This window comes from Ictidomys tridecemlineatus, chromosome 4, assembly GCF_052094955.1.
Source record: "Ictidomys tridecemlineatus isolate mIctTri1 chromosome 4, mIctTri1.hap1, whole genome shotgun sequence".
Classification (NCBI taxonomy): Eukaryota; Metazoa; Chordata; class Mammalia; order Rodentia; family Sciuridae; genus Ictidomys; species Ictidomys tridecemlineatus.
Genome location: NC_135480.1, coordinates 55,629,461 through 55,701,549, shown reverse-complemented (window position 1 = coordinate 55,701,549; position 72,089 = coordinate 55,629,461). Strand labels below are relative to the sequence as shown.

At 36.2% G+C, this 72,089-nt stretch overlaps 3 protein-coding genes and 2 pseudogenes across 3 annotated transcripts; all 5 read right to left on the bottom strand.

Moving 5' to 3' along the window:
• Positions 1-15,251: 15,251 nt before the first annotated feature.
• Positions 15,252-16,178, bottom strand: LOC101976435 (olfactory receptor 6B9-like). Its single transcript, XM_013366307.3, has one exon. The coding sequence runs from the start codon at positions 16,176-16,178 to the stop codon at positions 15,252-15,254; it is 927 nt and encodes a 308-aa protein (XP_013221761.2).
• Positions 16,179-31,465: 15,287 nt separating this feature from the next.
• Positions 31,466-32,405, bottom strand: LOC144376659 (olfactory receptor 6B9-like; annotated as a pseudogene).
• Positions 32,406-40,627: 8,222 nt separating this feature from the next.
• On the bottom strand, positions 40,628-41,572 carry LOC144376658 (olfactory receptor 6B9-like). Its single transcript, XM_078044915.1, has one exon. It carries the CDS (start codon positions 41,570-41,572, stop codon positions 40,628-40,630), a length of 945 nt encoding a protein of 314 aa, XP_077901041.1.
• Positions 41,573-46,525: 4,953 nt separating this feature from the next.
• Positions 46,526-48,831, bottom strand: LOC144377109 (inhibitor of nuclear factor kappa-B kinase subunit alpha-like; annotated as a pseudogene).
• A 5,971-nt stretch (positions 48,832-54,802) lies between these two features.
• LOC101975950 (olfactory receptor 226) lies at positions 54,803-55,801 on the bottom strand. The gene has a single exon (XM_005341067.4). It carries the CDS (start codon positions 55,799-55,801, stop codon positions 54,803-54,805), a length of 999 nt encoding a protein of 332 aa, XP_005341124.1.
• Positions 55,802-72,089: the final 16,288 nt, after the last annotated feature.

Genomic DNA, 72,089 nt, shown 5'->3' with positions numbered 1-72,089 from the left:
GGTGTGTCTTAGATTGAATCATGGGAATGAGAAAAATGAGCCTTTCACTTCAAACAGGTGATGCCATCACTCCCTTGAAAAGAAAATGTACCTGACTCATTCACACTCTTTATCTTGCCTCCTCAGTGATAAGTCTTTTTTGTTGATAAGGATGTTGCCCTACAAATGTTAGATACTATTTTTCTCTTTTTTTAATTTATTTTATTTTATTTATTTTTTTTATTGTTGGTCGTTCAAAACATTACATAGTTCTTAATACATCATATTTCACAGTTTGATTCAAGCAGGTTATGAACTCCCAACTTTACCCTGCATACAGATTGCTGTATCACATCAGTTACCCTTCCATTGATTGACATATTGCCTTTCTAGTGTCTGATGTATTCTACTGTCTGTCCTATTCTCTACTATCCCCCTCCCCTCCCCTCCCCTCCCCTTTTCTCTCTCTACCCCTTCTACTGTAAATCATTTCTTCCATTTGTATTATCTTGTCTTACCCCTCCTTTCCTCTTATATATCATTTTGTATAACCCTGAGGATTGCCTTCCATTTCCATGCGATTTCCCTTCTCACTCCCTTTCCCTCCCACCTCTCATCCCTGTTTAATGTAAATCTTCTTCTCAAGCTCTTCGTCCCTACCCTGTCCTTGTTTACTCCCCTTATATCAAAGGGGTCATTTGGTATTTGTTTTTTAAAGATTGACTAGCTTCACTTAGCATAATCTGCTCTAATGCCATCAATTTCCCTCCAAATTCTATGATTTTGTCATTTTTTAATGCAGAGTAATACTCTATTGTGTACAAATGCCACATTTTTTTTATCCATTCATCTATTGAAGGGCATCTAGGCTGATTCCATAATCTTGCTATCGTGAATTGTGCTGCTATGAACATCGATGTAGCATTGTCCCTGTAGCATGCTCTTATTAGGTCTTTAGGGAATAGACCGAGAAGGGGAATAGCTGGGTCAAATGGTGGTTCCATTCCCAGCTTTCCAAGAAATCTCCATACTGCTTTCCAAATTGGCTGCACCAATTTGCAGTCCCACCAGCAATGAACAAGTGTGCCCTTTTCCCCACATCCTCTCCAGCACTTATTGTTGTTTGACTTCCTAATGGCTGCCAATCTTACTGGAGTGAGATGGTATCTTAGGGTAGTTTTGATTTGCATTTCTCTTACTGCTAGCGATGGTGAGCATTTTTTCATGTACTTATTGATTGATTGTATGTCCTCCTCTGAGAAGTGTCTGTTCAGGTCCTTGGCCCATTTATTGATTGGGTTATTTGTTATCTTATTGTCTAATTTTTTTGAGTTCTTTGTATATTCTGGTTATTAGGGCTCTATCTGAAGTGTGTGGATTAAAGATTTGTTCCCAGGATGTAGGCTCCCTGTTTATCTCTCTTATTGTTTCTTTTGCTGAGAAAAAACTTTTTAGTTTGAGTAAGTCCCATTTGTTGATTCTAGTTGTTAACTCTTGCACTATGGGTGTCCTATTGAGGAATTTGGGGCCCGATCCCACAGTATGTAGATCATAACCAACTTTTTCATCTATCAGATGCCGTGTCTCTGATTTAATATCAAGCTCCTTGATCCATTTTGAGTTAACTTTTGTGCATGGCGAGAGATAGGGATTCAGATTCATTTTGATGCAAATGGATTTCCAGTTTTCCCAGCACCATTTGTTGAAGATGCTATCCTTCCTCCATTGCATGCTTTTAGCCCCTTTATCAAATATAAGATAGTTGTAGTTTTGTGGATTGGTTACTGTGTCCTCTATTCTGTACCATTGGTCCACCCGCCTGTTTTGGTACCAGTACCATGCTGTTTTTGTTACTATTGCTCTGTAGTATAGTTTGAAGTCTGGTATCGCTATACCGCCTGATTCACACTTCCTGCTTAGCATTGTTTTTGCTATTCTCGGTCTTTTATTATTCCATATGAATTTCATGATTCTTTTATCTATTTCTACAAGAAATGCTGTTGGGATTTTGATTGGCATTGCATTGAACTTATAGAGAACATTTGGTAATATCGCCATTTTGATGATGTTAGTTCTGCCTATCCATGAGCAGGGTATATTTTTCCATCTTCTAAGGTCTTCTTCTATATCTTTCTTTAGGGTTCTGTAATTTTCATTGCATAAATCTTTCACCTCTTTTGTTAGGTTGATTCCCAAGTATTTTATTTTTTGGGGGGATATTGTGAATGGAGTACTTGTCCTCATTTCCGTTTCAGAGGATTTGTCACTGATATACAGGAATGCCTTTGATTTATGCATGTTGATCTTATATCCTGCCACTTTGCTGAATTCATTTATTAGCTCTAATAGCTTCTTTGTAGACCCTTTTGGGTCTGCTAGGTAAAGAATCATGTCATCTGCAAATAGTGATAATTTAAGTTCTTCTTTTCCTATTTTTATGCCTTTAATTTCTTTCGTCTGTCTAATTGCTCTGGCCAGTGTTTCGAGGACTATGTTGAACAGAAGTGGTGAGAGAGGGCATCCCTGTCTTGTACCAGATCTTAGAGGGAATGCCTTCAATTTTTCTCCATTCAGAATGATGCTGGCCTGTGGCTTATCATAGATTGCTTTTACAATGTTGAGGTATGTTTCAGTTATCCCTAATTTTTCTAGAGTTTTGAACATAAAGGGATGCTGTACTTTGTCGAATGCTTTTTCTGCATCTATCGAGATGATCATATGGTTCTTATTTTTAAGTCTATTAATGTGGTGAATAACATTTATTGATTTCCGTATATTGAACCAGCCTTGCATCCCAGGGATGAATCCTATTTGATCATGGTGTATAATTTTTTTGATATGTATTTGAATCCGATTCGCCAGAATTTTATTGAGGATTTTTGTGTCAAGGTTCCTTAGAGATATTGGTCTGTAGTTTTCTTTCTTTGAAGTGTCTTTGTCTGGTTTTGGAATCAGGGTGATGTTGGCCTCGTAGAATGAATTTGGAAGTTCTCCCTCTTTTTCTATTTCCTGAAATAGCTTGAAAAGTATTGGTGTTAGTTCCTCTTTAAAGGTTTTGTAAAACTCTGCTGTATACCCATCCAGTCCTGGGCTTTTCTTAGTTGGTAATCTTTTGATGGTTTCTTCTATTTCCTCTATTGTTATTGGTCTGTTTAGGTTGTCTATATCCTCCTGACTCAATCTGGGCAGATCATAAGACTTAAGGAATTTATCTATGCCTTCACTATCTTCTATTTTATTGGAGTATAAGGATTCAAAATAATTTCTGATTATCTTCTGTATTTCTGAAGTGTCTGTTGTGATATTACCTTTTTCATCCCGTATGTTAGTAATTTGAGTTCTCTCTCTTCTTCTCTTCGTTAGCATGGCTAAGGGTCTGTCAATTTTATTTATTTATTTCAAAGAACCAACTTTTAGTTTTGTCAATTTTTTCAATTGTTTCTTTTGTTTCAATTTCATTAATTTCAGCTCTGATTTTAATTATTTCTTGCCTTCTACTTCTTTTGCTGTTGTTTTGCTCTTCTTTTTCTAGGATTTTGAGATGAAGTATGAGATCATGTATTTGTTGGTTTTTTCTTTTTTTGAGGAATGAACTCCAAGCAATGAATTTTCCTCTTAGAACTGCTTTCATTTTGTCCCATAAATTCCGATATGTTGTGTCTGTGTTTTCATTTAACTCTAGGAAGTTTTTAATTTCCTCCTTGATGTCTTCTAAAACCCATTGATCATTCAGCAACCTATTGTTCATTCTCCAAGTGATACTTGATTTTTCCTTCCTTCTTTTATCATTGATTTTCAGTTTTATTCCATTATGATCAGATAAGATGCATGGTATTATCTCTACCCCTTTATATTGTCTAAGAGTTGCCTTGTGACATAACATATGGTCTATTTTTGAAAAGGTTCCATGTGCTGCTGAGAAAAAAGTGTAACTACTTGATGTTGGGTGGTATAGTCTATATATGTCAATTAAGTCTAGGTTGTTAATTGTGTTATTGAGTTCTATAGTTTCCTTATTTAACTTTTGTTTGGAAGATCTGTCCAGTGGTGAGAGAGGTGTGTTGAAGTCTCCCATGATTATTGTATTGTGGTCTATTAGACTCTTGAACTTGAGAAGAGTTTGCTTGATGAACACAGCTGCACCATTATTTGGGGCATATATATTTATGATTGTTATGTCTTGTTGGTGTATGGTTCCCTTGAGCAGTATGAAGTGTCCTTCTTTATCCCTTTTGATTAACCTTGGCTTGAAATCTATTTTATTAGATATGAGTATGGACACTCCTGCTTGTTTCCGCAGTCCATATGAGTGGTATGATTTTTCCCAACCTTTCACCTTCAGTCTATGAATATCTTTTCCTATCAGATGTGTCTCCTGTAGGCAGCATATTGTTGGGTCTTGTTTTGTGATCCATTCTACTAGCCTATGTTTCTTAATTGGTGAGTTTAAGTCATTAACATTTAGGGTTATTATTGAGATATGGTTTGTTCTTCTAGCCATATTTGTTTATTGATGTTACTAAACCTGATTTGTTATCCTCTTTGACTACTTTCCCCCCTTTACTGTCCTACCTCACATTGTTGGTTTTCAATGTTATTTTCCATTTCCTCTTCCTGTAATGTTTTGCCAAGGATTTATTGAAGAGATGGTTTTCTAGCTGCGAATTCTTTTAACTTTTGTTTCTCGTGGAAGGTTTTAATTTCATCTTCTATCCTGAAGCTTAATTTCGCCGGATACATGATTCTTGGTTGGAACCCATTTTCTTTCAGTGTTTGAAATATGTTATTCCATGATCTTCTAGCTTTCAGAGTCTGTGTTGAGAGATCAGCTGTTATCCTGATTGGTTTGCCCCTAAATGTAATCTGATTTCTTTCTCTTGCAGCTTTTAAAATTCTCTCCTTATTCTGTATGTTGGACATCTTCATTATAATGTGTCTAGGTGTGGATCTCTTATGATTTTGCACATTCGGCATCCTGTAGGCTTCTAGGATTTGGGATTCTGTCTTATTCCTCAAGTCTGGGAAGTTTTCTCGTATAATTTCACTGAATAGACTGTTTATTCCTTTGGTATGGAGCTCTGTACCTTCCTGTATCCCAATGACTCTTAAATTTGGTCTTTTGATATTGTCCCATAATTCTTGGATGTTCTGCTCATGGTTTCTTAGCAGACTTGCTGAGCTGTCTATGTTCTTTTCCAGTTGAAATACTTTGTCTTCATTGTCTGATGTTCTCTCTTCTAAGTGATCTACTCTGCTGGTAGTATTCTCAATTGAGTTTTTAAGTTGGTTTATTGTTTCCTGCATTTCTAGGATTTCTATTTGTTTGTTTTTTATTACCTCTATCTCCCTGTGAAATTGATCTTTTACTTCCTGGATTTGTTTGTCAATGTGATCTTTCATTGTCTGATTTTGCTGTCTCATGTCTTCCTTGAGACTCCAGATCATCTGAAGCATATATATCCTGAACTCTTTATCTGACATTCCATCTGTTGCAGCTATTACCTCTTCTAAAGTTGAGTTGACCTGCATTGCTTGTGGTCCTTTCTTTCCTTGTCTTTTCATACTGCTCGAGTTTCTTTCTGCTTGGTGCAACTGTTGTGTTTTTGAAATTTACCCCCTATTTATTTATATTGCTCTTGTATAGTTGGGAAGTCTCCCTTGCAGGGCGGTTAGTGGCTGTGCTCCTCCTCTAATTAGGGTGGTCTGTCTACCACGCTGATCGGTCGCAGGTCTGCCCCCTCTGCGGGCACGGGTGGCGGTTCTGCTCTGACCCCACTCCAATTGTGGTAACGTAACTACCACGCCCTGGGGTCCTTGGTCCTGATCTGGATGTGGGTGGCGGCTCTGCTGGGTCCCCACTCCAATTGGTGTGACATGTCTACCATGCTGGCAGGCCTCTAGGCCGGTGGGTCGCAGTTCTGCACAGCCCCCACTCCCAATGGGGGTACCTGACTACCTCTCCAACGGGTCGCTGAGCCCCCTCCGGACCCGGGCAGCGACCCTGCTCCACCCCCACTCCAACCAGTGTGACGCGACTGCCTCGGTGTTACGTGTCCACCACGTTGGCAAGCTACCTGGCCTGTCTTGCCAGTGGGCCGCAGGTCTGCCTGCCCTGCTCGCTCAGATGGCAGCTCTGCACAGCCCCTACTCCAAATGAGGTTACTTGGCTACCACGCCGCGGGGTCGCTGGTCCTATTCTAGGCGTGGGCAGCTTCTCTCTTCAGCCCCAGCTGCATTTGGGGTGTCATGATACCACGCCGGCGGGTCACTTGGCCTGCTCTGGGCGCAGGTGGAAGCTCCACTCTGCCCCCACAGCACCCAGCAGGACCCTGGCTGAGAAGCAGTCACCGCCGGTTCCCTAGCCTTGGGCCAAAGCAGCTTAGGTAGCCAGAACCCCGCCTCTCCGATCCCGATACACTCTCTGCTTGGAGCTGGCTCCAGCGAGCGACCCCCATGGGTTCCCCAGCCCCAGGCCAAAACTGTTCCGGGAGTCAGAACCCAGTCGCCCCAAGCTCAGCGCACGTTCCACATGGAGCTGGCCTCCACCGGCAGTCTCCGCAGATTCCTCAGACCTGGGCCAGGTTAGCCCCGGGAACCAGAGTCCAGCTGCTCAGTGCCTTGCCAGGCACGAGCCTCTAGGAGTATTCTCCTCAAGATCCCCAGTCCCGATCCTGAGCAAGAAATCTGTCTGCTAGACGCAGGCAAATACCAGCCTGAAATCACCTGTTCCGTAGCTGAATGAGCTGAGATCAGTAGAACATGGGGATGATTACATCATCTCTCCGAAATGGCGGCTGCTGTCCTCCTCTGTGGTCCGACCAGTGACTGGAACCAAGCTGGACCGCTTCTCTCCTCTGTCTCAAAGCCGGAACTCAGCACTAAGCGCTGCCAATGTACCACTGGCGGGAGCCCCCCCGAATCCGTATCGCTGCTCCCCCGCTCCGGCACTTTGCCGCTCCCCAGCACGAGTCACAGACTCCAGCCGCAGGGCTATCGCCTATCAGGCTATGCGACCCTCCGTGCGGAGAAATGGAGCTCCCACAGCCGAACCTCGCATGATGGAAATCTGTCCACTAGATTCTGGAGCACCTCAATTTCACTGGAAATTCCCAACAAGATAGCCTTCAGCCGTTTCATATCGTCTTTCTCCGGCTCAGTGACGCGGCGCACTGGGGTGATGCACTCCCTTCGCTGCCATCTTCCATCCCCTCTCTCTCTATTTTTCTCTTTTTTCTTGCCATAATATTTTGCAAGCTAAAATTTCTTATCTCCATTCTCCCAACACAAACGGCTAATCTCAATGCTTCAATAGAGTCAAAACAATTTCTTTTACTCCACAAGGCTAAACTTATATCTAAGAAAAGTTTATAAAAAGGAACAAAGAGAGGAATGGGTAAGGGAAATAAAGCATATATGGGCATAAAAATTATAATGAGATAATAGGCAATTGTGCTTATCTTCAAAAATTTCTCCAAACTCTTAGAATTATTTCCTGATATCAATGTCTTCCTGTTTCTACTTACATTTTTGTGATAATGTTGCATTTGTTGTACAGATTGACTACCTCTTATATGAAATACTTGGGACCAGAAATGTTACAGATTTGGAAATTTGGGGGGACTTTGAAATATATTTTCATGCACACACACACACACACACACACACACACAAACACACATACAATTTCAACTGTGAATAAACATATTACTTTTAATATACTGTATTCCCTTGGTACCCCAAAACCATGAAAAAGAAAACCCTACATATATGTACTGTATGTATGTATATTTTGGGATTGAAACAAAACTTAAACACAAAATTTATTTATATTTCATATATACTTGAAATACATAGATCGATAATTTTGTATAATATTTTTAGTGTACCTGCATTTTTTAGTACAATCCATCGAATGAGGTCAAGTGTGTTATTTTCCATTTGCAGTATCACGTCAGCCCTCAAAAAGTTTTAGACTGGGCTGGCGTTGTGGCTCAGTGGTAGAACGCTTGCCTAGAATGTGTGAGGCACTGGGTTCGATTCTCAGCACCACATATAAGTGAACAAAATAAATGTCCAAATAAAATAACAACAACTTTGTTTTAAAAAAAAAAGTTTTAGATTATGATAAATTTTAGATTTTCAGGTTAGGAGTGCTCAACTTGTTTTTTCTATTCAAAACCTAATAAGTATATGAATAAAATAATGCACACAAATAAATTAATAAAAAATGAAAATAATTGCTGGGCACAGTGATGCATGCCTGTAATCTCTATATTTTAGGAGGCTGAGGCAGGAGGTTTGCATGTCGAAATCTAGCTTCAGCAGTTTAGCAAGACTCTAAGCAACATATCATGATCCTGTCTCAAAATAAAAAGTAAATTTAAAAAAATGAGATGGGGATGTGGTTCAGTGGTTAAGCTCCCCTGGGTTCAATCCCTGGTATGAATAAATAAAAATAAATTAAATAAAAATTCACAGAAAGTGAATATATTTTTCTTTACTGGGGCTTCACAGTGAAATGTGTTCCCTTCTTTCCCAGCTAAGGCATCTATGCCTGAGAAGAGATCAGGGAACACAGCGACCGTGATCTGTTGATATATGTAGGAAAATCTTCTGTACTCTTGGCATTTATCTTAGAAATATGAGTGATAGGAAAAGTAACCAGTGCCTAGAAGCAGAAATGAAACAGAGTAAAGTAGAGGCAATTCAAAAATTTAACCCAGATTCCCTAGTTGGGAAGGGGAAACAGGACAGCACAAATAGAAGGTAAAGGAGAGTGCCAACTGGTAGCCCTAAATACAGAAGAAACCCAAGGTTCTTATAAATTTCAAAATTTCAGCATGGGGATTAGGTCTGAAAGCAGCCCCTGAAAGCTTACATGACAAGTTAGTTCTACGGAAGACACCCAAATGCATCATTTGGCAAACAATTATCGTGCCATGGGAAAGACCTTATCAATAAGCAACTCTGAGGTTCAGGAAATATGAAATAGCCATAGCTTGGGGGCTCTGGGACTCACCTAGCAGTGAATGGGTAGGAGGCGACCACATGACATCTATGGAGTATGGGAAGGTCCATCACAGATTTTCTGAGAGTCTTAAGCAGAAGGAGCATGAGCTGTGGAGGGCCCAGTGGCCTGTGTTCCAGCCTTGTGTTTATTCCCATAAGGGCTGAGTTTGAGAGCACCCAGAGGGAGGTTGGCAGACTGCTGGGTTCTAATATTCTCCTTTCCCTAGCACAGATTTGCTTGGTTTACTTGCTTCCTTCATACTCAAAGGCATTCAGATGAAATGCAGCTGTGGCTTCAACATTTGCCACACACAGGAGCACACAGACTAAAGCTCTCTGGAGTGAGTAGGAGCCATTGAGATGGTCCATACATTCAGCTGTTGAGAGGGGCTGACGAGAGGGTTTATGAGCAGCTAGGACTGTCCCCAATTCCTTGGCTGTGTATAAAGGGGCTTCTGGAGTGAACATTTCCCTGATGTGTACACATTGTCTTAACCAGCCCTGGTGAGTAAGAGGGCAGGACTCAGCCTGAAAACTGCCCTAACAGGTTCCACTGGGGCTGAGAGTGAATACACCTGATTTTAGCTGCAATGCAATCTACCCCCCACATCAATACCTGGTGGATTTCAAAATTAGAAGTTCCAGAAAGAAGTGTCTCCAACACCTTAGCAAAGAGAAATGTCTCGTTCTTTTTTTTTCTATTTCCCTCACTATCTTTTTTAAAAATTTTCATCTAATTTTGGTATTCTTAAATCCTTTAATTGGATTTCTTTCCTCCCTCTCTTTTCTCCCCTACCCCTCTCTGAGATACACTCCCAGCCATTTCCTTTTGTACTTTGAAACAGGGTCTTGCTAAGTTTTCCAGGTTGCGCTTGAAGTTGTAGTCTTCCAGCCTCAGTCTCCCAAGATGCTGAGATTATATGTGTACACCATCGAATCTGGCTCCTCAAATGTGAGAGTGCCCAATTTTATGAAACAAATACTATAGAACATAAAAGGAGAGCTAGACCTCCCAATACAATAATAGTGAGTGAATGCATTATCCAACTCTCTCAAATAGATAGACCATCCAGGCAAGAAAAATAAAAATAGAAATAACTTAAAACAACTGAATTAAATTACATTTTAAATCAAATGGATTTAATACACATCTACTTAATATTGTAACAGCTACAGAATATACATTCTTTTCATCAACACCCAGAACTTTCTCCAAAATATATCACATTTTAGTCCAAAAACAAATATTAACAAATACAAAAAAAACCTCTAAAATAATTTCTTATAATTTATCAAACCAGGACTGGGGATGTAGTTCAGTGGTAGAGCGCTTGCCTTGCATATATATGAGGCACTGGGTTAGATCATCAATACCACATAAAAATAAAGATATTGTGTCCATCTACAACTAAAAAATTTTAAAAATAAATAATTTATCAAACCATAACCAAATGAAACTATAAATCTACAGCAAGAGAAACTGCAGAAATTATACAAATATCTGAACAATACACTTTTGAAAATCAGTAGGTCATTGAAGAAATGAGTGGACAAATTGGAAAATATTTAGAATCAAATACAAATGGAAACGTCATCTACCAGGACCTTTGGGACATAGCAAGAGTAGTTATAAGAGGGAAGTTTATAGGTATGAGTTTCTCCATCAGAAAAACAAAGATCTCAAATTAATAAACTAATGATCCATCTGAGGTTCTTAGAAAATCAAAAACAAGCCAAACCCCAAATCAAGTAGAAAAAAAAGAATAATAAAGATCAGAACAAAAATAAATAGAGACTAAAGAACAGCATAAGGATCAATGAAGCAAAAATAAGTTTTTTGAAAATATGAACAAAATTGATTAATTTTAGCCAAAGTAACAAAGAGAGAGAGATCCCAAATAAATAAAATTAGAGATGAAAAAGAGAATACTAAAATAGATACCACTGAAATCTGGAGGATCATTAGAAACTATACCAAAAATTATATTAAATAAAATGCAAAACCTGAAAGATATTGACAAATTTGTAGACATATATTACTAACTAAAATTGAGCAAAGAGCATATAAAAAGCCTAAATAGATCCAATGAAATTGAAGCAGTCTGTAGTACATCAGTAATTAAACAGATTTAGTTATGAGGCTTGTTCTTTTCTTTTGGCTGTATTTATGAATAACATTGATCTCAATTCTAATAAAGCTTCCATGGATGTTACAATTAAGTAGTACATATCTGGAGAAGTATGGATATTTCTTGATTGATGGGAGATGGTTTGGGGTGATCTATAAGAGGGTTGCCTAATCATGGAAGGCCCTGCTGGAACCCAGTAATTCTGATAGAAGAGCATGAAGTTCCAGTGAGAACTTACCTGTGTTCAAATCGAAAAAGGATGAGAGACTTTGGAGGATGTAGGCCCAGATAACTGAAGTGACTAGTCTCATTATCTCCTCATTCACAGATGTGTGGATAGCATAGAATTCAGAGGCCCCAAATATATTGCTGTGTGTAAAAGTGAAGAGGTCAGAGAAGAATCTGAACATTTCAAGAATACAGCTTTCCAATCAGTTTGCTGAAAATGAGTTATAAATGTGCTGATAGATATTGATCCTCTGACCCTTAGAATAATAGAACACGACCAATAATAGTCAGTATTCAGGGTGTTCATCTTTAACTGCAAGCAATTTCTGAAAGAATCCTGTAAGAATATCAATAACAAAATAAAGTTTGGCATCTCTCCAATAGTATTGCAGATGATTAGTATTATAAGAAGCATTTGTCCTTCACTTCTTCATCAAATCGACACAGAAGACCAGAGAGATAGAATAGATATGGAAAGTTACTTCACCAATCAACTGTACATCCTGGATAAAGAATTCCACATTTGTGATGAAATTTGCATTGTAGAATACATGTTCATGCTCCAGGTATCAGTAAAGCAGCCATAGAGAGTTAAACACTGCCCTGGACCATGGAACCACCGTGGATATGCACATGTCCATCCTTCCATTCCTTGATCCCCAGCTGCTTCACACTTATGCCTCAGATTTCATTACCAACATGGATGTACCCTGCCATTGGTGCCATTACTTTCCTGGACCCTAGAGACATAGTCCCTCTTCAATGTCTTATGTTTATTGCCTATTAAAAATACTTATAGTTACAATAATTTGTTAGGTGATGCATAATGAAAAGATGCAAAATGTAACATTAAAACATAAAATGTTGGGGTGCATGTTGAGTAAAAAGGTAGAGATTTTTCATGATAAAAATTAAGTAATTATCAGTTAAAAATAGTCATTTATGACTATAAAATGTTTGTGTAAACTTTCTAGTAACCTAAAAATAAAAATTTGTACTAGAAACACTAAACAAAGCACTGTAATATATTACAGATAATCTGTAGTGGCATTTATTACCAAATGACAATGGAAGACAGCAAAAAATAAGGTAAACAGGATCTGTAGAACAACCAGAAAAAAATTTACAATTGCAGAAGAAAGTCCTCACTATCAATAATTATGTTCAATGCAAATAGGTTAAATTCCTCAATCAAAAGACACAGAGTAGCTAAATGATCAAAACAAACAAGACCTTATCATATGCTGACTATAATTTACTAACTCCAATTTTAAGGGCACATATTGATTTAAATTGAAGAGATAGAAAAATATATGCCATAAAAATGGAAACCAGGCCTGGGGTCGTGGCTTAGTGGTAGAGTGCTTGTGCAGCATGTGTGAGGCAATGGGTTCAATCCCCAGAACTGCATAAAAAACTAAATAAACAAAATAAAGGTATTGTGTCCATCTACAATTAAAAATATTTTTTAAAAAAACAGAAACCAAAAGATAGCAAGAGTAACTAATTAACTATTTAATTTTTAACTATTTAACACATAGTCCTTTAGACAAAAATGTAAAATGGCACACAGAGTCTTATTACACAGTGTTAAAGGGTGTTCATTCAATAAGAAAACATGTCAGTTTAATTCCATATTATGTACAACAACAAGAATGGAATCCTAATTGGAATGGGTTGTACTCCATGTATGAATAATATGTCAAAATATGCTATACTGCCATGCATATCTACAGCAAATGAAAAAAGAAAACATCACAACTATAAATATGAATACACCCAACTTTAAAGTACCTGAATATGGAAAGCAAATATTAATAGATCTGAAGGGTAAGTTAAAATAATGAATGTCACGGGGAATCTAAAAAGTGTAGATAAATTGGAAATTACCACAATCTGCAATGTATCATAATCTATATAAATGTAAAATATAGCCATTTTATCTGGTATGGTATAAAAACAAATACAAAATGGGAAGGACATGTAAAAACAAGGTAAATAAAGTGAAAATAAAACATAGATGGTATAAAAACAAAAGGCCTAATTAAAACATGAAATATATTTTTCAAATGATGGATTAAAATAGTATGTTTATCATTCTTAAAATTTTAGCAGATAATAGTTCATTAATTAATTTATTCAGTATTCCTGATGACCCAGATGCATCTCTCTTCTACCATTTTACTAAAGGAAAGCATATACTGTTACAGGAAAGCAGGGGGTTGAAATTCTAAACCTTGCTTCTTGTGTTCTGACAAAAGAAAATTTAAAGTCAGACACCAAAAGCCATGCAAGAGAATTTTATTATAAGTGACAGTAGAATAGAAGTGAGGTAAAAATAAAGTAAGAGCAAAGTAAGGCTCAAGCAGAGAGCACTCTCAAGAGAGAGACGACAATGCTGTCTCCAAATTAATTACTTTTTGACATTTACCAGGAGAACCAGGGACCACCTTCTGTACTCTTTGCCAATCAGGTATAGCAAGGGTGGAACAGTGGAGTTTTTGACCTTAGTTGGTCCTCTCCAGAACTATCATGGTGGCCATCCTATTTACAGAGGACTTTATCTACAAATCAATCCCATGTTAATATAAGCATTAGGGCCAGTAGCCAGTCAAAAGTCACCTAAGTGTGCCTGTGCCACTAAAGAACACCCAGTTCTGAGATAGTAGGAGACATGTGGCACCATAATTTCTAGTTCTATATTGACCTTTATAGGTCCTGTCAAGAATCAGTCCTATAAATCCTTTTTTCCTGAGGTAATCCACACCCTTCATCCTCATTACCACTTTTACTTTTGTTTGTTTATCCTTAAGGATTTTGTATCTTGCTTTTCCATAGGCAATCTGCTACAAATTACTCATCTGCCTTGGTAGTAACTTAAAAAAGAATCAAGAATACTTAAAGTAAACCTGTCCTTGCCCATGCATTTCACTACTCATTGCTAGCTACTACCTAACAATAATCTTTTCAAGATCTCACATCTACTTTTTCAAAATTGAAATAAAGGTAGATATTTTGCGAAACTGGGAAAAATTCTTCATATTCTGGCCAAGTATCATCTAAGCAAAAGAATTTGGTCTTTTGTCAATACCAGTCTCCTTTACTTGAAAAGAAATGGGATTTAATAAACAGTCACTAGTTTTCCTAATGTCTGGCCCTTATTTCATCCAAAACATTCTATGAAGAAGTTTCAAAAATGGAAGCAAATTAAACCATGAAATGATATACATAATATTATCACAGGATATATATATATGTGTGTGTGTGTGTGTGTATCTATCTATATACATTCATGCATATATGTATACATACATACATACCTTTATTTTACCTCTTTATTTTTATGTGGTGCTGAGGATCAAACATGTGCTAGGTGGGTGCTCTACTGCTGAGCCACAACCTAGCCACTTGATTAAATTTTTAAAACAAATAAAATAACATTAAGACCAATTAATTATAAAAGTAGACAGTCCCCAGCCCTCCTCAAATAAATTAACAGACCATAACCTTCATATTTTATACAACAAATCTCTCTTTTTTCACCTCTCCCTAAAGGGAGAGAAATTTTAAAATAAATAAGTCAAAATAGAATAACCTCACCAACAAAACTATGAAAACAGATAATAATTGATTACTTCTTAACACATTCTTCATAAACAATAAAATTACAACTATTTTACTAATAAATATCTCAGAATTTTGACAACTTCATCTACTGCCTTATAAAAGGAAGCATTTAATGAAAACCTGATCAACGTGGGGGGGGGGGTTCTTTGATCCCTGGTTAAATCATTATTCTGAGTGTGTTTACAATTGTAGACTCTCCTGTAATTAAGGTGCTTTTGGTGGTTAAAGAAAAATATGAAAGAAGGAAGGTCTCTTCAGCAAAGAGAATCTCTCAAGGGCTCAGCCACTCACGATGGTTTTTCTAATGGCATCCTTGACCTCCTTGTTCCTCAGGCAGTAGATGATAGGGTTAAGCATGGGAGTAAAGACTGCATAGATGGCTGAGACCAATTTGTTAGAGTTAAATGAAGCAATGGCCCGAGGTCGGACATATATGAAGATCACTGCTGTGTAGAAAATGATCACCACTGTAAGGTGAGATGCACAGGTGGAGAAGGCCTTCCGCTGCCCAGTGGCTGAGGATATGTGCAGGATGCTAGAGACAATGAAGGCATAGGAAAGGACAGTAGCAAAGCCAGGTAACACAAGGATGATGATGGCAAGCACAAAGTCTACTCTCTCAGCCATAGATAAGTCCATGCAGGCTAGTTTGAGGATAGGTGACACATCACAGAAAAAATGGTTCAAGATATTATTGCCACAGAATGCAACTTGGGAGATAAAGTACACCTTTACCATGGAAATGGTGAAGCCACTTACCCAGGAACTAATGATCAGTTGAACACAAAACTCTGGGGTCATCATGACTGGATAGCGAAGAGGCCAACATATGGCCACATAACGGTCATAGGCCATGGCAGCCAAAAGCACACATTCAGTGCAGGCAAGTGAGATGAAGAAATAGAGCTGAGTCATGCATCCCAAAAAGGAGATGGTATTGGGATGAAGGAGAAATCCAACCAGCATCTTGGGGACTGTGACAGATATATACCAGGCCTCCAGAAAGGACATGGTGCCCAGAAAATAGTACATGGGCTTGTGCAGAGACCCAGTGACCCATACAGTGAGGATAATGACCAAATTCTCCAACAGAACAAAGAGGTAAGTGATGAGGAAAAGGAAAAAGAGCAAAATCTGCAGCCAAGGGGCAGTAGGGAATCCCACCAGGATGAATTCACTAATATGAGTGATGTTTCCTTTCCACATAGCTAGATCATCCAGAGGCAAAGATTGATTGATAATAACACCAAACTGAAGAGTAGGATCTGCACTGCCAGCAAGGGACCCTGAGACTACAGATACTTTAATTTTACACTTTAGAGTCATCATCTAGTCCAGGGTATGATTTGGGAATCAGGAGAAGTCACAAGTTCTCCAGAAAATCAGAATCAAATTCCTGAAAACAAAGAATGCAGAGCAAATAATGTCAAAGCAGAATTAACAAGTCAGACTTAGGGTTTAGACCTTAGGATCTGGACCTTCTTCATGTAGTACTAGGAGAAAATACTTTCTTTGTCCATATAGCCCCTGATTTCAGAGGCAGCTTGATTGTAGGAGATTATAGTGGTATAAATCAGTGCCAAGGAAGGTCCAGAACACAGGACAAAGATCCAGGGTAGTTTAAAACCTGGAAAAAATAAAAGCAACACATCAACTGGAAAAAAACAACAACAATAACAAAAAAACAAGAATACTTGAATCTGGCACATTCCTCAGATATGTATTTTGAATCTGGCAATGATTCTCTGCCTCTATTTATGGCCACGATTTTTAAAAAAATTAAATGAATAAAGGACTACCACTTTAGAATGATTAAACACTATGAACTACTTGCTTGTTTGAGGAAGTGCTGGCATCAGCAAACCTAATGTGCTGGCAATCATCTAACAGTATAGCACACACAATTATGTAGAGTATGTAACACTTAATAATAATAAATGATTATATAAATGACTTGCATAAAAACACATTTTGACATTGTAAGACTCTATTAATACAAACTATCATATATATAAAACATATAGATACACATATATATACATATATATTACTACCGTAACTATTTAATATATGCATATCTGCATACATAAGGATGATTCCAGTAGTCCCCCTATTTATCCAAAGGGGATGGATTTCAAGATCCCAGGTATATGCCTGAACCTGTATTTAGTACCAACCTCCATATATTCTATTTTTTCTATTTGTGAATATTCATGATAAAGTTTAATTTATAACTAAGAAATTAACATGCAATAAGAGATGAATAATGATAACTAATAATAAAATAGAACAATTATAATGATATACTGAATAAGAATTATGTGAATGTGGTCTCTTTCTCTCTCAAAAATTCTTATTATATTATAGATCTTAATATCATTGGTGATTTTTTTCTTTCCTTATTAAGAACTTCCACATTGTAAAAGGAAATACTAGCTTTTAAATATGGCTTCTCTTTAACATATCATAATTGCCAGTATCACTAGTTTTATACTGAGGGGTCATAGTTATCTATAATAAGGATTACCTGAACATTAGCATTACAAGATGGCTATTAAGCATTTAATGGAGGCAGGTAGTATACATAGTATGGCAATGTTGAAGGGGTGATCCATGTCCCAAGCAGTACAGAGCATGACAGTGTAATATTTATTTTATCATGACACTAAAAATGGCATGTAATTTAAAACTTGTGAACTATTTGTTTCTGGAATTTTCCATTAATATTCTTGGGTTTCAGTGAACTGTGGTTGACTACAGGTAACTAAAAGCACAGAAAGCAAAATCACATATAAGAGGAGACTACTATATATACATGTGGGTGGGTCCCCCATCTTAGTTCATATCTCCTTCCTAATTTGTATAATTCACCCATCTTGTTCCAAAACTGGCTCAAATTTTTATACTTAAAAAGCATTACTTGATGAATTCTATCTGCTCCTTGACTCTGAAACTTTTCCTTATTATATACACTGCTTGAAGACAAGTTGCTTAAAGAGTTGCCTTAGATGTGAGGCGACTTAAGATATTTAACAACTCAGAAGGGTCCTTTGCTTCCAGGAGTCAACAGGAGCTAAGGAGAAATTGAAATTTTATTAGAAATATATGTTGGCTTGAGATCATAAATCAAATGAAACTAAAAAGAGAAATACATTTCAAGAAAACCAATAGAGATGATCTGGAAAATAAAAGGCAGATTACAGGGAACAATAAAGAAGAATAAAATGTGGAATTTCTCAAGTGTTCATAAACTATTCTTGATTTGTATGTACTTTCTGACCTAAAAAACCTCAGATCCCTAACAAGGTAGTTGGTTTAATGAATTGGAAAGTTGAACACAGTGAATTGAATTCAAGTTTGACTTTTATCTTCACTAAGAAGAACTATCCTTTAATTAATTTTAACAACTCTCTCAAGGAAACAATTTTTTTCCCAAGAGGTGTAAAGCAATAAGAAAGCACATAACATAAATCCAAACAACTACAAAATAAAGTGAGAAGGAATTTTATATGTGAATGCACATTTAGTTATGTCTGATCTTTAAAGAATCATAGAAAAAAAATAAGAGCAGCATAACAAGAAACGTGGACAAAGGAAACCCCAATATTTAAGGGTATACTTAAGCATTAAAGGAAGTACATACCATTGGAACAAATAATTGAAGACCTATACTCTAGTCCATAATTAATCACTTACTAACCTTTATAATCTGAACCAGACCTTAAGTCATTTAAACTAGTTCACTTACTAGTGGAAAGGGGGCTATAACACTAAAACAGTAAATCAGAAAATCTTGAATACAAAGTTGTACACCATTATTAGTGGTTATGGTGAAGATTTACTGAATAATTATTTGAGATCTGGCCTCATGCTGGATACTGATAATATAAAGTTGAAATAGTCATATTCCACTGTTCAAAGTTGTGAGACGGAGATAAACACTTAAGCAAGCCAGTGTTGTACAGCCACAAGAAGGATACATACCTAGGTAGCCCGCTGAAGGGAGGACATAGTACTTCCTACACCAGGGGACTCCAAAGAAAGCAATGAGGCTTCCTTTTTATCTGCACCTGGACAGCTGAGCCCTTCGGGGGAAAAAAAATCACACAAGAAGACAAATGATACAATCACAGTTTTTTATGACTAAGATAAAATGTATTTCATATAAATATTTCAATCAAAGAACCATGTTGGAAATGTCCAAGCGGCTCTTGAGAGCAGTCTGGTGTGTCACCCAGGGCTCAGCTGAGCCATAGACAACAGCTCGCTGTCCTAAATGGTTTTTACTTAACTCACTCTCCATTTCTCCCAAAGATCCTTGCCTCTGATCTCCAACATGAAGTCCTACTTCCTGCTCCAACTCACAGCAGAGTTTCACCTCCTATTTTACAAAGACAAACAAGGCTACCAGAAGGTAATTTATTCAACCTCCCATTACCAAATCATATGTGCTCACCCTCTCATGTCTCTGCTTAGTCTGTTCTTATCTAAGACCAATTTTCACATCTTCTCTTGTTCTCATTCTCAGGAAACTGATATATCAGATATCCCATCTCTTTCTGTATATTAAATTCATTATTCTCACAAATATTCACTATGCATTCTTATGTGACAAACACTCTTCTGGATGTCTGGATTACTCAGTTAATAAAACAGACAGATGCAGGCAAAACAAAACAACAAAAAACCCTAATCCTAGGTAGTTACATCCTAGAAAAGAGATATAAACAGTAAATACCATACATACAAATTAGGCATTGTTAAGCTCTGTGTAGGAAATTAATAGACCAAGGTAAAGAAGATCAGCGCTGGCCTTGGCAACAGGTTGGTATTTTAAATAGAATGGCAAGATCAGGTATCCAGAGCAGCAGCATGAAGAAGGAGAAGGCAGTAGCCATCAGATTCTCTGATGGAAGAGTTTTCCTGACAAAAGAAATATGTAGTTCAGGTGAGGCACAATGTGAGAAACAATAAGGAATTGAGAACAATTGGAGCAGAAGTAGTGGAGGAGAAAAATGAAGTCACAGAAGCAAGAGGCCAGGGAGATGAGGATGAGTTAATCATTGTTCTAAACAGTTGTACTCATATTGCTTTCTTCTTTGAAAGAATTGGTGTGACTTTGGAAGGTTGTTGCAGAGTTGAGCTATTTAAGAATTCTTAAAATAACTTACAGATGACAGGTTACTGTTATTTGAATCATTCCCATATATTGAGCAATCAATCATCTCTTCCTAAAAATAATAAACTTATTCCTCACTGATTATATTTTTGTGTCTGTGTCAGGACACTGTACCGTCTACTACGCCTCTCTTCCCTTATCTTCTGTTTAGTATCTACTACTGCTTGCTTTCAAAATATCCAAGTTTTTTTTTCCATTTCAAAAACGTTAATGTCCCACTTCCTGGCCTATTTCCTCCACACTTTTAACTCTACCATGAACCTCTGAAAATACCCAGACAAATGACATTAGAGCTGTCTTTCAAGGGAGACAAACACAAGCAATAAAGAATATAGTATACTGAAAGAAGCATTACAATCAAGTATTGAATGTGGTGAGCATCCATCATAGAGGCTAATCATTTCTGTCTGGTGAGCCCAGAAAGCCTTCTTCAAACCACTTGGACTGAATAAAGCATGACAGAGATTTGGAAGAGATCTCACTATCAAGGAAAGAAGATGGAAAATCACAGAGTAAAGCAATGTAACAGTTTGATTAGAAAGAATTGGTAGGACAAAGGAGGATAAATGGACAAAGACAGGCTGGAAGGTAAGATGATGTGAATAGTTCTCTCGCTCCGCACTTTTTCCTGTAACCTGCTACTAATTCTTCCCATTTCCAACACATTGCATCCTACTGCATCTGATAAGATTATTTCTTGTCACTGTAGCTACCTGTGGAAAAGGAGACGAGTCTCATTTATTTATTCTCTAATTTTACCTGAGATACTTTTATTACTCTGAAATTCATGTTTTATTCTTGGAACCTTGAGAAGGCTCAAGGGACTGTATTGCTTTACTCACTACCTAGATCTCTGCCTGTAGTCCACTGTTCTGGGTACATGAGGAAGGCCACCAGAACCTGTCCTACACTCTTTCCTTGCTAAACACCCGCCCAGTGTTCCTGCTCAGCCTGCAGCTCCACTCCTCCTGTTTGCCTTTGCCATCCCCCAGCCTGCACAATCTCCAATCATATCAATAATATTCATCATTTTCTGGGTATCTCTTATATGGCATAATGTGTATGAAGCCCTTTCCAGATACTAGGTCACTTAACTCTCACAACAGGCTAATAAAGGAGATATGACTGGTCACATGTTATGGACAATTAGATAAATAATTTGGCTAAATTCACACAGGTGAAAGTAGCAGAGATGGAATTATAGACTATTTGTCTCCAAATTCTATACCTTTTCTACTGTGTAATAATCTTCCTCCTTTAAATATTGCTTCTCACCTCTCTCTCTGTCTGCCCACAGCCTCAATTCCAATTTATATCTCACATAGTATTGTATATCCATCCTCAATTCTCTCCCATTTTGTTCATCCTCCTGATCCTCATTTTGACACTTATAATGAAAGCAACTTTCTTTTTTTCAGGTCTATTTTTGTCCAAACTCCTGCCACTTTGAGTTTTTATGAGCAGTCTGGAGTTCCTAAAATCTAGTTGTTTTATATGAGCAACTTGCCTCCAACTCTATCTGTTCAAGGACTCCTAATATTTGTGGTGCTCTTCATTCACCCATTTTTGAAACTTCATATGTGCCTAACGTCTGAATGTACATAACCCCCTGCTCTGTACATTGTTTTCTGATCCAGTCACTGACTAGTACTTTAACCATTACCTACCTCTGAAAGTTGTTATTAGGAGTAGAGTGTTAAGTTCAGTCATAGTAGCACACTCATCTGCTGAGTCTAAGAAATATAATTGATTTGAGTTATTCAGAAGATGCTGGAGATGAAAAGTGGATTTTCTCAGGAAAAAGAGAAAGTAAGCTGGCCTTCTCTCCATAGTCCAGGCTTGTCATTGGCACTGTTGCCTGGTCAAGTCTCTTAGGATATTCTGGACAGATGACCCCCTTCCTCTCATATTTGTCCCTTGTGCTTCTGCAGCCCAGTTCAGTCTGCACTCAGAGATCTGGGGGACATTATGGAGGTGGCAGCTGCTGGGCAGGCAAGTCACACTACAGTGTCTGAGACAACACCATGACTTACACCTCCTCCACTGACTGACTGTGTACTCTGGGCCAGAAACTGTTAAATGTATCATCTCATTTGCTTCTTATATTGTAATGGGAAGGGGGCTGTGTTCTCCACATTGGACAGATTAGCAAAGTAATGCTCAGATTAATTAAATAACTGGCTCAAAGATACATAGTAAGAGGCAAGGCTAGAATTATTTTTACCTTTTTAATCTGTGAATGTTTAATAAGTGCCTTTCAGGGAACAGACTGTAGGGATAAAATTGTAATCAAAATAAACATGTAATACAGTTTTACATGGAAGATGGCTATTAAACAAAGTACCATGTTTGTGATGGGTTTACTAAAAATTATTTATGCCAATTAAAAAAAACTTCATGGAGTCCAAAAAAAAACAAAGAGAGGTTAGATGAAAATAAGGGGACTTGCACAAATAAAGGGAGAGTTTTTTAAACCAGGTTGGCTAAATACAAATATGAACTTATGATTCTCAAATTTTAATCCATCAGTGACTACTGCAGACCTGATCCTTACATTATTCTGATGCCCATATTTCTCTAATTTTGACCTTCTTCCTTCGTCAATACTCAGCCCAAGCTTCTGCCACACTAAAGAAGTTGCAGTTTTTCTGGGCAGCAATCCACTTTGAGACTGTAGTTGCATAGACTTCATCTTCCACCTGAAACTTCCTCTAACTCTTGCCACCCAGCAAATGCCTATTCAAATTTCATCCTAACAAACCAGCCCTGCATACCCAGTCCTAACACCCACTTCCTGCCTATTACTCCCAACTCCTTTTCAGTACCATCTCTGGTTTTATAACATTTTGGACCTGATAACATCATACCATCACATGTATCATTTTGCTTACCTGTCACCACTATTAGATTTGTGAACACCTTGAAAATACAATTTGAGCCTGCCTTTGGTATGTTTTTTATCTCTTGTATCTAGTATACTTCCTAATATATGTATGGCACTTGATAATCAAATAATTTGCAATGCTTAATTAAGACCAGATGCCTTACCAAACTGCATTCTGTTTATTTCTCATTAGAAACCTGGTGGAGTAGGTCATCTTGGTTGGAGATCTAGGTTCAGTTGTCCAGGGATCAGATCTGTGGAGAGGCATCCTGGAAAACATACCCTACATCACTCCATGAGTTTTGGCCTCTTCACCTAAAAGGAGTTACAGAAAGGTGACATAAGGAAATGGAGAAAAGTAATAGAGGCTTTGAAATAGCTTAGTTTAAATTCTGGGGAAAATGCTTCTCTATGAAGCTCAATAATTCCACAACTTTGAATCTCCTCACCCAGGAAAGACTCCAGGGTCCACAAAGATTACATGGGAATGCAAAATTATTCAGTTACCAATTCAAAGAAAATGTCGCATCACCTCAATTGTTATGTGACAAGAATTTTAAATCCAAAATTCAAAGTTTATTTCTTGCCTGTTGGATAAGAGATGAAGATGGCAGAGATTTTTCTGTTTGCAAGTGATTTTTCTCTTTGATCCATTCACTGTGTGTCTCTATCCCCTCACTCTCAATCTTGCTCTCTCTTGCTCTCACTCTTGGTCTTTCATTTCTCTGCCAAGGGCTAACTGTGTATGTTGACTCTTCCTGTGGTCTCACCTAGACAGACTATGGAGCTGGATGGGTCCAGGGTACAATGAACAGAGATGACTGTTCTTTTAAAGGTATATCCTTGGGGATCTGATTCACAAGTGCCATGGATATTCAAGAGCAACAATGACAAACAAGTTAGGGAATTTCCCTAATTATCTCCATAGGACAACAAAGAAAAATGCAAGATGGTTTTCAGGTAAAAAAATAAAATAAAATAAAACAGAGCAGCAATGAGATCATGGAAAATCAGGCTGGTGTCTGACCCTAATCCTAGATGCAAGCTTTTATTTTTTTTAACTTTGTCTCTTTCTGGGGAAAAATGTATTATGACTACTCTGATTCTTCAAGATATGATGCTATATGAAGGGGATGCTTGGAGGAGGATCAAAGCACAGAAAATTGATTTCACAGTGTTGATAGAGCATACAGAGCTCTTGAGAGATGAGCTTTCTCTCTACTCCCTTCACCTAAGCATAAAAGGTATATAATTGTACATAGGGTAGAAATGAAGCATTAGTGGGTAAAGCAAATTTTAAAATTATGTTTTCTACATAGCTTAATTTTGTATCTTTTATCTTTTAAGGAAATATTTCTTGTCTTTTCCTTTTGGATTGTTGTACATTGCTCTTATTTTTCCTATACTATATGAATAATCATTACCCTGAGGGAGAGACTTAAAAGGAGGAGTATCCATTTTTAGAAATCTAAAAACAAAACAAACCAGAATCTAAAGCAGAGTAGGAGACAACACAAAGACACAAGGAACCAGCAGGTGACAGTATTTTTGCTCTAACCTAGATGGCAACCTTCTCTTTCCCCAACTCAATTTTCCTATGTCCCCTGTTACCAACAGAGTGGTAATACCTTGCAGGTCATAATTGGACTTTGGGTCAGAGGAAAAGGATGAGGAGACTACTCAGGCTTTTTGAGTCCTGGGAATTAGGCCAGTGGAACAAGAAAGGATCTTATATCTGAGAGCTGGGCCAGGCCTGGTCACCAATCAGAATATATGACTAGAGTGAGACAAAATGTCTGTACCCACAAAGTTTCTGCTGCATACAACTCTCTTTGAAAACAGCAAGTGAGGTAGTAGCAACTGAAGATTATTGGCAACTATTTGGAGATTTTTTTTCAGTTCTTAAATGTTACACCATTAGAGGAGGAACAACAAACACAAATAAGTTGATAAAAAAGAGAATTTTAGTGCCATCTTTACAGCTTTCATGTAAACATTTTCTTCACTAAAATTCTTGAGAGAGAACAATAATATTTTCAATTTATGAATTTGTTTTTTAAAAATAATTATAAATACCAATTTTTTCATTAAAAAAATAATAACCTTTATTCAAATAATAGTAGGTAAAATAAGTATAAAATGCAAACTTAAAAACATAGTTATTACTATAGCAGTTTTCATCATTTGTCTAATGTAGGGATTTATTGAATATTGTTTCATGTTTGCTTATCAATATTCATAAAGTTTATTAACTTGGTTATCTTGGCGAGTAATATTGTAAACATTGCAACCCTAGGCCATCCCGGATATTTTAGGGACTAGTAGAATTACCCATTCAATCTCTCAAAAAAGAAATCTTTGAATTATTATAACATGTAATTTGTTTACCTTAAATTCTTCTATAAAAATTTGAAAGATTTGAGACTGTCTTGGGAAAGGCCATGATGATATCTATGATTACATAAGAGAAGCTATTTACAGCAAACAGACTACATCAGTAAGTTGTATGCTTGCCCCATTGTAAAGACTTCACTAGTGTTATCTAACATAACCCTTTCAACAACTCTATAGAATGTTATTACTATTTCCCAGTTTACAAACAAGAAAATAAAGATTCAGAACAACTAATAATTTTCCTAGGGTGATGTTTTATATAGTGGAATCCACTCTTGTTAGCTTTAAGCAATAAGGGAATTTGGTTCTTGTAAACTTTTTGAGAGGACTGGAAGAAATGCTTAGGGCTGAACCACAGAGACAACTGTCAGCACCAGAATCACATGTCCCTGCCAAAGTAGAAAAAGTTGCTATTGCTGCTGCAGTGTTGATGAATCAGAAGCTACTGGCTTCATAACTTCTGCCATCATCTACATCAGCTAAATAGATGCCCAAACGCTGCCCTTCTCTGCCTATATCTTGGGGGATTCAAAGTTTTATATAGATTCCACACATAAGTGAGATCATGTAGGATTTGTCTTCCTGTACCTGGCTTATTTCAGGTAACATAATGTCCCCTACTTGAAAGAATGACTGAACAAGGCTCATCGTTGGAGAAGTGCCAGTTTACTGAGGAACAGCTTTGCACATTTAGAGAGCTGGGGGCGGTTCAACAGAGCAGGGTATTGGCATGGGGTGCTTTCTGATTGGTGGGTAAGGATCATGAGGGTCAGCAGGGCTCACCATTGGGCAGCTCTTCCTGCCACTGTCTGGGGGCATGGGGAAGTTAGTACCAGAAGAGAAGCGGGGTCGGCACCATTTTTGGAGCCAGGGCGACTCCCAACACTACTTTCATTTATTTTGCCACAAATAACAGGATTTCCCCCTTACTAATGGCTGTGCAGGCAGATAAATGTCTTAGAAATCTATTGGACAGAATGGTGATTACAAGAAAAAAAGATACATTGTTTTATTTCAATGTTGTTTAAAAAAGTAGGTTTTAAATGTTTTCAACCATACAAAAATGATCAGTAGGTAAGGTATTAGAATTGTCCATTAGCCTGCTCTAATCATTCCACATTGTAAAAATATATGGAAAAATATCACACATAGATATACACAATTACCATTTATCAACTAAAAATAAAATTTAAAACATAAAAATCCAAAGAATCTCAGCTAAATGCATCAGACAGGAACTAAAATTAAAGCCTTTGCCTCATAGTTTTAAGCTTTCTAGCCTTGGCATTTGAGAAAGTATTGAAAGACATATGAAGAGATAATAAGTGAAATTTGTCTCAGGCACAGAACTAAAACTTGAAAGAGCTGGAAAGAACAGCTGCTGGATACACCAGGAGGTTTTGAAGGTGTCATTACTATTATTATAGTTTAAGAGCATCATATATATATTAAGACAAGAAATTATTTAAAAATATTTATTGACCACAGAATATATAACAAGTAGAGGTTATTTTTTTAGGAACTGGGTCATAAGCATATAACAAAAGAAACTTATACTATAGAATAAGAAACAATGTGTTCATTCAAATCATTATCAGGACAAGGAAGTGTCTGGAAGAGTATTTGAACCAAGAGACTGTCACTTTGAACAGGAATTAAACACATCCAGAAATCCTTGCTTCTTCATAGATTTCAGGATAAACTGGTAACCAGTTTACAGATTGTGTTGATTTATCCTGAAAACAAAAAACAAATTAAAAACCAGGTTTTTTCATGAAGAAACTGGGATTTATGTTGATCTTTAAAGTACCGTGAACAATCCTGTTCATCTTGTATTTTGTCAAATAATTTACAAGAGCATGCATCAAGCACTGTGCCAGATGCTTTCACGTCTATCCATTCTCTTTTAATTTTCATACCAACTTTTGAATGTAGATATTATGGCACACATTTTATAGGTAAGTAAACTGAAGCTCTAATAACCCATAAAAGACATTAAGGTAACAACAGAGTTTTAAGCTAAGTATTTGGCTACAAAGCTAATTACTTTCACAATATTTTCTCCCTTACTCAGTCTTCAATAGGGTAGTTTTAAAAATCAAAATACGTTGATTGTTAGAAGATCGTTTACCTCAGTGAGGAATTAGCAGTACCTGGGAAAGTATATTGAGGAAACTCTTACACCGATCTTAAAATATATCCCGATATACTCTGATAAGGGAGGAAGAGCAACCTAAAAAGGAAAAAGCAGGGGAAGGGTTCTCTGTGTAGTAAACTGAAAGTTGTTCTGGAGAAACATAGTGCGTCCTACTGATACCTGGAGGTCTACAATGCATGGCAAATAAGATGGGCACAACATATTTAACACCAGAGTATAAATTTACTGACTGTGTTAGCTTAGACATCTCAAAATCCATTCAATTTGAAAATGACATCATATGGGTAGAAGAAAAGTAGAAATTATTTATAGAAAAATTAAATGTGGAGCAAAATATTTGGTAGTATTTTCAAGTTCTGACCTACACTTTAGGTGAAAATAAGGTTTTCCTATGCCATGTTATTGATTTCAAAATATAAACATATGTGAGTTTTTAAAGTGACATTGTTTATTCTGGGTGTCCCCACAATGATATATTTCAATTTAACTAATAATTGTTGGATTCCATATCAGTCAGGATTCCAGAAAGAAAAAGAAAACAATCTCTGATGAAATTTTTGAGGAGAATTGCACATTACAACTATCTAGAGGTTGGACAGGTGAAACAGCCAGTCAGGAATATTGAGCCATGTAAGGACCAGCAGAGCAGAAACCCAGCATACCTGCAGCCTGAGAAGGGTGGGGGCCAGGTGGGGGGGGTCACTAGGCATTACCAAAGTCACACAAGTCAGCCAGGAAAGAAATGTCTTGCATTCTGTTTGCATCCTCCAATTTCCAGCTGGAGCTTCCACCTGGTTAAACCAAATTGGAAGCAAGAGGTCCATAGGATCAATTCCTCTCACCTCCTTGGAGATGGGCTATGCAAAGGACTAAGGAAGTGCAGAGGATAAAAATTGAGGGTCAGGAGTGCAAAGTAGTAATAACTAGTACAAGGCCTGTAATATCAAGCACTGTGGAAGCTATTATAATTATAAAGATGAATAAGGTTAATTCCTACTCTACAGAAACCCACAGTATAGTATTTGGCTACAAAGTAAAACACATAAACTGGTAACTGTCATTTAGAGTAAAAAGGTGCTACAGCTGAATATTTAATCAACTCACCTTGTTCCTGCTTCATTTTATCCGTGACTACTCTTCATCTGGTAGAAGTACAAGCTGAAGATCTAGTACTTTCAGAAACTAAAAATGCCAACATAGTACTTATATATCCATAAATTTTATGAGAAATTTTTAATATTGCAAATTTCAATTGGTAAAGATAAATTTTCTTCTTCATGTGACCACTTTCTTCCTCATTTCACTTCAAAATGTGCTAATCATCTTTTAATTTTTTGAGTATGTTACTATCTCTCTTGACTCTTGGGCCTTCCTCTCCCCACAACTTTGACTCACTGCTACCCACAATTTCTCACCCAACTAAAGCAATAGCCTACATGCTACTTATGCTAGAATATTTTCTCTGAGCATCTTGGCCATCTACCTACCATTTGCTTCCATAATACCTGTATTTGTATCATCACACTTATAGCATATATTTGTGCTCTTATCACTATTTATCTCTAAACTATTCAAAGGAATAATTCGTTTTACTTTGTTCACCATTTTGTTCTCAAAGACTATCATGGTAATGGTCTTAGAATAAAGGTAAAATCAGAAGATAATTATAAAACCACCAATATTTTTATTCATATCAATGGTGTTTCATCACCAATAATCCAATGCAATCACAAACACCACTACTACAACCTTGCATGGAAAGGAAACATAAGAAATACTCAGTAAATGAATGAATAAGTATAGGAAGAATTGATTTGTTATCACTATTGAAAACTTTAAGAGAGCTAATATCAGAATGGATGTCTCACATTCAGGATAAGTAAAATATAAGGTTTACTTCATGTAGATGGGAAAATAGAAGATATTATTAAAGTTTATGGATAATAGAATTATTCCAAAATAGATATTATAATAATAACAGAGTATGTTCTACTTAAATCATATTGAGAATTCTTAAGTAGTAGTGTAAGAGTCCGGCAAGGCATCGGAGAATGAGACCACCAACAGACCACTCATGCAATTGGCAGAAGGGGATTTATTGATCCAGCATGCTGGGGCTCCGTGCCCACTCAAGAAAGGAGAGCAGCCCAGAGCCCTGGGCAAGGGTTGAGCAGGGCTTAAGTACACTTTTGAGGGAGGGCGGGGGCTTTGCATACATCAGAACAAATCATCATGAGGCGCGGGAAAATCAAACAACAACTCTTAGACATGATTAGTATATTCATTGGCTGGAACAGGCTGGGCAAGGGTGATTGGTCACTCCTAAGTGGGGTATACATTTAAACTGATTGGTTTTGGGCCCTGGATGCCTACGTGCTGGACTACACAGGGTCCTAAGTTATTAAACAACTAAATGGCCAGTAGGGCATTGTCTTAACTGCCTTAGGAATTTCAGGTTCTGTGCACAGTTCAGAAACTCTACAATACCTAGTCCTTTACTTTTAACCCAGGCGTTGCAGTTTAGAAGCAGTTTTACAATGCCTGGTCCTTTACATTTTAACTCAGGCTTTGCAGCTTAGAAACTTTACCCTTTCAGTAGAATAACATAATAAGAGCAATATATAAGAAATTAGCCAAGGTATGTTGAATAACTTTGCAGGTGAACAAATAATTTTGGGGTCTCACTTATGGTAGGAATATATAGTTATATATAGGAATATATAGTTAGAATATCTCTTCCTGATTATTTCTTCTATATTTAGTCTCAATTTAATGAGATTTGTAGAATTCTGTCTGGCATACTACAGTTCCTTACCTAGTTAGCAAATGCCTCAATGATGTATAACACTTATTTGTTTTAGGAAATTTTGCATTTGTTTTTCATTAATTTGTATGTAGCATTTATTTTATAATGATGTATTGAGAGTTTCAGTTCGGTCCTACATGAAAGTGACAATATCCCTTTAGCTTGTTGGTGGTAGCATGATATACCCTGAAAAGCCAAAAGAATTCAAGAAGTCAAAAGAAAGAGTCTTAAGAGAGATACAACCAACTGCAAATGTGACAGGAATATCAATTATTTCATCTCTTGTGAAACTATTGCTCTCACCTCTGTAATGAGAAATGAGTTTTAATACTCCTAGAAGGAAGATAAAATTGAAAGAAGGTCATAAAATATCAATATTATTATTAATGTCAATAGTATTCCATCATTGACAACCCGAAGTAATCACAACCAGCACTATCACTACACCATTATCAGTTATCACCACATCTATACTTAACAACCAGACTGCTTTCAACACGTCAATGCTTGTTAGCTAACTTTCCTCCAGAGCCACTATCATAGAATCTTGAGAGGGAGGGAGAGGGGGTAGACGAGAGAGAGAGAGAGAGAGAGAGAGAGAGAGAGAGAGAGAGAGAGAGAGGATTTTAGAGTGAGATTTCCTGGGCTCAAATAATGAAATTGATAGTGATTAGGTAATAATCCTAAACAACTTATTTACTCTGTTCTTCATTTTTCTGATTTGCAATAAAAATAATAAACTCATAATATTTTACAGGAATAAAATGATTCATTATGATTAAAGTGCTAAGAACAATTGATTGCACACACTAAATATTTATTATAATTGTATGATTTCAAGGCACTAATAAATATCTACATTGTTTATTAATAATAGCCCACCTTTAGCATGACAAGTATTATGCACTATTTTCTACATTTTCTCCTACAACTTTTCCTTTTTCCTTTTCTCATGCTGCAATTTCTGTAGGAATCCATATTGTAGAACAGTGCTAGTAATAATGGAACCATGACAAATTTCATGAAAGAACATCCTGCATGGGACACTGTCTCCTTTTCAAGGCAGCAAAGATCAGCTGAGCAAGAGGCATTGACCTCCCCCCAAGGTCTTCTTGATAGCATTCTTAACTTCTTGATTCCTTAGACAGTAGATGAAAGGATTTAGCATGGGTGTGAGGACTGCATACACAGCTGAGATTAGTTTGTTGGAATTAAATGATGCAATAGCTCTGGGTCGGACATACATGAAAATCATGGCTGTGTAATAAATTATGACTACAGTGAGGTGGGATGCACAGGTGGAGAAGGCTTTCTTCCTTCCCTGAGTGGAGGGTATACGCAAAATGGTGGACACTATGTAGATATAGGACAGTGGTGATGAGAGGAAAAACAAGAATGACAATTGCCAAAGCAAAGTCCACCAACTCGGCTGTGGACATGTCTTTGCATGCCAGTTTGAGGATTGGTGAGATATCACAGAAGAAGTGGTTCATGACATTAGAGCCACAGAACGCAACATGTGAAATAAAATAAACTTTGATGACAGAGACTGTAAAACCACTTATATAGGAGAGGGCCATCAGCTGCACACAGTAACCTGTGGTCATGATGACTGGATATCGAAGAGGGTGGCAGATGGCCACATAGCGGTCATAGGCCATGGCTGCTAAAAGCACACACTCTGTGCAGGCTAGAGAGATAAAGAAATAGAGCTGGGTCATGCAACCTGTGAAGGAGATGTGCCGTCTCTGCAGGAGGAATCCATCCAGCATCTTGGGGACCGTGACAGAGACATACCAGACCTCCAGGAATGACATGCTACTCAGGAAATAGTACATGGGCTTATGGAGGGAGACTGTGTCCCAAACAGTGAACATGATAACAAGATTCTCTGCTACCACCAACAAGTAGACCATGAGGAAGAGGAAGAAGAGCAGGAGCTGCATCCATGGGGCAGTGGGGAAGCCCACCAGGATGAACTCACTGACCAGAGTGATGTTCATCTGCTGCATGACTGACAGCACTTGGAGGTACTGAAGTCTTCTATGGTAACACCACAAAAATGAAGATGTCTATGGCATCAGACCAAATACCAAAATAAGTCAGCAAATCTGTTTTCCTGAAAATGAACTCATAAAATAATTTCTGTTAAAGGTACTCTTCTTCAAATGTGATGCAAATTTTTTTTTGTTTTAACAAAAGCTTCCCTGAATTAAAACACGCTTCCAAACCAATTATTGCCGGTGATTGTAACTTACCTATTGACAATAATTGGAATGTCAACATTCATGTTATTCTTTGTTCCGTTATTAATGAAGATAGACCCATTTGATTCCATTGTTGATTCCATGTTAATTCCATTTCTATGTTTAATTAAAAACTTACCAAACAAATATTTATTTCCACCTGATATAAAACATGGAGGTAAGCATTGGGTCAGAAAATGTTCCAAAAGTTTAATATTTCTGGGATCCCTCCACTTTAGTGTTTTGATCCAGCACAATTTCTTCGAATTAGAGTCTGAAGAAATTTTTAAATGACAATAGCTATTGGAAAATTCCGTGGATACAAAAACCAGGTCAATTGCCCCAGCAACATTTGCTTTCCAAGCACATTCCTCTCCTGCATGGAAATTTTCCCTATTATACTGAATTTTATGCACACTCCTTCATGACTGTGGCCTAATTGCCATATTCAATTAATATTCATGTATTTCATATTCATATTCAATTAATATTCATGTATTTGAATATTGATTGGCAAATACATGAATTTTAATTGAATATGGATTAGCAAGTAAATTAATGAATCCCTTGAAACTTTGATATCCATAGAGAATCATCCAAAGGCAGATGAGAGAGATCAGTGGATCTCTACTGGCAAGACAGTATTTATAAGGCATCTTTGACAAATCTAGAGCTTGTACTTCCAGGATACTTTGATAGATCTGAGCCCTGGTCTCCAACTAACTTGGTAGGTCCTCTTTCTAAAGACCCAGCATTGTCTCAGGCTGAGATCCAAAGAGATGAGGAGGGGCTGGAGAGCACATGAGTGCAGCACAAGGACAGATGGATATTGTAAAGCTGGAAGGTCATCATGTTTTTTGAGCTAGCTCAAATATCTTATCAATTCATTTTATTAAAGACCTCCTTAAAGCCTCGCTTTAAAACATTGCTTACTATTTTTGCCAAACTCCTGCCCATGATGTGTTGTTCTCTTTGCACAGAGAATGTGGTAGGCCATTCAGAGTTCACTCTGATGTGCCCCCAGCTACAGATTTGCTGGCCTTAGTTCTTGGCAAGAGGCTGAAAGATAAAATACTGAAATATATATTATTGGCACCACTATCTACTTTCCATAGTTGCATGCATTAGTATGGCTCAGCACTATTCGCTGGGTAGAAGATTGCCCCTTAATCTCAACCTCCAATCTACACTTTCACCTCTGAGGAAATTGACTAATAAGGATCTCTTGGCCTAGTTCTTTAATCACTAGCCAAATGCTTTTGATGGGAAAAAGAAACTTGTGTGGTATCAGAGAATAACTAGTTTTTCCTATGACCTAGCCCCATTAGGAGTCATCACCAATACAGAAACTACTACTCATTAGATCATGTGTTAACAATGCATGACTCCCTCCTCAGCCACACAATTAACCTTATACTCACCTCTGCACAGAAGAGCACTGACTTTAGAGTCAGAACAAGGTTTCAGGTGTTATTTCCATCACCTAGTTGTTGTATCATAGTGAGCAGATTACTTAAGGAAAGGTACTTCCATCCTATAAAATGGGAACAATTACAATTGGACTGTCTTGTGAGAAGGAATATAATGATGCATTGAGATCATTTAACATAGGACTTAATTTATAGTTATTCTCTGTAAGTTTTAGCTGCTATGTTACGCTACACTTACACAGTTTACTCGATTGTACGTTTTCACTCTTGTGTACCCATACTCTTTTTGCACTTTTCCTGTTATATTCTGGGTGACAAAATGACCCAAATTTGTTACAGAGTAGGATTATAGCATCTGTAAAAATTTCCAAGTTGCAGACCTTTCATGCCTTATTCCTAATTCACTCTAATGAAATATTTTTATTATTCAAGCACCCCATTTCCTTCAACAAATGTACCTCTAATATTCGCTAGTTTAGAGCATGTAGAAAGGCAAAATCATCTCTTTCTACTTTCCTTGTTGTAGAAGCAAAAGCACTAAGTTATGGGCTGTCTATGGCATTCTAGAAAAAAAAATTTTTTCATTATGATCTAGAACTTCTTTGTTTGCAATCCTTAATGCACTGTTCTAAAGGATCAAAACACGGATATCTTCTGGAAAAAGAAACATATCCTTCATGCCCCTAACACCCAACAGATTCAGATCTTCCCAAATCTCCCAATTTTGAGTATGGATGTACTGGATCTTCATTTCCCATATTATTTCCCCAAATACCCTTTCTGATGTTCAAGAATGGTACCTGCATCCATCTCCCCAAGTTCTTCCTCATCATCTTTGGGGATATCTTCAGGGATCAGTCAATCTTTGTTGGTACCTCCATGCACTCACCAGGTCTATCTGTCCTTACTCTGAGAATGGAAAATTCTTCAGACATTTATACTGATCATGGGAAAGAAAACTTGTCTGCAGATTATCATACTCCCTAGGAAAATTATGACTCATCCTTGCCTAGACTGCATGGTAGGTATTGCAGCTACAAAGTAAGAAAACAGGAGCGGGGACAAGATAATATATTCACCACTTGTCTACCCTGCCTTTTTTTTCTCCATGTGTTTTCCCCAGAGCCAACTTGTGCTCAGCCTGTCTTTGCTCTAGGGAAACTCTATGTGTATTGCCAAGACTATGTCTAGGGGACCTGGGAAGCTGAATCTCTGGCTACCTATCAATTTCTGTTAAATAATGAATCCTATTTATTTATACCTCTGAATATGATGTGGTCCTTTTACTTATCAGTATATGCAAGCTGGTATTATATCAAATTACTAAGAAACCAGAGTAAGAAACCTAAGTGGATTTAAGATAACAGACTTATTTTTAATACTTTATATAAAATATGCTTTCTGCTCTTACTGTTCTCTCCCTGTGTACAAACTGCTGTGCTATATGATCCTGGAATAAAATATATAGGTCCTGAGCTAGCCCTAAAATAAAAAGTAAACCATACATTTAGGTGACTTGTTCCATAAGACATATATGAACAAAATGCTCCAAGAACTCCAAGGAGAGAAAGATCCTTTATAACTGAAGAACATAGAAAATATTTCTTCAAATAGATGTCATTCCAGACTCATGGAAAGAAAATATTTGAAAGCAGTATGATGATAAGTATTTTGGGGGGCAGGGATTCTTTTTAGTTATACATAACAGTAGAGTCCATTTTGATAAAATTATACATGCATAGACTATTAGGGCAAATAATTTTGATCTCTAGTTCTGGCCCCTATTCCAGTCCCAACCACCATGCAGGAACCTGAAGCTGGTCCCTACAGTCATATACAGGTACACTACTATCCCCAGACCCTATAACTTGATATATGCATGCTATAGTCCTCCATGCATATGCCTGTGGTAAGTCCTGGTCCTGCCCACAGTCCTGGTCCTTGATGCTGGAGAAAGATGTAACTCTAAATATCCCAAGAGCCCTCACAGTCACTGTGACCCCTTGCAGCTCTGCAACAAAGGACCTTGCAATTGTTGATGTTGCAGATAGCAGCTGCCTGAGCCAACCAGAAACTGCACTCCATTGAACTCAGAGCTACCACACATACTGATATGGGTGAATTCTGACACTAGACACAGACCCATAGCTTATAACATTGTACTTCCTCCAGTAGGTAAAACTATGTCCTAACCCACAGCCAGTCCACAAAGTCAGGAAGAGGTGACTACTCATCAAATGTGCAAACAAATTTGCAAAGCTTCAAGGATCATTAGAATTAGGAAAATAGTAAATTATCAAAGAAATGCAACAACTGTCTAGTAACAAACCCCCTAAAAAGAGATACATCAACTCCTTGACAAAAAAAAAATCACAATAATTGTCTAAAGATGTTCAGTAAGCTATAAGAGAATACAGATAAATGATTTAATAAAATAAGAAAAATAATAAGGAGAAAAATGAGAGGCTCAAGAAACAGATTAAAAAAACAGAAATTTTGAAGATGAATGACATAATTACTGAAATGAAAAATGAAATAAAAGATTCTAATCGTAGTCTTGAACATGAAAAAGAAAATCAGCAAACTTGAAGACAGGTCATTTAAAATTATTCAGAGGAGAAAAGAAAAGAACAAAAAAGAATGAAGAAAGCCTACAGGATTTATGGATCACAATGCAGAGGGGAAACCAATTTTAATACTACAGTTTAAGAAGAAAGAAAGGAATGAGCAGAAAGTTTATTTAAAGAAAATAATTATTAAAAAAAACTTTCCCAAATCTAGTACATGAAGCTCAAAGGTCCCTAAACAGATTCTTCCCAAAGATGCTTCAATGAGATATAACAATCTGCCATACTCTGAATGTTTATGCTCCCTCTTTCAAATTGATATGTTGAAAACTTAATCACCAGTGTAAACATATTAGGATATGGGGCCTTTGGAGGGTAATTAGATCATTAAGACTCAGACTTCCTGGATTAATGTTCTTATCAAAGATACCACAGAAGCCAGGTATGGTGACGCACACCTATAATCCCACCAGCTCCAGAGGCTGAGGCAAGAAGATTGAAAATTCAAGGCCAGCCTCAGCAACTTAATGAGGCCCTAAGTAATTTAACCATACAGTCTCAAAAGAAAAAAGGGTTGGGGATGTAGCTCAGTGCTATAACACTCCTGGGTTTAATCTCTAGTACTGTGTGTGCCTGTGCGTGCATACACACACACACAAACACACAGAGAAAAGAGGACACAGGCAGCTGTCTCATCCCTTCCACCATGTAAGGACACAGCAAGAAGCATCCTATGTTCACCCGAAAGAAGGGCCTCACCAGACACTGGATCTGCAGCACCTGGATCTTCCTCAGAACTATGAAAAATTTTTTTCTGTTATTCACATATGTTGTTTATATTATAATATCAGAGCAATCATAACAGAAAAGGTTTACACAAGTAGTTAAAAATCAAAGCTGAAGAAAGAAATTTGAAAGCAGCAAGAGAAAAGAGGCTTGTCATATGAAGGAAACCCCTATCAGGAGATTGATAGACTTCTCAACAGAGACTGGCATTGCAAGTCTGGAGACAGGGGATGGTATGTCCAAATGCTGAAAGAAAAAGGGCCAAGCAAGAATACTTTTCACAACAAAGCTGTATTTTCAGAGATGGAAGAAAGAGAGAGGAAACATTTTTTCCCTAAAAAACACAAAACAAGTCTTAACAAACTTAAGATAGAAATCATATCAATTTTTAATTTAAATTTTTTTGTTTTTATTGATGGACCTTTAATTTTTATATGCGATGCTGAGGATAGACCCCAGTGCCTCACACATGCCAGGCACTGAGCCCCAGCCCCAACCCCAAATATCTTTTTTTTCTAGAATGGTATGAAACTAGAAATTGTACTAGGAAGAAAGTAGAAAACTCACTATGAGTGGAAATTAAACAATGTGTTCTTACCCTATGGATAACTGAAGAAATTAAAAAGAAAATAAAAGATATCTTGAGACAAGTAAAAATTGGAAGCACAGCATATCAAAAATTAAAAGATGCAACAAAGAAAGTTTTGAGAGAGATTCATAGCAATAAATGCCTATATTATGAAAAAAAAGATAAAGATCACAAAGAAGCAACCTGTCTCTACATCTCAAGGAACTAGAAAGAAAACAAACTAACTAACTAAACCTAAAGTCAATAGAAGCAAAGAAATACGAAAAACAAAGCAGAAATAAAGGAAATAGAAACTAGAAAAATAATAGAAAAAATCAGTTAAATAAGCATCTGTCAGCAGATTAATGAATAAAGAAAATGTGGTTTATCTGCATCACAGAATAGTATTCACTCTTTAAAAAGGAGGAACTCCTGCCATTTGTGATGACCTGCATGAATAAGAAAACATTATACTAACTGAAATAAGGCAGAAACAAATAGAAACATAGCCTGCTCTCACTTATCAACAAAAGCTTAAAAAGTTGCACTCATAGTAACAGAAAGAAGAATAATGGTTACTAAGGGATGGGGTAGCTGGGAAGAACTAGAGATATTGGCCAAATGGTACAAATTTTCAATTTCAACACAAATAATTTCTGAGGATCTACAGTATAGCATGGTTACTACAGTTAATAGTAATGTATAGTGTACTTGACATTTGCTATTTGAGTCAATACCAAGGGTTCTCAGCATACACACACAAAAGGGTAATTATACAAGGTGATGGGTAAGTTAACTAGCTTGATTGTGGAATCATTTCATAATGTACTCATATGTGAAATCATCATTTTGTATGAATAAACTCATTTTGTCCCCAAGTTCCAAATGTGGAACAAGTATAAAGATTTAAATTATGCAACAAATACTCCACTTATAGTAACTTTGAATTAGTTATTATGTTTTTAGAGGCCTATTCTTTTGAGAAGTAATACATGAATGATTAGAGCTTTGAATACATACATATATAATATGAAAATATATATAAAGGATATATAAGCTCTAGATTATTATTTTCAACATATTTTAATGCACTAGGTCAATATCATTTAAATATTAGCAGAATTGAAAATCTGAGACTTAACGAGTTAAATAAATGTGATTATTGTCAAACATATCTCAATAAAGTTGGGTGCTGAAAAGAAAACTGTGGGCAGGTTACATTTACAAATAAACATGAAAAATTCTTAAAAACAAACAACAATGACAAAGAATTCTAAAACTGTTTTGCATTAACTACACAAATATGGAATATTACCTTGCTAGAATACAAACTATGACTAGGATGTGATCAATAGGAATGAGGTGAGAAGACTTTCAGTGTAGAGAGACTAGCACAGCAAAGCATGTGGAATAACGAGAGCAAAAGGTGAGAGGACAGAATCATGAGGCCTCTGCGGAGACTAGAGGTCGTAACCACTGCCTTGGACTCAGGAAGCAGGCACTGAAGGGATACACACTGCCAAAGGATGCACTGTGTGCTCACAACAGGGGGAGTGGCAGCCTCCCTGTCAATAGAGGTGACCATAGCCTAGGGAGGCCCCAGAGTCTCTGCTACAAATTCTGCCTCAAGTAACCATTAAACTCTAGAATTGGTTGCTAGAAGTCTTGAAAGAATGAAGACCCAAGAGCTGCACTTGTGTCTGAGGCAATAGCCAAATGTGGCTGAAATGAGCTGAAGCAAAGGCCTGAGAAAATGAGGAATCCTGGAGGAGATTTCCTCCTCCTCCTCCTCCTTCTCCTCCTCCTCCTCCTCCTCCTGCTCCTCCTCTTCCTCCTCCTTCTCCTCCTCCTCTTCCTCTTCATCCTCATGAGCTTCTCTCCTCCTCCTCTTCCTCCTCCTCCTCCTCTTTTTCCTCCTCCTCATGAGCTTCCTCCTCCTCTTCCTCCTCTTTCTCTTCTTCCTCTTATACTCTTTGTCTAAAGGTGAGTGGTGAGTTGAACAAATTCTGGGAAGGTTGGGATTGCTCGTCTTCATAAAACTGAAACTATGGAACATGACAATCAGGGAGAGCAACCTTGCCCTGAGAAATGATTCTAAGTGAAAACAAGACACTTTCCTCTTTAGGTCCCTGGGCAAACTTTTAAAAAGTGATAATAATCACAACCTAATATTTATCTGTACAGGTTTGTCATGAGTAAGATATGAAAGTAAAGACAAAGCGATAATTAAAACTATACTGTGAAGATACTGGAAAAGCAAAAAAAAAATTTATTCATTTGGTGAGCACCAATAGATATTTTTGAGAACAGGAACTGTATTTCGACACCATGCATATTTCAAACTTACATTAAATATACAATTATGTATGCAAGCATATGTATTAAAATTGAATATATTATATTATTATATTGTTTTAAAGTACCTAAGTATCTATGGTGTAAAATGGTCAAAGCATGACTCATAGTTTATGGTTCAAATAATACATATCAAGCGTCTTCCTTTAAAAATTTTTACATGCTATAAATTTTTTAGGAATCCAGATTGTAGAAGAGTGCTAGTAATAAAAAGGACTATGACAAAAATCATGGAAAGAACATCCTGCATGGGACACTGTCTCCTCCTCAAGGCAGCAGAGATCAGCTGAGCAGGAGGCATTTGCCTCCCCCCAAGGTCTTCTTGATGGCATTCTTGACTTCCTGGTTCCTTAGACAGTAGATGAAAGGATTTAGCATGGGTGTGAGGACTGCATACACAGCTGAGATTAGTTTGTTGGAATTAAATGATGCAATAGCTCTTGGCCTGGCATACATGAAAATCATGGCTGTGTAATAAATTATGACTACAGTGAGGTGGGATGCACAGGTGGAGAAGGCCTTTATCCTTCCCTGGGTAGAGGATATACGCAAAATCGCGGACACTATGTAGACATAAGAAAGAACAGTGATGGTGAGAGGGAAGATTAAAATAACAATTGCCAATGCAAAATCCACTAATTCGGCTGTGGACATGTCTTTGCATGCCAGTTTGAGGATTGGTGAGATATCACAGAAAAAATGATTCATGACATTGGAGCCACAGAAGGTGACATGTGAAATGAAATAGACTTTGATCATGGTGATCATGAAGCCAGTCATGTAGGAGAAAGCAACCAGCTGCACACAATAACCTGAGGTCATGATGACTGGATATCGAAGAGGGTGGCAGATGGCCACATAGCGGTCATAGGCCATGGCTGCTAAAAGCACACACTCTGTGCAGGCTAGAGAGATAAAGAAATAGAGCTGGGTCATGCAACCTGTGAAGGAGATGTGCCGTCTCTGCAGGAGGAATCCATCCAGCATCTTGGGGACTGTGACAGAGACATACCAGACCTCCAGGAAAGATAAGCTACTCAGGAAATAGTACATGGGCTTATGGAGGGAGACTGTGTCCCAAACAGTGAACATGATAACAAGATTCTCTGCTACCACCAACAAGTAGACCATGAGGAAGAGGAAGAAGAGCAGGAGCTGCATCCATGGGGCAGTGGGGAAGCCCACCAGGATGAACTCACTGACCAGAGTGATGTTCATCTGCTGCATGACTGACAGCACTTGGAGGTACTGAAGTCTTCTATGGTAACACCACAAAAATGAAGACCAAATACCAAAATAAGTTAGCAAATATGTTTTCCTGTTAATCAGACTCATAAAATAATTTCTGTTAATAGGGACTCTTCTTCAGATTTGAAGCACAAATTTCCATTAACTTTTTTCTTTTTTTCTTATGAAACTCTTCCTGAATCAAAAATTGCCTTCCACACCAACTCTCACTTACTTGAAGATAATGATTTGAAAATCATGATCTATCTCATTCATAGCTCCTTTTCAATGATCATGGACACCGTGTCTCTGTCTTTCTGTGTCTCTCATTGGTTCAAGGACTTCGATCAATTAGTAACTGTGCACAAGATGTACTCCTTTCTAAAAGAAGCCAGAAGATATCATAGGATCAGATAAAGTTTTAAAAGTTTAGTATTTGAGTGATCTGTTAGCTGACATATTTTGAGCCTGCCTAATTTCTTCAGTGTACAGTGTATAGAAATTTTAAAATAATAATACCTGTTCAAAAATTCCTTAAATCCAGCATTGACTTCGCATCAGTGAATGAAATATGACAAATTTTAATTATCACACATAAAAAGTACCTCATCGTTCGATCCCTACCTACTTCTCCAGTCTCATCTCTCATGACCCTATAAATAATACTCCATGCTCCACACATACTCACCCTTCTTTTGCTCCCCAGGTTTATATGATCTCTTTTGTTCCTGTGGCTTTGCATATATTATTCCCTCCACCTACTACATCCTTTTCTAATCTTTACCTGGTTATTAAAAGTTCACGATTACATTTAGAAATCATCTACAAAAACTGGATCAAGTGCCCCATCATCATTTGCTTCTCAATGCATGCTCCCCTCCTGCATTGAAATTTTTATCTACTACACTGCAATCTTCCAAAACTCAAGATGCTGCCCTTCATGACTGTCACCAAAATGCCTAGGACAATGACTGGAAAACACACAGATAATGACAGAATGTGGATTAACAAGTGAATCAATGAATCCATTGTAACTTTGGAATCCATAGGAAATGGGTCAGGGACAGAGGAGAGAGATCTTCAGATTTCCCCTGGCAGAAGGCACATGTCCATCAGGCTGTACATCATTGACACATTCAGAGTCTGCACTTCCAGTACCCTTTCATGACAAACAAATATAGAAGGTTTGAGAACACTGTATCTGAGCCCTGCTCCCCATTCACTTATTAGGTCAGTATTTCTAAATATTAGCCATTATCTCTGACTCTGGTCCACAGTGATGAGAAGCAGGAGGTTACATGAGTGCAGCACAAGAACAGATGGACCTTGTGAAGAAGGATGGCAGAACATTTCTGTGGATTATCTCAACTATTTTAGTCTTTGGTCAGGTAAACAGATTTCACAAGATCATCTCTTAAAATATTATGAATGAATATGTATCTCCATTAAATATCACCCTCATACGTAAAGACTGAATTGAGGTCCTGCTGTCAGATCATTGCCCATATCTTCTGCCCAATCCATGCATTGTTCACTTTCCACCAAGGAGGATGGCAGCCAAACAATAGTCATCTCTTATCCATTGAAATAGAGATCTGACCATGGCTCTTGCCAAGAGACTGAAGGAAGAGATGCATCACTATCCCTTTCCATTGAAGAACTCATAGCCAGAGCTCAGCCTTGCCTGATAGTTGGAAGGAGATTGTCCCTTGCCCTCCATCTGAGCATCCACCACTGAGGTAGTTCAGTAATATTTAGTTGGTCATTTTTAAATTGTCTTTGACCACATGGTTTCTGGGGAAAAGAACTGGCTTAGAGAACAGAGTAGGGAGTTTTCCCATATTCTAAACCCATAGGAAGCAGCACCACTGTAGAGACACCCCTTCTTTTCAGGACATGTTCTTCATTCTACATTTTAACCATCAGTCTCATGCTGTCCCACACATTCACCTTTCACAAAATTTAGAAGGACTGACTTCAGGTTAGAGCAAAGCTATTGATAATATCATCCTGAATAGAAGACTTAGCAAATATGTACTTGAATGTCCTCTTCTGTATAGTGGGAACACTGATAATAATGCCTATCTTGAGAGTTTGTTGTGAGAATTAATGCCTAGAAATAACATGGGACCTGGTCCATGTTTGTTCTCTGTATTAGCTATATTTTCACTATACATTACTACACTTATACATGTTCATTCAATCAAAGGCACTATATTTCAATCACATGTGCTCATATAAACACATGGCCATTCACTTGCTTTTACTTATACTTACTTTTTCTGTTATAATCCAGAGATTAAGGTAATTCCAATTTCCTGCAGAACATGATTATAGCATCTTTGACGAGCTCTAAGTTGCAGACCACTAATGCCTTCTTTCTTACCTTCTTTTTTATATCCTGATTTTATATACTTAAGCAAATGCCTGTAGCTTCATATTCTTCTCTATTTTCTTTGCCATAAATGTACCTTTTAGCAGGCTCTATTTGGAAGAATGTAGGGCTGCAAAATTCTCTTTATTTTTCTTATTCTCTTATTTTCAGAACCCAAATCAGAGCCTTGAGATCTCTAAGGTATCTGAGGAAAGGAATCATTTAATTATGTTACAAAACTACTTTTCCCAGTCTTATGTATTTGCTCTTAAGAGACAACACTAATAGCTTTCTTCTAGAATAAGAAATATACTTTTTGTCCCCCTGTCAAATACATAATAATCCTTCACCTGCCTGAATTTCCCCAAACTTGGGTAAATTTGCACTGTGCACTGAATTTTCATTTTCCTATTAATTTAACCCCATATCCTTCTGCCCAGGAATGATGCCTGCTAACATTTCCCAAATTTGTCTTCATTTTCTGTGGAGCTTTCTTTAGAGATCACCCAATCTCCCCTAGTACTTTAACCATTCATTATAATCCATCTGTCCTATTTTGTTGAGTGGAAAATTCTTCAAATATTTGTACTTAACATGGAAAAACTGACCAGTTCTGCAGATTTTTATCTTCTCTGAAGTGTATGGTCTTTACTTAGAAAGCATAGTGGGCACAGCAGGCACTAAAGCAGGAAGACAAAAGCAGAGACAGGAGACTATATTAGTACTTGCCTACTTTTGCCCATGCCTTCTCCCCAGGAGACTCACTTACACTTGGTCTTTCCTGGCTCTAGGGAAACTGTACACTGCCAAGTCTATGTCCAGGGGACTTGGACAGAAGAACTGAATCTTCATCTATCTATAAATTCCTGTTTATGTCTGTACCATGATTATCTCTACCTGTGGGCAGAGTGTGATCCTTTTATCTTCTACAAGATGATTTAATACCAAATTATTTAAAAATCAATATAATAACCTACTTGGGTTTATAAGATAACAGATGCATTCATGTGTCTATCTTTAAGATAACACCAATAATTTGTTTTCTATTATTTTTATATCTTTAATTGACATATAATAATTATATTTATTCCAGGGTATCATGGATGTTTTTAAATATGTATGTATTATATAATGTACAAATTTTAGAAAAAAATATATATATATCCTCAAATATTTATCATTTCTTTGTATTCCTTTCTTCTATCTTTACTCAAATGTATATACTATGATCTTACATGTGGAAACTAGAAAAAGTTAATCTCATAGAATCTAAGAGTAGAACAGTGATTATTAGAGGCTGGGGAAGGAAATAGGGAAGGAGGATTGGAGAAAGGTTAGTCAAGGAGTACTAAGTTACAGTTAGAGAGATCAAGTAAATTCTGGTGTTATTCATTCTTTCTTCAGAATTTAAAAATCATTTAATAAATAAAGTGAAAAACTAGAATATAAAAGAATTACACATTTTTTAAATAAATAATGCCTTCTAAATTATTTAACAGAAGATAGAGATCCACTACATTTATCTAAAACCATTGGGGCTTGATATTTAAGAATTATGAACTTTTCAGATTTTAGAAAGGAATTCAGTGCATATAACATACTACATTAACCCTCAGAGTCTATGGCACAATTGCCCCCGCATCAAAATTGTTAATATTTCTGCAGCAAAATACATGAATATTCATACTAAATGGGATAAAAATATTAAATATCAGTTCAGATTAGATTGCAAATAAATTTTTTTACCAAGCTTCTGAAAACCTTGTTTTCAGTGCTTAAAGGATTCTGAAGTTAAAATTAGAGATAAGGGAATATAAACTTACATGACAAGACTTGATTCTTTAAATAACTCATTTTTACAAATGAAAAAACACATAAGTTTTCAAATACATAATAAATTAACAGGCATCTTTTGATATTATTAAATATACATTTTAAATACATACACACATAACATACAACATCTTTTATGATTCAACTTGTATGAAAGGCACAGATGTACAATCTTTTCTGTAAGAAGGGGACACTGTTAAATGTGTAGAAAAAATAAAAATTGGATTGAGACGACTCTTTATGCCAGGAAAAGCACTTAATGAGTACAACACAAGGAGGTAGGGCTTTTTCTTCATGAAGTACAATTTTACTTGTGAGCAGTTTCTTCCACAGAAACATTGGTAGTCACTTTTACTTAAAATGTACATTAAATGAGGTTTACTTTTCTATGTACAATACTATGGCCTTATACCTAAAAATTAACTTTGGAGGGCATTATTGTAGTTAAATAAGTAATGTTTTACCAGGTTTGAAGGAGCTTCAATGATGTTTCAAAGTAGCTACTGTATTAAAACAAATATTTAAATATGTTCAGTGACTTTTTTTAAAAAAATGAAATCCTGTTTGGAAGTCAACTTTATTTAAAAATCAGGATAGTGTGCTTGTAACATCTTGGTAGTTTCTGATCACAGTCATTATTCCTCTAGATTGGCATCTGAAGAGCGGTTTCATGGAGAAAAAAAAACAAATTCCAACATGTACAGCAACAACTTCCATAAGTTTGAGGTCAGTGAACAAGAGACAAGTCATCCTGTTAGCTAATTATAATCAAGATTCATCAAACTATTGCCCTGTTCCTATTTATTTCACAAATAATAGTGCTTAAAGGAACAAGACAGTTCAAATTTCTTTCTATCACTTGTATCATGTCTTCCACACATGTCAGAGGTTGTGCACGTTTTTTCTAAAGTCGGCAGCCATGCTGATGCTTGAGGGTTTACTGTACCTTCTAGACTGGATCCAATAAGGAACCAGGCAGAACTCTGTGTGCAGGTAATTTTAAGAAGATGCCATATTTCTTTCTGCCTTTTTCTCTGCATAAACATGATAGTATTGTCAGCTTCTTTGATGTTACTGAAGGCCACTTCCATTTTGGGGAGTAGATTAATAATCTTCTGCTTACACCCAACAACTTGCTCAGATGACCAAATAGCTCCTTGAGAACATGGCCCAGACTCTGCACAGTATGCATAATGATCGTCACCATCTCTGTGCTATTGCTGAAAGGAGTGATCTGCAGGTCTGTGCTGTAACTGCTTATATAGATCAATTGCAAGTTGTTCCGGAGATTCCATCAAAATCTCCCAGATGTATTCCACATAGACTTTTCTATAGCTCCATGATTTCAGTGTAAAAAGACATAATCTGACCCTTAAGGTATCCAATGACACCAGTCTCGCACAGTGAATGGTCTTTTCTTCCATTTCTTTCCATGCTTTTAGCATTTTTTTCTGAAGATATCCCATAAGTCATCTGTTCACAATCTCTCTCTAAGTCTAGCTGAATGCTTTTGTGAAAAAAACTCCAATTTAGCTTTCAGTTGTTGTGATGCTGAGATCAATGTGTTCTTCATTTTTGTCAAGTTAGCATTATATCTAAGAAGACTTAACATTGCTGCCCTCTGTCCCTGAAAGAGCCTGCTGTAGTCTTCTTTTATCCCAGACACATAGTGCCCTGCTTCAGTCCATACTTTATGGAGCTATATAATTGGAAGCTGTATTTTTCTGTTTTATACAATATAGTTTACACAATCTGATAAACTTCTGAAATTGAATGGTCCTTCATATACAGTCTTACTTTTATCCAACAAATAAACCATACAGCTATCACAGCCTCTAACTTCATCTAGAACATTAAATGAGGTTTACTTTTCTATTTACAATACTATGGCCTTATACCTAAAAATTCCAAAGAACATTCCTGTCTCTGAAAAGAGTTCTTGAAAACCAGTATTTATTCCAGTTTCATGCTCAGTGTGAGAGTGTTTTAAGGTCTGTAGACAAGTCAAAATAACACCTGGTATTTTGCCAGAAAAATGTAGAGTTCGTAAACAAGTCTGGATGGTGCCTGGCAAAATGCCAGAGGGAGTGGTTTGAGAAGTAACAAAAGCAAGCCATTAAGTGTGGAGATTCCTTATTGGTTGACTGATGTATCTAGTTTATGCTAATTAAGATAAGCTGTGCAAAATGTATAAATAGCTCTGTTGTCCTACAATAATGGCTCCCATTCCTGCTGTATCAACGCACAGAAGTTATTGTCACCCCCCCCCCATTATTCCGCTGCAGCCGGACTGCGGCAAGAGTGTAGTGAATGAAGACTTGCATCAGGTGGTAACAGAAAAGAAATGAACTTTGCAGAAATCATATTTAGAATGTTTACTATTTTCAAATTCAGAATGTGATCCATTAATATAGAACATTTTGCTTGCTCCAAAGCAAGATCAATAGGTCCCCCTCTTTGCTGTGGGTCCCAATTCAACATCAACTGTAGCCAGATTTCCATGGACTCCACTATTAAACTACAAAGGCTATTTGGTTGAGGTAAATGACTACTAAACCCAACTTCTCCTGTCATCTCTTCACATGCAAATATACACTTTGAATCCTTCTTATTAATCTTCTCATGCCAGGTAAATTGCTGAAGATGAAGCAAAAAAAAAAGTCTATATCCAGCCATACTTTCAAACACCAGGGGTCCCAAAGTTCCAATAATTCAACCTGACTGTTAGGCTTATTCTCAAAGAAGTCTAGGGTCAGATACTGTGGTGATCTCACAAAAGGTGTACAGAGACTTCCTTGATCAACATCTTTGACATATCCAAAATCAATTATTTTATGCATTACCTTTGCAGAAACATCTTGAAAAACTATGTTTTCAGGTTTTAGATCTTGATGTATAATTTTGTTTTCATGTAAATATGGAATCCCAGACCCCTGTATCACTCAATAAAGAAAATATTTAGCTTTCTTTAATTCCACAACAATTTTTCTGGTTTGTTGAGTAGCTTCCAAAAATTTCCTCCAGGACAGTATTTCATTGCTACCAGAGGCACATCATTTATTAAAAATTCAATTCCTCAGGAACATCACAGGCCTTTACAACATCAGCATACTTCAACTACATGATCTGGATTTCATGGTTCTACCATTCTCTGTTTTCGGTATTTAGCTCTAGCTGACAAGACTTAATTGCTATTTTGATTAATTGCTATCAAATGCCCAATGCTGGTACAGGCAAACATTTCTGAAGGGTGCCACAACACTCCTGCATCTCCCAGGGCCTGCACTTACTCGGCTGCTCCCTATTTGTTCATTCTTTATTTAAAAAACCTTCTTGGTCTTATTGAACTCTTATATATATACACATCATATATATCACCTATATATGATGCTATGCTAAACAGTCTTAAGAATAAAAATATGTTCGTGATGGTATCTTCCCTTTGCAAACTTATGGTATTATTGTTAAAATAAGAAGAATGTACTATGATAAGCATAGAATGTTACATGTGCCACAACATTTACAAAATGTTCTAGAAACTACAAGGAGGAAGATATGCTTTTTAATTTAGGTACCTAGAAAAGATTTCATCAGGGCTGGAATTGTGGCTCAGCGGTAGAGCGCTCGCCTAGCACATGCGGGACACAGGTTCGATCCTCAGCACCACATAAAAATAAAGGCATTGTGTTGTGTCCATCTACACCTAAAAAATAAATATTAAAAAAATGAAGCCCGTTAAAAAAGAAATAACAAGAACAAAAATGTAAAAAAAAAAAAAAAAAAAAGATTTCATCAAAAAGTGTCATCCAAGACTCATGAAAACAAGGTAGTTTGGAAGTAGTTTGAGAAATAATTTTGTTTCTGCAGTCAGAACTGGTTCCTAATATAAGTTCAACCATTTTTTTAAACCTTTGCTTTAGAACTTTTTTTTCATTCCTTAGTTTATTCATCTTAAAATGGAATAAAAAAAAATAGTTCCCCTGTCAGTATTCTATCATTAATGAAAGGATCAAAAGTAAAATATATTAACAGTTCTAACACTGCTTTATGCAAATGTGGAATATTACCTGTGCTAAAGTAAGAGTGATGGCCCAGATGTGATCAATAGGAATGAAGTGAAAGGGCTTTCAATATAGAGACTAGCACAGGAAAGAATGTGGAATTGAAGCCAGAAGTAGACAGGCAGTCAGTGTAGATCAAGTCAGGTCAGATCTAGGTGGCCAATTTTGAGTGAGTCTTGGAAGTTGGAGACTGTTCCCTGAGGGATCTTATCAAGAACCTGCCCCTGCTCCAACCTGCTGCCAAGGTACCCTGTCCCAGGACTTTCCCCTCCCTACAGGGAGATATAAGGTTGTCAATGTGTCCTTGTTTACTCCATCCTGACCTTCCCCCTTCAGCCCACCTATTTCCCACCTTTTGACCACCCCACTGAAGGCAGGAAGAAGAAAGATAAGGGGGGAAAGGCAGGAGAACAAAGGCAGCCTAGGACATATAAAAAGGGCAGAACACTTCGCTTCTTGGGATACCATGATATCAGCTATGGTCCTCTTCTTCCTCGCAGGAGAAGTCTGTGTTACTCCTTTTTAAATAAACCCTGCTTCATATGCTTGCCTCAGCGTGCTTCTTTAATGTTCAACCAGTGTCAACTGATAAGCCTTTATACAAAGAGGAAAAGGAGGAGGAAGGAGGGGCTAGATCTGCTCTCCCCCACCAAGTTCCAACCAGTCATTAGTAGACCTTCATATCCTCAAGAGCTGCACAAAGCTCTTCAGGCTTTTGCTTCAGCTCCATTCAGCCACCTTTGACTGTAGACCAAGACACAAATGCATTAGATGAGCCTTTGTTCTTTTAAAACTTCTAGCCATCAATTCTAGAGTTTATGGTTACCTGAGGCACAATTTGTAGCAGAGATCCTGAGAACTCCCTAGACTACAGTCAACTCTACACACAAGGGGGCTGCTGCTTCCCCTGTTCTGAGCACATGGTGCACCCTTTGAGAGAGTGTCCCTTCAGTGACTGCATGCTTCCTGGAGTCCAAGGCAGTGATTATGACCTCTAGTCACTGCAGAGGCCTCATTATTCTTTGTCTCATTATTTTAGTCAGTTTTTTCATTTTTGTCCAAAAAAAAAAAACTTGACAAAAACAATAAAGAGAAGGAAAAGTTTATTTTAGCTCATTGTTAAAGAGACTCAGTCCATGGTGGGCTGAATCCAGAGCTCTGAGCCCAAGGTGAAGCAGAACACCATGGTGGAAGGGCATGGTGAAGGAAATCATCTCAGAACATGATGGCCAGGAAATAGAGAGAGCTCCACTCACAAGGGACAATATATATATATCAAAGTCATGACCCCTGACCTATCTCCTCCAACCACAACCTACCTGCTTATAGTTACCCCCCAGTTAATCCTTATCAGTGGATTGATTCACTATTAGGTTACAGTTCTCATAATATGGAAAGTGAAAATCAGGGAAGGCAATCTTGCTCTGAGGAATAAAGACAGCTGCCTTTTAGGCTCTCATCATCAATACCTCCTGTAATTGTTCTATCCTTGCCGGCACCTAAGAGTGCTTTCTAAGAGAGCTGATATACTTGGCTAGAGTGAGAAATGTATAAAGCAGTTAACCAGATGTAGGTTTTTCTTTAACTCTCTCTTATAAATTAGCTGAGTTAAAAACAAAATATTGATGAATAAATGTCATGAGAATTAAGAAATATTTTCACAAAAGAAGATTGTTAGCTGTATATACCATTGTAACCATGAAGGAAAACACAGCATAATTTCATTTTGTGGAAACCACTGCAAATAATCAAACTTGTATTAAATTATTAGGTCTAAAAAGACTAGTCATAATTTAATATATATTTTATTTTGGAATAGATTTACAGAAAAATACGAAGATTGTAAAAAGAGGTCTCATATATTCCTCAGTCTTTTTCCCTTAATATAATCCTCTTTCATTCCATGTATAATTGTCAAACCTAAGAAATGAAAATTGACATATTACCACTATTTAAATTTTACCGTTTTATTCATTTTTAAAATTTTTCCATTAAAATTTTTTTTATGTTTCAGGATCTAATGCAATATACTATACTGCACATAGGAATCTTGTTAATTTAGTCTCCTCTGCTCTAATATTTGACAGTCGTTGCTCATATTTCATAACTGCAATAGTTTTTTTAATAGCAGAAATAGGGTTTTCAGAACTGCAGGATGATTGTTATATTTAAAATATTATTCATCCAGAAAGGTCTTGGGGATATTTGCTAACAATGTTAAATGTTGGCAAATGTTAAGATACTAGATTGTTTATATAAAATAAATACTGTAATAGCAATAAAAAAAAATCTATGTGTATAAGGTTTGTAGTAAAGAAGAGTTTAAAATAAAGACCAAAAGGAGAATCAGAACATGCTGTGAAGAAATTTGAAAGGCAGAGTTTTATTCAACATTGGTGGGAACCACCTGACTTTTCTTGAAGGAGGTTACTAGGGATTGAACCTGGGCCCTTGTGCATGCCAGGCAAGTGCACTACCACTGAGGCACTTCCCACCAATATTTTGGGCACAAAAATCCTCTGTATTGATTATCACTTTCCTGTAGATGTTAGCTGCCTTTGAAAATGCTGAATAGCACTCCTTTCTGAACAACCCAGTAATTCTGCCTCCTGTACTGATGGAAGAGAATAGTGACCTCCCCAAAAGTTACATCATCTATGCAACAATTTGAAAGATTGGCAGATTATAAAGATAGTCTGAAACAAATAGGACCACATGGAACAGGAATAAAACAAAGTCCCACATCTACATTAAATGGAGAAATAAGTTAAATCAATGGAGAATGAAGAAAACTTTACCAGATATTAATGATTCATTTTGAAAAACCTCAGGAAGTTTAATGACCTTAAAATCAGTGCAAGCCATGAGGGTCATACAACTATTGAAATTCAGTCCAGGTCAATAGAGGGCTCAATCTTGTCATAGTTCACATAGAAACAAACTTCCCCTTATTCATTTTTTTAATCAAAAGATGAATATATTCAGGACACTATGCTAAATATTATTTCCAAATTTGAAGTATTTAAACTCAAACTTGAAGTCAAAATTAGAGATTTTTTTTAACTTGAAAAAGTAATGCATTTCGTTATAAAAGGCTCAGAAAATAAAGAAAAACACAAGGAAGAAAAACCAACATCTCAATTGTACTTTCTATTAACTAGAGTAAACCTATAATAGTGATGTTCAGATAAGGACACCCCCCTCCAGATCATTATCCCCTTCAGAAACTTGTTCAGGAGGTGACAGTTTGGGGTAGACTTTTGATAATCTTTATATCCAGTCATCTTTAAACTTACTGTAAGACACTTACAAGGTTATACAAAAGTTTTGGCACAAATATATTTATTATTTAAAATTTGTGGTAAGTCTAGACTAGCAAGCAATGCCCAATAATCCTTGCTAGTAGCCTTTCACAAACTTTATTAAGCAGCAGATAACTAAAAAAAAAAGAAAAAAAAACAGCAATAATCAGATGCCATAATTGGAGAGAGAAGCTTCTTTGTCTTCAGGGTTCTGGGGGGTCTTGGGCAAAAGAGTAGGGAGCTAAATTTCTGAAAATTATATTACATATCTTCCAACTATCTTTCTATCCAGATAAATAAAATTATAGATCTTATTGACTAAGAAATGTTTATTTAAATAAATATATTGAGAACAATGCTTTACCACAGGATATAATTTATAAAGAATAAGAGATTCATTGCATAGCTATCACCAATAATTTATTAAAATTCTTTCTATTTAGATTTAAACAAATAAATAAGGCTGATTCTTTTGATATCTTAGGTAGCCTAACCTTTTCACATATTGAGAATATTAAGAACAGTCTTTCTGTCATTAATTCTATTTAGATTGTATTATTTTCATATCTTCATAATATTCCTTTTAATGTCTCTAATTCACTTAAATAATGCCCTATTTGTAAAAGTTAAGTATATTTCCACATTATTGTCATTATAAATAAAAATATCTCCACAAATCTTTTTGAATCAGAATGGTTTCAATATTTTTAGAGTTTGTAATATATATTTATATTTCTTTTCAGCAAGACTGAGTCAATTTGTAGCCTTCCATATCCTAGTAAAGGATTTAGCTCCTGTGCCTGCCAAATTCATCTGTATGTGTGACACATGTTCCTTAACTCCATGACTCCAAGCTATATTTATTTATTATATTTATTCATAGCCATTATGTATTAGGTACTGTTGAGGGCCATCGTATTAAAATGGCATTTAAGCACATGTGATCCTGCCTCCATGATGCCTATAGCCTAACTAGGGAGACAGAAGATTAAAAGAAACAGTTGTGGGCTGGGATTGTGGCTCAGCGGTAGAGCGCTCTGCTTAGCACGGGCGGGACCTGGGTTTGATTCTCAGCACCACATAAAAATAAAGGCATTGTATTGTGTCCATCTACAAAAAAGATTCATTTAAAAAAGAAAGAAAGAAAGGAAGAAAGAAACAGTCTCTTTCAGTCACCAGTTTAATGTAGACACTGACCTCGGTAAATTAAAAATGAAACTAGAAACCCTGTGGTCAAAGAAATGATAATTTGTCAACACAAAATGTCTGCTTCTTATCTCCTTGCTTTGTAACTCACACTAGAGTGATCACCTCCTGAACCTCTGTTCCCTTACAGGTGACAGTCAGTAGGCTCTCATAGATGAGAGCTCATGATAAAGTCTGTTGTTTTTCCATAACGAAGCCTGTACTTCCTTGGGTAGAAGTGGGACTGTGTAAATTCAATAGTGGACACAATACTAGACCCGCCTCTAGCATGTAATTCATAGAAAAGGCCTGTAGAAATTTAACTTCTAGCTTACAATCCATTCCTCTTCCTTCTCCTGGACTAATCATAGGAGGTATTCTCTGCAGAGATGCCTTTGAAATGCTAACCTCTAATTTTGGCCCCCGGAACTCCACAGGACTTCATAGAAGATATCAACCCCAGTTTCACCAGACTTCACACTTCCCCTCTAACCATTTCTCTGCCAGATTTCCTCAGGTTAGCATCCTGTCCCTGGTACAGGTGAAGAGTTCGACGTAGGGCTCTCTTGACCTCTTGGTTACGCAAGCAGTAGATGATGGGATTAAGCAAAGGTACAATGACAGCATAGAGTACAGAGACCAGCTTGTTGGTGTCAAAAGCAGAGAGTGCTTTAGGCCGGGCATAGATGAAGATACTGGCTGCATAGAAGATGACCACAACTGTGAGGTGAGAGGCACAGGTGGAAAAGGCTTTATGGCGTCCGGCGGCGGAGGGGATGCGCATCACAGCACCAGTGATGGCCATGTAGGAAGCTCCAGTGACAGAGAGTGGTCCCAGAAGGATAAAAATGGCCAGAACAAAGTCTGTAAGTTCTGCTGTGGACATGTCAGTGCATGAAAGGTTGAGCAATGGGGAGACATCACAGAAGAAGTGGTTGATGATGTTGGGGCCACAGTAAGAAAGGCGAGAAATGAGAAAAACTTTGACCATGGAGATGCCAAAGCCTCCAGCCCAGGAGCCAGCAGCTAGCTGTACACACAGCCGGCCACTCACAATGACAGCATAATGGAGAGGATGACAGATGGCCACATAGCGATCATAAGCCATAACAGCAAGAAGGACACACTCAGTGCAGCCCAAGCCCAGGAAAAAGTAAAGCTGGGTCATGCAACCCTCAAAGGAGATTATCTGTCCATGATTCTGCTTGGACCCAATGAAGCCAGCAAGCATCTTGGGAATAGTGACAGTGACATACCAGATCTCTAGGAAGGACATATTAGCCAGAAAAAAATACATGGGTTTGTGAAGGGTGGAGTGGTTCCTAATAGCCACAATGATGAGGGTGTTTTCAGATAGCACTAACACATAGGCCAGCAGAGAAAGGGAGAACAACAGTGCCCGCAGGGGCACAGGAGCTGGGAAGCCCAGCAACACAAACTCACTCACTCTCCCACTGTGGTTCCTCCGCTCCATGTCAGTTTTGTCCACAGTTCTTCAGGAGATGGAAATGGAGTGTCTTCAAGAGGCAGCCTCAAGAACCTATCTTTTCTCTTGGTGGGTTTATGTTGATAAGATGCAGTATATAGAGTACATATAATTAATCACTGAGCTGAGAAATATGATAACACGAACATGCACAAAACTAAATAGGTTTGTTTTGGAGACAGAATAGAAGTTGGTTCTGGCACTTTGGGAAGCATGTATTGAGAAACACCAAGTTAGATGATGCTAGTTGATCCCAAGGTCTCTCTTTGGTCCTATACAAAAGCAAGAGGGAATGATTAAGATCATCAATTTTGATAATGAAAATAAAGTAGTAATAAATTTTCATAAGCAAAATAAATAAAAGTAAACCCAAATGGTGAGTCTCAGTTGCCCTAAAGTGAGAATTTGTCATAAGTTGGATTATGATTCTATTGTGAGGAAATAAATTTCAGAGTGGAGGAATGACAATACTATATAACACATCTGAGCATTTACTGTGCATTATTACTGTAGGCACTGCAGAATTAGTTCACTTGATCTTCAGGAAAATCTTTCAACTACTCTGAGTAATTGCCTCACTTAATACCTAGGGAAATTGAAGTATAGAGAGATTAAGAGACATGCACTAGGTCACATAGATGGTAAGAAATGAGATCAGGAAGTTAGGACCTTGATACTTCTAAAATATTCAGGTGATATGCAGGATGGAATGTAAGATATATCCTAAATTCACATATAGGAGAGGGAATTGTTGGGATTCAGCTAGACAAGCAGTTCCTACCTGAGAAGAAAAGAGACCAAAGCAGAACACCAAAGGTTACAACAACTGTAGGATGAAAGTCCCACAAAGCTCAGCACTCAAGGGGAGGACATGGGACACACTGGAAAATCAGACTAGGAAATAGATGCCAGATGTCAGAAGAACTGACAATCTCATCAGTTATAAAAGTTGTGCTAACTCTCTTGCAATGAGAGTAGAGCACTTTCTTTTAGCCTCAAGACCAATTTACATTTGGTGGACCACTCTCTGTTTATCTTGATATCAAAGACAAATTTTTCTCTTTTGAAACTTCAAGTTTTTCTGGGCCTGATGTGAAACAGAAGCTAGCGTTTTCACATGATGATTGATTTGAATAAAGGACTATTTTTCACCCCATCCCGTGTATGATCATAAATTGAGAGGAGTGCACAGATTAGAAAGAATGGACTAGACAGTCAGCTGAATACCTCAGTACTATTTCCTCTCACAACTTTTCTTTCCTTTTACTCTTAGACCTATGAAGACCTTTACTCTTAGCTTCTATGAGGTACTAGCAGCAAAATGTGCTGGCAAATCAAACTTTAACCTGCTAGTGATTTTATACCTGAGATTCTCATCTCTTTATACTCTGTTGTCGTTACTTGAGCCCTTGACATTTCTCTCAGTATGAGTGACTTGCATTTCCCATCACCTCTGTTCTTACCATCCTCATCCAAATATTGTTTGTTTCAAAATTTAAATGGATCAATGATGTTCCAGATTATCCATAAGTTACAAGTTTGTTGTACATAAGGGTTAATAGTGTTTAGGAAGCTCATGATTTAGTAGTAGGAATGTATCTTCATATTCTAACACATAAAAGCTTACACTGCCATGTCCATCTCCCCATCATGCACTAGCTTCCTAAGTGGGAACTCAAACTTGCAATTATCCTTTTTGACCTTAGCCTTGGTCTTTTCTCCTCAATAACTGGTTTGTATGCCATTCATTGGGCTTTTGACCCCCTTGGCCTCAGACCTGCCCACTTATCCTTTAATAGAATAGGATAATAGAAGACTGTCTTAACATTTGATGCTCTGCAAACTTGAAAATAATAAAACTTTCACAGGTGAACTCCTAATTGGTGTCTCTGCCTGTGATCTCACCCCCATGCCTCAAATCTCCTTCCTCTACTCCTCTACTTAAAACCTGTCCACAGTGCCCCATTACCTACATAATAATGTTTGAACTATTTAACAAGACCTACAGATACTTGATCTGCCCTTACTTTCACCAAAATTTTGCTTCTTGCCACAGTCCATATTGTCTTGTAAGCTCTGAAGCTCTAAGCACATGTTATCACCACCTAACTCTGCTCATGTTGCTGTGTCGTGAGCATGACTGACTCCTACTTGCCTTTAAATCCTGGCTCATGTGGCATCCCCTCATCAGTTACTCTTTTTTTCCTTTTGCCTTTGTAGTTTGGGTGAGTTTCTTCTCATTACTGCTCCCATTAAATAATGTGAAAGCTTAAGTACCATTTTATTTGCTGTATCACTGCTGCCATTACTCAGATAGATATAAAAGAGGAGCTACGTAGTTGAAGTGGCCCCATATATTGTTACTGATAAAACAAGGAGTGGACATAATTTCCCAGAAGTCACTAGAGTTTCTCAAATGAAATGTATTCTAGAGAAATCCTTCTAAGACTCATTATTCCTCTATCACAATGAATGGCATTTGTTTCCATGGAGTCACCTATTCCAGAGATCTGGAAGTTTCCTAGATATTTCATGCTCATCCTCCTCCTGCCCCACATTTCACCCACAGTAATCTAAATCCTATCTAAACTGTCTGTTTCACTGTCCCTCAGGTCTGTCTCCTTTCCCCGGCCCTATTTCTACTGCCTTTTCTCTAGACCCTTATACCAGGTCCTTGCTATTTCTTTACTTAGGGATTTCAATAGTTTTCTTCCCTTGTCTTTCTTACTCCAGACTGAAATTCCTCATTCTATTCCTCCACTTATTTCTAGAGTGACCATGAGGGCATCCAGTATTGACAAACACATATGAAATCCTCCAAAAAGCCATCAAAATGTGTTTCCTTTAACTGTTCCACAGCAGTCATTGCCCACTTTTTTCCCTAAACATTCCATGATGTTTTCTCACTCAGTGATTCAGCACATATACTTTTCCCTATCAACAAAACTCATCCTGCTCCCAGGAATTTATATTTATCTTTCATGTTTTTATTCTTTATTTATCACTCCTCCCAAACTACCCATATTCTGCAGACATAGATTATTAACTTGTATATCTTTCTCTCTTGACAGTATTTCCTATTAGAGGGTCTTCTTTAGTTAGCAAAGACACTATAACGGCTATATGGATGCACAGGTGGATGGAAAAGTGGAGGAAGATATAATATGCACAGAAGAAATGAACTGCAAATAATAGGAGTGCAATATAATGAAGGCAGAATATAAAAAGGATTTGAGTAGAAATGATCACAAGTGGAGAATTTCAATAGATTACCAAAAAGTTTGACAGATTTGGAAAGACACATTGATTATAAATCTTCAGGTGCCAGAAAAATCATGAGGATGTTAGATTAAGTGCAGGAAGATTGGACTGTCTAGATAATAGTTATGGTATTAGGGTGAGATGAACTTGCAATATAGACTGTAGATTCAATGAGAGAATATTAGGTGAAGATATAGAATATGGAAAGAATGAACTAGTAATGGAAGATCATAAAGGACATAGGAAGAACAGGCAGAATAGGAATAAAGAACATGAATGAAAAAGATAAAGAAAGTGTATTGGTCTGAGTATCAATAGAATGGACCAGATGAGGACAATATTAATACGAGTTCAGAGTTCTGTTAGGTGTAGAGAGGAATAAGAAAATGGAAGTATTGAGCAAAATAAAGAAAACATGGGAGAACTGACCGCTTGAAGAGAAATCAGCATATAATAGAATCTACTCACTCTTTTAGATAAGATGGCTAGACTGGTTAGCAGAGGACTTAGGGAGTGTATTTAAAAGACATTTAAAGCATAAGGGCAAAGAAAGATGTAGAGACTCCATCTTCTCTTCCTTCCATATCAGAGAGCTCTGCCAAACCAAGCAAGATCCCTTTATCCTGCACTTAACTTCCTTTGGCCTTTGTTTTCTCCTCCTCCTTCTGATGCTTTGGGATGGTTCCAAGGCAGGAGTCCAAGAGACCAAAAAGAGATACAAGTGAAATGTTTGGGAAACTCAGTAAAATAATTTGGGGCAATTTACTTAACTTCTTTGAGCCTTAGATTCCTAATCTACTTAACAATATTTATGTGCCTCACAGAGTAACTGAGGAGTAAATACTATAAGACATAAAGTGTGTGAACTATGATGGGGACCCCATTTCTCTCCTGCCCTTATCCTTTCCTTTACCTTTGGCAACCACTAATCTGTTCTCTATTTTCATATGTTGCCATTTTAGGAATGCTATAAAAGGAATCATACTCTATGCAATCTTTTGGAATTGGATTTATTTTTTTTTCCAGCATTTTGCTTTTCTTTTCTCCAACATTTTCTGGAGAATCACAAAGAAAATAAAAAACAATTGATTGTATCAATATCTGGCTTTTCTTAACTATTGAGTAGCATCCCACACTATGGATATACTTTAGTTTAAATATACAAGAGTTGAATAATATCTGGGTTGTTTTCAGGTGGGGCTATTGTGAATAAAGCTACTATAAACATTGTATGTAGTTTTCATGTGAACATTTGTTCTCATTTTTTCTGGGACAAATGCACAGAGTGCAAGTACTGGGGTGTATGTGAATTAAATGATCAGTTTTTTTTAAAGAAACTCTCAAACTGTTTTCTAGAGTGGTAACCACATCTTATCACTGACAGAAATGTATGAGTTATACAGTTTTTGTGCATCCTTGTCATCATTTAAAGTTGCCACTATTTTTAATTTTAGTGTTTTTGGTAAGAGTGTAATGATGTCTTGTGGTTTCATTTGCATTTGGATCTTAAATAACACTCTTCTAGGTAATCAATGGATCATAGAAGCAATCTCAAAAGATATTTTAAAGTACATTGAATGAAAATGAAAGTAGTATTGGATAAAAGTCATAATTTTGTGGGACATAGTTAAGCAATGCCAAGAAAAATTTTATGGCACTAAAAACACATTTCTGAAGAATAGAAATTCTGAAATTGACACTTTAAGAACTTAGAAAAATAAGAAGAGTAATATCAACACAAAGCAAACAGGAAGAAAAAATCATGAAAGAGCAGAAATCAATGAAAGTAAAAACAAAAACAAAAAGAAAATTAATGAAACAAAGAGCAATTTTATGAAAAGAATAGTAAAGTTGACAAACCTTTAAAAATATTACAAATAAAAAAGGACACAAATTATCAATTTAAGGAATGAAGCAAAATGAATAATAGGACCAACATAAATTCTGAATAAATGAAAAGGATAGTAAATGAATAATGTGAACAGTTCTGCACACACCACTTTAACAATTAGAAGAAATCAACCAATTTCTTTAAAAATACAAACTATTACAATTCATCCAATATAAAATAGACCATTTTAAAAATCTGATAATTATTAAAGATAAATGCTTAGTCTAAAAGCTCTAAAAAGATGCTGGGCATGGTGGCACACACCTGTAATTCCAGCAGCTCAGGAGGTTGAGGCAGGAGGATCATGAGTTCAAAGGCAGCCTCAGCAAAAGCAAGGCACTAAACAACTCAGTGAGACCCTGTCTCTAAATAAAATATAAAATAGGGCTAAGGATGTAGCTCAGTGGTCACGTGCCCCTGAGTTCAATCCCCGGTACCAAGAAAAAAAAAAAAAAGAAATATCTTGACCTATATGGTTCACCAGAAAAGTGTTTAAAGAACACTAATACTACATAATCCCCTTCCAGAAAACAGGAAAAAAGAAAAAGCTTTCCACTTCATTTTATAAATCTGATATTACCCTGATACAAAAATTGAAGAAAGGGCAAAAATAAAAATTATAGACAATATTTGTTGTTAATATAAACAAAATATTAAAACATAATTCAGCAATGTATAGGAAAAGCCATATACTGTGAACACATGTCCTGTATTCAAGAGATGTAGGCTGAGTGTCTGAAAATCCTTTATGAAGGACAAAATCGGGGCTGGGGATATGGCTCAAGCAGTAGCATGCTCACCTGGCATACGCGCGGCACTGGGTTCAATCCTCAGCACCACATAAAAATAAAATAAAGATGTTGTGTCCACCGAAAAAAACTAAAAAATAAATATTAAAAAATTCTCTCTTTCTCTCTCTTAAATAAAAAGACAAAATCTTATCATTGTCGACAATGTGGATGGATTTGGAGATCACAATGTTAAGTGAAATAAGCCAGACACAGAGAGACAAGAAAGATGTCAACTTCTATGCAGACTCTTGAAAAAGTCGAACTCATAGAAATTAGTTTTAATTTATTGTGGTTAAAGAACCTATGTTTCATGATTTCTATTCTCTTAAATGTGTTGAGGTTTGTTTTGTGGCCATGGATATGGTCTATCTTGTTATATTTTTTATGGGCACTTGAAAAAAAATGTATTCTGCTATTGTTGGAAGGACTGTTTTATAATATTGATTAGATCCTGTTGGAGTCCTACTCTCTTGCTCCTCTTTTTTTTAAGATATTAACAACTTGAAAATTAAGATTTGTCATATAGTCCCAGCAGTGCTTGATCTCTATTTTATTTTTTTCAGTCTATTTTCTTTCTGTTATTTGATTAGGTAATTTCTGTTGTCCTGATTAGGTGATTTCTGTTGTTCTGTTTTCCAGTTTGGTGATACATTCTCTTCTCCTCTCCATTCACCCATGAAGTCCATCTGCTGAACTTATATCAGTTATTTTATTTTTCAGTTCTAAAATTTCCATCTGTGTCTTTTTTAATATTCTATTTCTTTTCTGGGATTTTCTATTTTGTCACTTGTTTCAATGTGTTCCTAATTCTTTTTTGAAGTATTTTTGTAATGATTGCTTCGGAATATTTATTAGACAATTCTAACATTCCATAATCTCAGTGTTATTATCTATTGGTTATGTGTTTAACATTTGGTTTGATTTTTTTCCCCAGGATCTATGGTGAATAATTTTCTATTGAAACTAAGACGTAATGGGTATTCACTTATTACACTTGAATTGTAAACTTTCTTTTTTTTTTAAAGAAAGATTGAGAGAGGGGAGAGAGAGAGAGAGAGAGAGAGAGAGAGAGAGAGAGAGAGAGAGAATTTTTTAATATTTATTTGGGCCGCACGCATGTCAGGCGAGCGAGCTACTGCTTGAGCCACATCCCCAGCCCAGAATTGTAAACTTTCTATCTCAGCAGGCTTTCTTTGATATTGCTCCAAAATTGAAGGGGATAGTGGGCAAGTGGGGCTAGCAGCCCAGGTTCATCATTCACTCTCCAATGACCTAAAAACTGTGGGATTTCTAATTACAGTTGGTAAGGAGTGGAAGTTCAAATCCCTAGTCTTTCACTGATAGTGTCCTGGTAGGAGTAAGAGAGCTCAGTTATTGCTCCATATGTGATATGCACTAACACGCATTTCTACTAGATGATGGTGAACGTTCTGATTCTCCATTAGGCATCCTCTCACAACAAATGAAGAGAGAAGGACAGAATGGGGGTGGAAGTTCAAGTACTTCATATGGTCTCCACTGACACCTGGTGGTTCTGATTAGAGAAGCTCATTACTTTTCAGAAGGGATGAAAGTCCCAATTTCTTACCCAAAGTGGTGGGTAGAAGTCTTGACTCCCCACTAAACCTTTGTTAGTAAGAGTAGGGATAATACCACAGGTTATTTTTTTTCCTATTGTATTCGGCAGGAATACAGTGGTTATTATTTAAAATATTTCTGGTTGCCCCCTTCTTGGTTGTTCAGCAAGAGAAAATACACTTTTGTCAAAGTTCTTTTCTCTGTACCTGTATCATTTCTAGATTTCTGTTTTGCAAACCCATGAAACTTACTATAATTTAATTCCTTGTTTCACAAGGTCCCTGGTAAGGCAGCTTTTTCTTTCCCATCTTTCAGTCTTGTGTTTGTTTTATATATAATGTTCAGTTTCTAGTTGTGCTTAGTGGCATAATCAGTAAAAATTCATGATCAAATTTTGTAGCAAAAATAATAATGTCATGAAATTTACAGAATATGCATAAGTTAAAAGTATGACAGCAATAACACAAAAGACAAAGAATAAATAGAAGTTTACTTGTGTAAAAATGTCATATTACATACGAAAAAATTATAGTATTACTTTAAAGTAGACTGGTATATGTCAAGAATTCACATTATAATCTCTAGAAGAAACACATAAACAAACTAACAAATAATTCCAGAGATAGTTAAAATACCAAGAAAGAAGCAAAAGAGACAGAAAATGACATTAGACACAAACATAAACCAAACCAGAATTAGAAAACTAAATATTCCAATTAAGAGGCAGAAATTATCATCCTGGATTATCATCCTGGATTAAGTATATGCTATTGACAAGAGGTGCCTTTTAAGTATATAAAGGAAGGTAACTATTGGTACATATAATGGATACATTACCATATATTATGTTTTATTCAAAGTATTCATTACCCATCTGGGTGGAGGATTTTTGCATTCCTCTCATTGACATCATTATTGATATATGACTTTATTTGATCAATTACATTTGACGCCACAGATGTGTGAATTCTGAGTACAATGTTTAAGAGCTAGAATGTGCTTTTCCAAGGGAATTTTTACCTTCTTTAATAAAGCTAACAATTTTCCATATAATGTTATTCAATCATCTTTGGTTTCAGAGTGACAAATATATGGAACAGACTTTAATCAATCTATAATGAATATGTATTATGAGTAAGAAATTAATCTTTGTTTTGAAAGCCCTGAAAAGTTGGGATAATTTCTTATTGCAACACAATCTAGCATATTCTCATTTATAATTATAAGAAATGTTGGAATTTTTTTCATAGACCCTTGCAAATAATGGGAAAATTAGTAAATCTTTTTTTTTAATTTTATTTATTCTAATTTGTTATATAGGACAGCAGAATGCAATTCAATTTATATTACACAAATAGAGCACAATTTTTCATGTCTCTGGTTGTACACAAAGTAGAGTCACACCATTTGTGTTTTCATACATGTACTTAGGGATATGATGTCTGTCTCATTCCACTGTCTTTCCTATCCCCACTTCCCTCCTTTTCCCCTCCCTCCCCTTTGCCCTACCTAAATTTCTAAAGTATCTAAAGTCTGTTCCTCCCACACTGCACCCCGAACCCCATTACGAATCGGCATCCTTATATCAGATAAAACATTTGGAATTTGGTTTTTGGGGGTTGGCTTACTTAACTTATCATTATATTCTCCAGCTCCATCCATTTATCTGCAAATGCCATGATTTTATTCTCTTTTAATGCTGACTAATATTCCATTGTGTATGTATACCACATTTTCTTTATCCATTCATCTACAGAATGGTCTCTAGGTTGGTTTCACAATTTAGCTATTGTGAATTGTGCTGCTACAAACATTGACATGGCTGCATCACTGTAGTATACTGTTTTTAAATCCTTTGGGTATAAACTGAAGAGTGGAATAGTTGGGTCAAATGGTGGTTCCATTCCAAGTTTTCCATACTGCTTTCCACTATTGGCTGCACCAATTTGCAGTCTCACTAGCAATGTATGAGTGTGTCTTTTTCCCCACTTTCTCACCAACACTTATTTTTGTTTGTAGTAAATCTTAATTACTTCATGCTTCCTCAAAGAATTATAAAATTTGTTCATATTTCAAATTTATTGAAGATAGAAAAACAAGTGTAAAGAATGAAAATGATTTTATTATGTCATTTGCAGGAAAATTGATGGTACTTGAGAGTGTTATGATTAGCAAATTAAGCCTAAAAGTATTGATGGATTAAGAAATTATTCAAAAAAGAATAAAAATAAAATGATTATTTGTACTCATTTTAGGTTTCATTCAGATTGGCTTTATATAATTTGTTTATAACATATCTTAAGAAAAACATTACAAATCTACTATTGACAAATTTATAAGAATAGATGTAGTTTTAAACTATCATTAATTTTCATATTATTCATTTTTATAAATTAGTAAAATATCTGAGTATTTTTATATTTTTTTAATATTTATTTTTTAGTTGTAGTTGGACACAACACCTTTATTTCACTTGTTTATTTTTGTATGAGGTGCTGAGGATCAAACTCAGGGTCTCCCACGTGCGAGGCGAGCGCTCCACCACTGAGCCCCAACCCCAGCTCGAGTATTTTTATATTAATGATTTTTATATATTGGTAAAGTATCTGAGTATATTTCATATCATTTTTTATTGGAACATTATAATTATACATAGTATTTGGGCTCATTTTGACAAAATAATACATGCAAGAAATTTAATTTCAATCTCCATTGCCCCCCTTTCCCTTCTCTCCTCCTTCCCCCTATTCTGACTCCTCTATTGATCTTCCTTTAATTCTTTCATTTATTTATTTTTATTGATATTTTCCATATATACACAAGGTGAAATTCTTTCTGTGCATTTATATACGTATATAACATGGTATTGTTAAATTTGTTTCATATTTCTACCCCTTTGTCTTCTTTCCTTCTTCCCTCTCGTTCTTCTACTCCGCTGAACTACACTAATTAGGCATCAAGAAGAATTAAATAATGTTATGGGCTGGTAAATGGATGGAACTGGAGAATATCATGCTAAGTGAAATAAGACAGACTCAGAAATCAAGATCTGAATGTTTTCTCTCATATGTGGAAGCTAGAGCAAAACAAGGGAAAGAAGATGGTGTGGGAGGGGATAGGACATCATGTCATATCATTTTTAACTACCAAATGCTTTTGAACTTTTGAAAGTCATAACAGCAAATAATGACAAATTTATTTTCTTGAAGAATTGTTTTCTTTAAAAAAAATATTTACCAATTAAGTAAAAATAATTATTTATGTATAAAAAAGAAAAATATATACTCATTCTAAACTTCCTTTGCTTCTTTGAGGTTTCATCTACTGGAGAATGCTATGTGCCAAGGTGTTCTCAGATCTTTAAAACAGAAGCTCATTGATAGTGCCATTTTTTTTTGCATTAATGAGAGCTTATGAATCCTTTTTTGATGAAGTATTTCCAAAGAAATAAAATTATTGTGAAGGAGTTCACTTCAAAATTCCCCACTGGTTGATATTGTTAAAAAATATTTTAGTTGTTCAAATTACTATTATTTTAATTATTATCTAAATAGCCTTACAAAAGATAATTTTGAAGTTTATCTATGATCCAGGGGAAATTTAAGTGAAACAGTTTCCAGTTGTTAAGTCACCAAAAATTTATTATTTCATGTGTTATTTATTTACTTTGTAGTCTGTTCAATTTTTATCTTTGGAAAGTTTTTAACTTTATTCAATTTGTTTATTTGTTGTGGGAAAAACAATTGTACATAAGTTAAGTATTGTTTATCAAAAATGCTTAGAACAAGAAGCATTTCAGATTTTGGATTTTTGGGGGGAATTTTTTAATATTTATACATACATAACCTTGTGGATAAGACTCAAGTGTAAACATTAAATTCATTTATATTTGATACATGCCTTAGACCCATAGCCTGGAGGAAATTTTATACAATATTTTTAGTACACCTGCATTTTGACTGTAACCTGTCAAATGAAGCCAGGTAGGAAACTTTTCACTTGTCACATGCCAGCACTCAAAACACGTTAGATTTGGGGGCATCTTGGAATTTGGATTTAGGAATTAGAGGTGCCCAGTTTCCAGAGAGAAAATTCTATTTTTCTGTTAAAGTAAACTCATTTATCATATAGTCAGTTGTTCTAAGTTGATTATCTTTGTATTCACAAAATTTCTGGTGGTGTATATATTTCTCCTTAAAATCATATTTCAAACATTTAATATTGTTTCATTGAATAAAAACAAATCATATTTGCATCTAATTTTTAGAATCTTTAATTAATTAACACAATTGCTGTCTTATTAAAGATTCTTTCACTTAAAATACATATTTTACAGTAATATTAATAATTTTACAGTGATATTAATAATAGACATTCTGGAACTTTCAATAAAATTTTTATACAATAGCTTTTGCTCCCTGTATTTTCAAACACCACTTAACTTGTGTGTTTGTGTCACAAACAACATAGAGCTGATTTTTGTATTTTTACTTCAAATGACATCTTCTACTCACTTATTTTTTAATAATTTGATCTTTTTTATTAATTTTTTTAGTTGTTGATGGATCCTTATTTAATTAATTAATTTATATGCAGTGCTGAGAATCCAACCCAGTGCCTCATACATGCTAGACAAGTGCTCTACCACTGAGCCACAACTGTAGCCCACACTAGCTTATTCTTAAAATTAAAATTTTTTTAGTTTATGTATAGGTATATTTTATTGGCCCTACACAGCACTGGTATACTATCATATTTCTTTTTTAAATTGGTTCTTTTTATACATAACATTAAGATTATACATAACATTAAGATTCATTTTGGCATAATTATAAAAGCATGAAATATAATTTGCTCTAATTCAGTCCCCAGTACTTCCTCTTTTTTTCCTTTCCTCCCTCTTTCTGTTCCCTTCCCTCTGCTCTACTGATCTTTCCGCTATTTACTTTTAGTTTTGGGGTTTGTGCAGGTGTGTGTTGTGTGTATATATGATGGTGAGCTCCAATATGTTTTTTTCCCCTTTCATTTGTTGTTTTATGGTAATACAGTATAATTATTTTTATAGTGTTTAAGTTCTTTTATGAGGATTTTGGAAAATAAAAGCAATATATTTGTGTTCTCAGATGGTCATCATGAACTGGAAATCCTCCTTGTTTCATCTTTTCGTTTTGTTTTAATATGATGTCCTAATTAGTTGTGTCTCTTACAAATGTTTTAGAACTGAATTGTGCTCCTTGCCACTTGAGAGTCATTTTCTTTCAATATAGGTGTTGGAGATTTATTTAGTGATTTGATATATTTGGCCATCGTTCTCTTGAGTTTAAAGATTTGAGTTGATTTTTTTCCAAGAGAGTTTGAATATTTAATATTCTTTTATTTGCTACATTTAAAAATTTAATTAATCATATTTATAATAATTGCTGAAATATTAAGAAATACTTTACAGGATTTTTATTCTTCCCTTTGGGGCATTTATATTTATGAGAAAATCTGCTGTGGGATTACAAATCCTGTATAGTTAGCAACAGTACATAGTAGTGGTCACTAGATGGGGAAAGTCAAAGGAAGGAAACAGAAACTAAGAGGTGCTTTTAGGAACTGGGAAGGCTGTTGAGGGGAAGGGGAAACAAGGAGGGTGGTTAGATGCAAGAAGTGCACAATGTATGCAGATGTAGAGATATCCAATGAATCCCATCAATCTGTTAATAAGTATAATAATACTATTAAAGAATTTTAGTTAAATTATTTTGTAAATGAGATAAATTTTAAGAAAATTTGGTATGTTAAACAGATGTTTTAATAAAACTTCAACCACAGAATAGGTTGTAAAAAATGTTACTAGATTTATAAATAAGGTTATAAAATTTTAAGATTTGTTGAATAAGAATCATAAATAAAATAAGAATTAAAAATTCTATTTAAGTAAGTTTTCCGCAGACAAAAGCTGCATTTGAACATTACAAAGACTCAATTTATATTGAGGAAAATCTATTGATACTTTTGTATATTCATCTTGTATTTGCCACATGCTGTATTTTTTTTACCTCCAGTAGCTTTTGCAGGTTTACCTGTATTTTTATCAGTACACTATTAGAAGAATGAAGTTTTTATCATTTATTTTCCAATATATGTACTTTGTATTCCATATTTTGTGTTATTATTCATATAAATATAACAAAAAAGAAAGAAAATGCAATTTTCATTCAATGTGTATGTCAGTTTTATTTACATCAACAATGAGAGAATGAGTGGGATTACAAATCCTGTATAGTCAGCAAAAGAACAAAAAATGCTACAATTAATTGCTGAATTAAATACAAAAAGATCTTTGGATTCATCTTCTCTCCCAAAGAGAAATTTATCATATCTCTGTAGGTTGAAAAATATTTGCATGGCTATCAATGAAAATTGCTAAGGAAAATATTTGTATCTGATCAGTTTAAAACTTTTTTTGTAAGAAATAGTAAAAAATGCCTCTACGTATGCTTAATTTAAAAAATCAACAAACAACATTTTAACATGTTATTTAGAAACTTAGAGGTCAATACTTAATATAGAGCTCATATCTCTGTGTGTGTATGTGTGTGTGTGTGTGTGTGTGTGTGTGTGTGTAATGGAAGAATGTGGACAAGTGACACAGGTCTACTCTTTCATTTTTAAAGTTCATATTTATGTAGCTAGGCAAAATTAACTTATAATTAGCTATGACAAAATCCCAGAAATTAACTTCTTGCACACTTTTGGTTATGAACTAATCTCAATATAAAAACAAGCTAAAATTATAACTTTTATGATTTTAATGGCTTACTGATGTGCCAATTAAAGAAAGTTCTGATAATCTAGGTAATTTGGAATTGCTGCATTACTCATACAGGGGATTAGAAAAGAAAAGCAGACTTGGTGTGCCAATTACATTATCTGCCATGGTAGCCTCCACTTCAGCAATTTATTTTCTTTTTTTTTTAATTTTTAATATTTATTTAGTTAGTTAGTTAGTTCTCGGTGGACACAACATCTTTGTTGGTATGTGGTGCTGAGGATTGAACCCGGGCCGCACGCATGCCAGACGAGCGCGCTACCGCCTGAGCCACATCCCCAGCCCCTAGCAATTTATTTTCTACTTCCTCTGTCTTTCTCTGATCTTTCTGGCATCATTTCCAAAACTTTATTGCTGTTATCTGAACTTCTTTGTATTCTGTCCCTGAGTATTTGTGCCTGTTTTTAAAAATCCTTTTGTTGTCAAGATATGGTTTGAAGAGATTACAAGGTTGAATGTATGTTTGATCAACTCTACTAGAAATCCCCAAATTCAACTTTGTGGTTTATTTTTTAAAATAGAACATAATTTTTATGAGATCCCTTTCTGTGCAACTGATAAAAATTAAATTTCATTTCAGATTTTTTCCTTTTTCACCAGAGATACCTAGCTTCATAGGGACTTGCATTACGCCAAAGCATCATAAACATAGAATGAGCTTCATAAGTGGTTCTATATATTACACAGGTATACTCCAAAATAACATCCAAAGTTTGTTTTATGAGATCATTCCTAAGACTCTCCACACATTCTAGTTTCAGTCCTTCCTCTTTCTTGTCATAAGGAACATTTTGATAGACCTGACTACAACTCTTTGAGTTACAGAAAACTGCTTTTAGAACTCTTTCAAGCACTGAGACTCATTCTACTTACCTTACATTATTTTTGAGACCTATATAAATCTGTATCAAACCCATCTGTCTAGATAAACCACAAGATATTTTTTCTGTTACCATGTCATGTTATGTATGTGGAAACTCAAGAGGTACAAATTTCCCTGATTCTATCAAAGATTGAGAGTTCTGAGATCACCATATAAATTAAAAGTCCTCTTATTCACTCATTCTTAAAAAAGACTAAATTTTAAGTAAAATAAAGATGAGGCTTCACAACACTTCTCAGGGCTGCAGTGACTATGTTATCTTTGTTTTCCAATTCTCTCACCTTGTCTTCATAAATTTTATGTAGTTAAATAAGAGTAGTCTGATTCCTGTTTCATGTGTTTTCTATGCTCTGAATCCCTTAAGCTTTATGATTTTTAAAAAGAAGTCATTTCACTTTTTTAAATTTTTCTGTTCGCAAGTTAGTATACCCAGGCCAGCCTTCTAAGGGAAAGTTTATACTGTTAAGCCTACCCAGAGTCTCCATATCTGCCAGTGAAAAGGCAAGCAGCTTTCAACTCAGGTTTTCAGTGAGGTTCTGCACAAGCAGAAAGTGAAGGCTAAAGACACAGTTGTAAACTTCCAGCATGAACACCGATAGTGTACCTCAACACACACATAACCCCTAAAGTGCCTCAACAACAGATGTGAGGTGGTAGAAAGAAAAAAAAACAGTGAATTTAAAGGTAAATCAGCTGAGATTAAATCATTCTTGGAAACACAAAGAAAAAATAGTTAAGAATAATGATAGGCTGCAGTTATGGCTCAGTGGTAACGCACTTGCCTAGCATGCATGAGGCACTAGGTTCAATTCTCAGCACCACATACAAATAAATAAAATAAAGGTCCATCAACAACTAAAAAAAAATTTAAAAAGAATAATGAGCAAGGCCTCAGAGAACTGTACAATGCCATCAAACATAGTAATGTTTTCATATGAGATTATTAGAAGGAAACAAAGGGAAAAAATAATCACTAAGACCTTCCCAAATTTTATGACAAAAAGTAATCTACACATACAAGAAGTTTAACAAATTCCAATGGGATATACTCTAAG

What these genes read in the sequence shown, in the direction of transcription:
- LOC101976435 (XM_013366307.3), bottom strand. Translation starts at nt 16,178, where the DNA reads ATGTGGAAAGGAAACATCACTCATATTAGTGAATTCATCCTGGTGGGA.
- LOC144376658 (XM_078044915.1), bottom strand. Translation starts at nt 41,572, where the DNA reads ATGCAGCAGATGAACATCACTCTGGTCAGTGAGTTCATCCTGGTGGGC.
- LOC101975950 (XM_005341067.4), bottom strand. Translation starts at nt 55,801, where the DNA reads ATGGAGCGGAGGAACCACAGTGGGAGAGTGAGTGAGTTTGTGTTGCTG.